Below are 53,832 nucleotides of genomic sequence, written 5' to 3'. Positions count from 1 at the left end.
TCATCGCAAACAACCATTGTTGTAAATTTAGCCCTTGGTGCTATTTGCATATCGATCATGATAGCTGTGAATATATTTGTAAATATTCGCCAAATGGATTATGGGTGATAACCCGCACCCGTCCCTAGATCCAGCACAAAGTCTGTGTAGCACTGAAGTCCTCAAAGTAGTGGTGCATTGACCTTGAATTGCACCCAATTTGAAAAAACCTTAGCGCATGGATTGGCAGGGAGCTGTTCACCGCGTCTTGTTGCTATCCATTAGTCATGGGCTGTGTTAACCCAGTCAAGTCACATTATATGGTTTCTGCCCCTTACTGGCGGACTGAAGCATGCTAAACAGAATAACAAATAGCAGCTAATGTCCAGCCGAATGGTATTGTCTGACATCCTGCTGGGGTGTTGATTGCTGATTCACACAGAGCAGCTCGCCCTGCAGAATTTCCAACACAACTTCCTAATGCCACCTGTGGAGGGCTCCCCGCAGCTGGCGAGGATCCTGGGGCAATGTTGTTTAGAAGGGAGTAACTTCCTGAAGTCCTTACTCAGGAAAAGCTCTCGTTGGCGTCAATGGGATTTGGCCTGTGGGGCTTGCTTGGTTTGCCTAATAATGCCAAGGTGAAACTGAGTCAGAGCCTCAAGTCACTCCATTGCAGGGTGGGGGCCGTATTGCAGCCTTACACTGTCCATCTTGGTAAAGTCGAGAGTATGTTTGTGATGGCACTGGGAGCGTCGCCCTGCATAAAGCCGTCCGGATAAGGCATGTGGAGGAGAAGCGCACGCTCGCATACTACCGCTGCCGTGTCAAGCCATTTCCCATATTTGCCACTGGCATCAGCTGCTGGGGTGGGGAGGGGAGAGAAGGCTGGATGAAGAATGATACCAGGCCGGTGCTGATGAAACACTGCCGGGAAGGCAATCATGCTGCACTTCACTGCGCGCTACGGCCTTGGGCACGCCAGTTGCAGCTAAAGAGAAGCAATGGGGAGGGAAATTCAAATGACACAGGGGACCCCGAGCCGAGTCAGTTCTCTTGCCCCTTCCACAATGGAGTCAGTCATACAGACGATGAATCCAAAGCCCTCGCTCCAGCAATAACCCCCTTCTCCTTCCTCCTGCTGTTGCAGGTAATTGGGCCTAGAGGATACACCCGGCTGGTCCAAAAAACCCCATCAGTGCTATCAAGGTAGGAAACTTCATGCCCAGGCGCAAGGCCATTGGAATCTTCTTAAGCACGGTGAGGGGTGAAGTGTCAGGACAAACTGACAAATTTTAGATGCCTCAACCTTTAGGTGGCCAACTTCAGACGCCCGCAGGGGCTGATTTCAGAAGTGCTGAGCGCCCAGAGCTCTCCCTGCAGTCACTGGAAGGTAGGCACTTAAGTAGCCCATGCTGTAGCCGTCAAAATTATTTCTCTCTCACTCCTGCCACACTCAGTACCTCTCTCATGCTCACCCCATAGATCCCTGGGCCCCCATTTGTCTTTTGTGCAGCTGCTGTGCTGCCCCCTTACCTACTGGAGGCCTGCAGCCAGCCCTCTGCCTTATTTTGAGGCAGTTCTCTGGCCTGAGTCATACAGGTGGTCAGACTAGATGATCACAATGATCCCTTCAGGCCTTGGAATCTGTGAAGCTATGCTGTGGGGGGTCCAGTAGCTGTTAGTTGTGCTCAGAGCATGCCTAAAGGATCAGACCCTGCTGGCAAGATAGATATTCCTCCGACTAATTTGAGAATTCTGTGGAGGGTCCTTGGCATATGCTAGGACGCTCAGTGGCTCGTTAGTTGTGGGATGGTGTCAGGATTTAGGCAGTTTTATGGATGCTGGCCAGCGGAAACTTAGACATCTATGGGACTAGAAGGCCGCTGAATGCCTAAATGGGGGACTTAGGTGCCTAAGGAGGTAACGAGACACCTCAATACCTTTGAAGATGCCTCAAGGTGGTCATCTAAAATCAGAGGCTGCTTTCTGTAAATGCCAAGAATAATTAGAATCCTGAACGTGATGCCCTTACTAATCCAGATGAGCGCTAGGTAAGCGTTTGTTGTTGTGTGAAGTACTATGTACAGTGACGATGCCCTGTTGCTAGATTTTTTTTTTACTTTTTCAAACTATTATAATAAATTATTATTATTCCTAAATACTTTTCTCTCAAACTAATCTTCAGCGAGAGAGAGAGAAAAAGTTCATAACTATTTGCACCAAGCCCACTAGTTAGGTCAATGTCACAGTCTATTCCAGTGATAGTAGAGTGGTTCCAGACAGCTGCTCACAATCTTCTAACGTTGCCAAACCATTACGTAAAAAGAAATTTAAAAAAAAATGGAATTTATATTGCTGAGTGCCTAATCGTTACATTTCAATTATTAACGTCCTAGTTTCCTCCCCCGGATTAAGTCCAGGGCATTAGGCAAATGGTTGCTCCTGGATTTTTCACCCTGTTGATGCTGAAGGAATTCAATCACTTGAGCAGGATAATGAAACGGAACCATGTTGCCTGGTATTGAGAAATGGTGATGTACATAATGTCCCTTAGGTGCACTGTGCTGTACAAATAAGGAAGACAAGGTCCCTGCTCCCTGGAGCTTGCAGGCTACATTAGCCAGAGGATGTGACAAGAAGACTGACATCAGGCCATAGTACATAGGGGAGAGGAAAGCTGCTGTTGGTTATCACTACTGGACATAGAAACCAGACTCAACAGTGGGGGACAAAAAGAGAATATTTCCACCGACTCAGGCTTCTGGCCTGTAGATCACTTTCTGACTTGCCTTGACCTGCCTAGCTGCTCTGTTAATGCCTCCACATATTGACCACTCACTTTCTCTCTGCCAACATCCCCAGCCGTCACTGTCCGTGGGTCACTTCTCTCTTCAACGGACTAGGGCTTTCTTGCATGAAAACCTCTCGCAAAAATCAGCCAAATTTCTACCTTCGCCTTCCAGTCCCACCGGAGGCCTCAGTCCTGCCACGTTACCTGCAATGCTTGTCATAGATAGGCAGGTGGGGCTGGATCCACTGAAATCAGTGGCAGTCTTTCCATTGACTCCACTGGGCTTTGGATCGGGCCCATGGTGAGCAGAGACCTTAGCGTACAGTGACTGACTTAGTTCACCTCAGTCTCTCCCCCTCATTCATTTGTTTCCGGCACCTGTTGTATATTGTCCTAACCTAGTCTGTGAGCTCACTGGGGCAGAGAGTAACTTTTTACCGCTGACTGTACAGCGCCCTGCACAATGGGGCTGAGGGGCTCTGTTCTTTGATTCTCCTAAGTGCTACTTTAATACAATTAAGGAGTAGCAATATATTGACCTGGTCTGTGGGGCTTACCCAGATAGTGAGGCTACTCTTCAGCATTTCAATATGTGACTCCTATAAACAAACCCTCCAAGCCAATTTCTGCTCTCAGTTACAGTGGAGAAGTCACAGGAGTTACTCTGGAATAACACAGTGTAAGTGAGAGCAGGATTTCACCCAATACTTTTTTAATCAGACGGTACTGTCTGACGTATTCTGATTGTGTTGGTAACAACTCTGTGGCTCAGGTCGCATTGAGATTTGCACTTAAATCAGCACTAAAAGCGCAGGGTTACACACCTTAATGGTTGAACTTCGTCTTCCAAACTCGGCATAATGACTCTTCGGAGGACAATTGCAACTGGCATTATTCCTTGCTGTGTATGGTTTGCATTGGAGCGATATGCAATGTAACAACCCTAATTCAAAGTTCACACAGGTGGGGTTTTTTTGTAGGAGCTGACTACAGACGGTCCCAATCCTGCCATTTTTGCTTAAGCAGACCTCCTATTAACTTCAGTGACTTTGCACCAGATTCTGTTCTCACTTACATGGGTGTAAATCAAGACTAACTCCATTTGTTTCAACAGCATTATTCCAGATTTGTGCTAGAGTTACTGAGATCAGAATCTGGCTTTCTGTGTGAGCAGGGACAGCATGATCAAGCCCAACATTTGCAAAGATCTTTCTCCCAGCTGTGGGGAAAGCGAAACTATGCCTGCTACTCAGTACCATTCTCCAAGTGACTGCCCAGATCTATTGGTTTCTCCTAGAGGAGGAATTCATCCTCAAGCCAAGCCTAATATATCCTTCAGAGAGAGAAAAATAAGCAATTAGCACACCATTAGAAAAATGTCATGTGTTAAGGATGGAAGCCTGCAAGCCAATCCCTCCAAGTCCGATAAAAGAAGTAAAACAATATTTCACCATATTTCCCCTGGGTGCATAAACAGGGGAGTCTTGAGTTGAAGCAGAGAAGTTATCTTACCTCTGTATCTTACCACTGGTGCTATTGCTGCCAGAATACTGTGTCCTGTTTTGGTGTCCACAATTCAAGAAGTATGTTGATAAACTGCAGAGTGTTCAGAGCAGAGCCGTGAGAATGGGTAACGGATTAGAACCCCTGCCTTATAGTGATAGATTCAAGGAGCAAAATCTATTCAGTTTAACAGAGAAGATTAAGGGGTGACTTGATCGCAGTCTATAAGTACCCACATGGGGCACAGATAGTTGCTAGTGGGCTCTTCAGTCTAGCAGACAAAGGTCTAACAAGCTCCAATGGCGGGAAGTAGAAGCTAGAAAGATTTCACAGTGAGGGTAATTAACCCTTGGAACAATTGACCAAGGGTTGTGGTGGAGTCTCCATCACTGGCAATTTTTAAATAAGACTGGGATGTTTTTCTTAAAGATCTGCTTTAATCCAAACAGGAATGAGTTCCTGAAAGTTCTCTGGCCTGTGTTATGCAGGAAGTCAGATTAGATGATCACAATGGTCCCTTCTGGCTTTACAACTGCCACTGGTTAAACACTTGGCAAACCACTCCAGGAGGTAAGTACAGTGCTAAACCAGGTTACAGGCCAACTGACAGAGAGGTTGCATGACTCACCCGAACCTGCACATCAAGTCAGTGGAAGAGCTGGGCTTGAACACCAGGATTTCCTGGCCCCAGTACATAGTACACAGTACATAGTTCACCATGCTCCCGCTCCAGCTAAACTTGACTGCACTTTCCTGTGATCTCAAACCAGTACCTGGCTCAGCAGGAACTTCCAAAGAACTCTCTCATTTGCCCTTCACGCACTTAAGGGGTTGACAAGGTATACAGCAGGTACGATGCTAACCGTCCCCTGAGTGTGTGTGAAAGAATCCACCATCTGGCTGTATTTATATGTTAAGCGGGCATGTCCCTCTGGAGCGCATTTGTAAGCGTATACACAGGTAGCTCCAGCGTTACTCACAGCTGACTTATCCTGTCCTTATCTCTCTGCGATCTCTTCTATACTAGTTCTTATGCCATCCACATCCCCATAGTATTTGAGCACCTGCAATGAGGGTCTTTCAGAAACACAGTCCGCTCACTTTGCTGCCACCCACATTTAGAGGAGTTATCAGAGCGAGGCGCTGTGGATTTGGCTATCCAGATGATTCAGTTTTGCAGGAGAGGGAAAACCTTCCTTTGCAGGGGAAAACCAGGGAGTATAAGAGCCCCAGTCGCCAGAGGGACCCACTCTGTCCCGGCTTCCCTGGGAAGCCCTAAGGAGATTTCCAGTGCTTAGTTTGTGCCAGGGCTTGCAAGGTCTGAGCCCTGGTACCTCTAGACTCGGCATTTCATAGCCCGGGCCCCTCTGGGCTTGCCACATCAGTTATGAAAGTAAAAAAATTGCGTGAGCCCCGGCACCTCTTTCATTACAAATGAAGCACTGGAGATTTCCCACTTGGTAGCTGGGCTGCCATCACCATTTGGCTCGGCGAAAGAAAGGAAATTAGCATTTCTGCCTTCGCTTGTTGAATTTGTTTGTTTAGCGGTTGGTCAACCTTCCAGCAGCCCGCTGGCTCAGCCCTCATTAATCAAGGTCTGAGCCGTTGCCCTCCTCCCAGACAGCCGCTGCTCTCAGCACCTTTGTGAGACTTCCAGGGCTTCTGGTGGGAAACGGTTTCAACTGTAATTGACCTTCACATCGGAGACGGCGTGACCCATTTTTTATTCCTTTTCCTCTGGCTGCTATTTGGCTGCTCAGAAAGCAGCTCAGGCTGTAACAAGCATAGGAAATAGAGCCGATAGCAAAAACCAAACAGCACCTGTGCCTCACCTACCCATCTGTTTGAGTGCACTCTTAGTCCAGTACACTCCAGAGGTTCGATGCAGAGGATATGAGTAAGGGGGTATAAATGGTTGTGAAGCTAAGACCCAAATTCTGTCCGTTGTTACACCCATGCATGCCCATGGACTTCAGTGGGTTACGTGGGTGTAACTGAGTGCAGAAGCCAGGCTGGAGTATATGAGTAAATCTAAGGGTGTCCATGTTCATGTAACCAACTTGTTAAGAGCTCCAGAAGATGTAAATTACTTCATCTTGGGGTTCCCCATGACAATTCTAGTCTATTCTGTTCAGGTCTATTCTATCTAGGTTCTGATACTGCGCCTATCAATGTAGTATCTGAGCCACTAAGTTACCCATTCCATCCAGATACATGGAGATCGATTGTTTTCCCAGAAGGGAGACAAACTTCTTTTGCTGGCATACTCCTTGTACCTGCCTAGACCCAAAGGTGTGGTAATACATGACTGGGAGCCAGGAGCTCCAATCCCATCTTTTGCACACATTCCCTCTGGGGCCTTGGGCAAGTCACTTTGCCGCTCTGTGCCTCAGTTTCCCCATGTGTATAATGAGGTTGATGAACCTTTTCTAGCTGATGTGAGGGCTAATGTTTATAAAGTGCTTTGCTAATTGTTACCTACGAAGTTTTCTGTAGCCTCAGGTTTAATGCTCCAGTGTATCTGCTATCAATAACGGAGGGAAAAAGTGAGATAACAGCAGGTCTTGTATGGAATGGAGGTACACCTAGTCCTAGAAAGGACAGGAGTGACAGCCTGGGTAATCAGGTACATTTGAGGGGTCTGGTTCCTGTCCAGGGCCTCACTCCAATACAGTGGGACACAAGCGAGACAGGGTGCAGGCAAAGCAGGGAAGGGGTAAGAGGTGCCACACTGTGTTAAATTGGTCACTTGAATTGATTTTACATTCACTGCAAAGGAATGTGCCTCCCATTCAGCAGAATGACACATGTGCTTTAATAAGATGTTTAATCACTTTTAATTTGAGAGGCTGCAGGCAGCTATTCCATTTAGCTGCTTGGTTAGTTGGCCAAGAGGGGAGACTGTCTTTTGTGACAGGGCGATGGTTGGCATAGGCGAGAGGGTATAAAAGAGAGGGAACTGGCATACAAACCAGGTCTGTCTTTCTCACTCTGTCTCTCTTTTCTGTCTTGGACACATGAGCGGATTAGCGCCATGAACCTCCAGACAAGGAGCCTTTCTTCTCTTTGACTAGCTCTGCTTGCTCAGAACAAGATAGCACTGAGTTCTGAGTGACCCACTAAAGTCCTGGAGCAAGGGACAGGGGGAAATAATAAAGGAGAGGAAAAGGGGTCAAGGGAGCAGCTTCTCTTCTCTCCATGGTGGGCACCGTTGGCATTTTGGTATCCCCCTGCCCTCATTAACAGTGCCCGCCCCCTCTATTGCAAGGGAGTGTTGCTCATTTCAGACCCAAATTTACCTAAGCGTGCCACAGGTTGCCTACCCCTGGTCTAGACACTCCCTTCCGTGACGGGAGGAGTTCTCCCATAGGCGCAGGTAATTCACCTCCCCAAGAGGCAGTAGCTAGGTTGACAGAAGAATTCTTCCATCAACCTAGTGCTGTCTAGGCGGGGGTTAGGTTGGCTTAATTACGTCGCTGACAAAACCCTGACCAACGTAGTTGGTTTGATCTAATTGTATAAAGTAGACCAGGTCTCGGTGTAATCTCTCCTCCCACATCAATCCCTGAGCCCTGATTGTTTGTCTTGCTCTCAGCTTCCTCCAGTTTGTCTTTCAGGTACCAAGATTCCTAGAAATAAACCCATTACTGCAGACACACCAGAGCTATTTAGAGAGAGACCGTTCCTGTCCAGACGTGGGGCACGGTGCCACACTATGTATGCAGCACCAAGCTGTCAGCCTTTTTCACTGCCACATTGCACCGAAAACTCATATCTAACCCTGCTGCCTTCAGGTTCCATGCTCAGCACCTCACAGAATCAGGCCTCGCTGTCCTCCGTTATCACCCCTCTCTCTCTTTCAGCATTACTACTTCCCAGGACCCAGGAAGGGTGAAGAAGGGTCGTCAGGGCTGTGGGACTAGTTCTGATTTCTTCTGATCTATTTGGGTCACCACTGGGTGCTGCTCTGTCTAGCACTACTGCAGGGCTGGCTGAGCGAGAGGAGAGTAGTGCATTTCACTGTACATCAGCGTTACTTTCCTGCCCCGGCATCATGTCTTAAAGGAGATATGCAGCATTGAAATATCAGTCTGGAGGAGTCCACTCCCTGTAGTGCAACGAGAGGGAACCGATGTGAGCATGACATTTTTCTGTCATTGCTGGGTTCCCTTTGGGCATGTATGACTCTAAGGGAAACATTTGCCTCTCATTAGCATAATGACCTTTGCCCTCTGGTGCACAAATAGTCAGACAGCGTGTTAGGATCATAGTAGTTAGAGATGGGAAATACCAGTTAGACCATGATGCTCCGTCCTCCCCCTGACAGGGGATGTCTCAGATATATTAAAGTGATACTCACCTGGATCTAAATATGGGCCTAGAGGGGGTCACTTAGGGATCTGGGGCAAAATCAGTACTTGGTTCTGCTAGTGAAGGCAGGGGGCTGGACTCGATGACCTTTCAAGGTCCCTTCCAGTTCTAGGAGATAGGATATCTCCATTTATTTATTTATCTATTTATTTATAGAGCCAATCCCTCATTCAAACCCTCCCAAATTGGAAAACGCTCCAGGTAGACAGGGCCAGCGGTGCTTGTTTAACACTGTGTTTGATGGTCGTGGTTAAGCCTCTGAACCAGCCAAGAGGATTTTAAGCATGACAGGTCTTGTCTACATTGTTTTACATCATTGTTAGTTAACACATATTCTAACATGACGCATCTTCCAAGTGTGGACAAGCCCTGACCGAAGTGAGGCTGTGGCTCTGGCCTGTCTGGATGATAAAGCGCTTTCCTTGACTTCTGCCTTTCCCCTGCAATGCCTGGACTCCGGCATATTGCTCAGATTTCGTTCTTTTTCTTAATGCATGAACCAGAGCCCCATTGTGCTAGGCACTGCACAAACACATAACAAAAAGGTGGTCCCTGCCCCCAAAGAGCTGACAATCTAAGCATGAGACAAGAGACAACAGATGGAGACAGGAGAATACAAGGAGACAATGAGACAATATTGGTCATTATGGTAGGGCAGTGTTTTTAGCACACCACAGTGGCCTAACCATTGTCAAGTTTTTTGTAGGCATCATGGCAAAGGAGAGTTTGAAGGCAGAATTTTCAGGAGGATAATGAGGTAGCTTTGTGGATATTTACAGGGGGGCCATCCCAAGTGTGAGGGGCAGCATGAGAGATATTTGAAAATTTGATGGAGGCTGACATGGCCGATCAGAAGTGGGAGTTGACCTTTGGTAGTGAATGCGAGATGGTAGATAGCATGTGGATAGGCGCTGAAGGGCCTTGAAAGTTAAGCTAAGTAGCTTATGTTTGATGCAATAAAGAAGGGGGAGCTAGTGGAGGGATGCAAAGAGAGGGGTGACATGGTCAAAGCAACAGGCTAGGAAAATGAGCTTTGTAGCAGCATTCTGAATAGATACAAGAAGGGAAATATTTTGCATTTGTCAAGGCCAGAGAAAAGGATGTTGCAGTAATCAGGATATGAGATGATGAGAACCTGGACGCGAGTTTTAGCTGTGTGGATGGATAAGGAAGGCTGTATTTTTTTAGAGATGTTATGCAGAAATAATCAGCAAGATTTGGACATAGCCTGGATGTAAGGACCTAGAGAGCTGTCCAAATTGAAGATGACAACCAGGTTATGGGCTTGAGTGGCAGGCAGGATGGTGGGTTTGTCCACAGTAATCAAGGAGGGAATGGGATTTTTCTTTGCGGAGGGGGGGAGGGGAGGAAGAAGATTAAGAGTTCTGTTTTAGTCCTGTTGTGCTCAAGCTGACACCAACTAGGCATCCACAAGGAGATGTCAGAGACAAGCCAAGATTTTAGTTTGGACAGAGAAGGAAACAGGTCTTCTGTAGAGCGGTAGATCTGTGAGTCCTCTGCATAGAGCTGGTAGTTGCATTTGTGTTTGCAGATGAGAGTATTAAAAGATAAGATGTAGAGGGAGAGGAGAGGGGGACCAAGAACAGAGCCCTGTAGAAGCTGCACAGAAAAGTTGGAGGGGGGTAAGGAGGACCATCCAAAGGACGTGCTGAAGGAATAATTAGAGAGGAGGAGAGCCAGGAGAGGACAGAGTCATGGAAATCAAGGGAGGACAACATTTCAAGAAGAGCATGGTCAATAGTATCTAGGAGTATGTCTATACAGCAAAAAAACAAGAACTGCAGCAGTGAGTTTTAGAGCGTGGATCAGCTGCTTTGGGCCCACAGGGCTCACACTATGGGACTAAAAAGCGCAGGGTAGACATTTGGGCTTGGGCTGGAACCTGGGCTCTGAAATCCGGAGAGGGGGAAGGGTCTTGGAGCCCAGGCTCCAGCCTGAGCCTGAATGTCTACATTGCTATTTTTAGCCCTGCAGCATGACCCTGCGTCAGTTAACCTGGGCTCTGAGACTTGCTGCTATGGTTTTGTTTGTTTGCTGTGTAGATGTACCCACAGGTGGCTGAAGGTCAAGCAGGATGAGGATGGGGTACATGTTCTGGTTTTTTTTGGCTCAGAAGAGGTCATTGGAGACTTTGGCAAGAGCACTTTTGGTGGCGTGCAAGGGGCAGAAGCTGGATTGGAGAGGGTCTAGGATTGAATGGCAGGAGAGGAACTCCAGACAGTCATTGTACACAGCACGTTCAAGGAGCTTAGAGCTGAAAGGCAGAAGGGAGATGGGGTGGTAGTTTGAGAGACAAGTGGAGTCAAAGGCTGGTTTAAGATGGGAGTATTAAAGTGGTGTTTGTATTGTGAGCAGAAAGCTCCACATGAGTGAGAGATTAAGGGGAGAATAAGGGAGGGGATGAGAGTGGGCACAAGGGAGACCAGGATATATGATGATGGGGTCATTCACTGGGGGAAGTGGACGTGTTAGAGGAGGAGAGCAGATGAGAAACTTCTGTGACAGGGAACAAGGAGGAGAGCGTTTCTTTCTGTGTACGTTGAGCCCCTTTTATCTACAATGGTCGTCTGAGTCTCCCATCCTCAGAAACCCCCACTCTGATGACTCTTCCTCTCTGACTCCTGCTCTTTTTAGCACACTTTCTCACTTCCACAGGAATTTTTCAATCTACCCTGGAAAATGGCATGGTGCCCCCTGGTGGAACATTGGCAGGCGTCTCAGCTTCCAAGCTTGAAAGCTAATTTTAAAGGTGACCTGAAGAAGGAGGCAGAAACATTGGATTTGTGGTATTTTTTTCTGCTTTATGATGAAAGTCCAAAAGGTTTTCTGCTTGTTTATCAGAAGTGCCAAGTTTTTGCCTTTCCTGATTTTGCTGGAGGATTTATTGGAAGTCTCGGAAATGAAGTTTATGAGCTTTCTCAGCCCTTCATTGGAGGCAGATGGGTTGCTGAATCATAAACACATAGGTAAAATATATCTTTGTTAATCTCATAATTGAGTTAAATAGGAGTTATACAAACAAAAAGCAAAGAGTTTGAAAATGACTGAATACAAATCAATGTTCTTCTCAGTTAATCAGCTTTATTTATGTTGTATCTCTGATGTCACAATCCTACTAGTTCTTCATAGAATCTTCCAGGAAAAACAGGGTAGACAGCACCAAAATTTCTAATGTAAAAAACCAGGAAGGAAAACCCCTTTAAAAACAGCTTCAGGCCTTCTTTAGCCATCATAAAGAAAGGGAAAAGGCTGCCCACTCTACTTTTTCCCCTTTGCATGTCACTTTTAAAGGACAACTCTTAGGCTAACATTAATAGCAGGATGTTAGATTACACAGACAATGCTCCATCAACAAAGGACTCTCCTGGCCTAGGAGTCCTGAAGTCCACTCAGCCTCCTGCTGGGTTCTAGGGCATTTTCATGTTTCTCCCAACCAATTCAGCAGGGGCTTTCCTTTTCTGTTCCCTGATGCAGCGAAATAGGTGGCCTCACAGTGAGCTATTGAGGAGAGAACTGGGAGTCGGCAGGTGCAGTTTCATCAGCCATGGTATCCCCAACTCTTGCCAAGACAGCAGTCAGGCTTGTAAGGGATGTTCCCAATCCTTCCTGAGCCTGCTGGGTGGCTGTTTGACATGTTACAATCTGAGCCTCCAATATGTTTCAAAAATGTGCCTGAGCAGGAGCGTCTGTGTTTAGGTGAGCATGGGGCTTGAGACCTCTGATGGAGAGTACGGTGCCATTAACCACAGGGGGTGGAAAGAAAGGGTGGTGACAGTGACTGTGAGGGTCCAAGTGGGTACTATCAAAAGGAGTAGCAGTGGGCCCAAGTGATATCTGTGGGAGTGGCACTCACTTATCAATAGCGGCACCATTGGTATCTGTAATGGGTTGTAGCCCACGAAAGCTTATGCTCTAATAAATTTGTTAGTCTCTAAGGTGCCACAAGTACTCCTGTTATTGTAACAAGCTCGGGTATTTTTGCTCATTTGCCTTAGGCAAATTACAGGCAAATAGGGCAATAGGACAAACGTCCACCCCACCCAGCTGACACTCAAACAACAAACAGAAACCAGCTACTCTACTTCCCTAGGAAATTGTTTGCTTCGCCTATAGAAAAGAGCTGGCTCTGTTGACACCAAAGGGACATTGCCATGGTCAGAGGAAAGAACAGTGAGTACTAGAGACCCTGGCAGAAGCAGGGTCACTGACAATGGCATTGCACTATTTTCTCTCTAAGTCCTGCAGCTTCCTCTTCACCACCTGCTGTCACACAGAGACCCACGTGGTTGGAAATTCTGAGTCTTGCTCCCACATTGCTTCAGTGAAACTCAGCACCTGGCAAGCAGGCGCCCTTCCATTATTCCTTCCAGCTGCTTCTTTGTCATGCCATAGTGCTGCTCAAATATTAAATTGACTGAATTTATCCCCACAACATGAGCTGAGTTAAAGTGTTAATTTGCCTGTTTCTTTTCTTATCCTCAGCACTTGCTATCCAACCTGCACCAAACTGCTACCTTGTTAACATTTCTTAGCCTCACAACACCCATAACCTCCTAGGGCTTTAATGTGGCTTTACATAGCAGCCTGGAGGACTGATCAGCAATGACTGAGTTATCTAGTATGAGAAAACCCCTGTATTTAGGATGTGAGGGGGTCTGCTCTGTTTGCAATGACATATTTTTGATGTGTTAATATCCTAGGAGATTGGAATATGTCAATCAGGCACCTCAATTCCCTGAGCTGGGAAATCCAGGGAGGTAATCTACATATGTCTGCTTAACCCTCCCACATATCCAAGACATGAAGGAAGAACCATGCTTTTAGTTCAGATTCCCTGCCACACTCTTGGGAATTATAATGAAAGCCATGAGATCAACCTGCTTAGTATTGTCATGCATTGCCTTTATTCATTGCTTTGCTTTCAAGGTAGCAACTTGATTCTATGCCGCATCGTGACCCTATGCATTCTGTATGCCTCCACTTTTGATATTTATAAGGTTTGATGGGTTGTCAGTATAACAAATAAGCTGGAAGTGGAAGGAGGGCTTGGGGCAACAGTTTTAACAGTTGTATTTTCACTGGTTTAGCACAGCAACAAACCCCAAAATGTGAGGAGGGAATCTATTAAGAAAGGCAATAGGTACGATAGTACTCTCCAGAGCGGGGTGGCACCTGGGACTCTGTAGGGACAAGGATGCCTCATGATAGCTGGGATTAGTCCTGAAGAAGGGTGCTGGCAGGAGGAAGAAGGGAGAGGAGATGGGAGGCAGAAATGGGAACATTTACTAGCACACCCTGACTTTCCAAAGCTCTATTTGGAGTGATCTGTGCTGGGCCCTCTTCAGCTCTGTCCTGAGTCATGAACCCCCCATGTTGTTATTCTTGTTGCTGTGAAGCTACAGGTCTCACCCAGTTATTGGGGACTGTGACAGGAATTGTTGCCCCACGCGGGGCGGTTGCAGTGGTCGTAAGGGGAATTATAAGAACATAACATAAGAACGGCCGTACTGGGTCAGACCAAAGGTCCATCTAGCCCAGTATCCTGTCTACTGACAGTGGCCAATGCCAGGTGCCCCAGAGGGAGTGAACCTAACAGGTAATGATCAAATGATTTCTCTCCTGCCATCCATCTCCATCCTCTGACTAACAGAGTCTAGGGACACCATTCCTTACCCATCCTGGCTAATAGCCATTAATGGACTTAACCTCCATGAATTTATCCAGTTCTCTTTTAAATGCTGTTATAGTCCTAGCCTTCACAACCTCCTCAGGTAAGGAGTTCCACAAGTTGACTGTGCGCTGCGTGAAGAAGAACTTCCTTTTATTTGTTTTAAACCTGCTGCCTATTAATTTCATTTGGTGACCTCTAGTGCTTGTATTATGGGAATAAGTAAATAACTTTTCCTTATCTACTTTCTCCACATCACTCATGATTTTATATACCTCTATCATATCCCCCCTTAGTCTCCTCTTTTCCAGGCTGAAAAGTCCTAGCCTCTTTGATCTCTCCTCATATGGGACCTGTTCCAAACCCCTAATCATTTTAGTTGCCCTTCGCTGAACCTTTTCTAATGCCAGTATATCTTTTTTGAGATGAGGAGACCACATCTGTATGCAGTATTCAAGATGTGGGCGTACCATCGATTTATATAAGGGCAATAATATATTCTCAGTCTTATTCTCTATCCCCTTTTTAATGATTCCTAACATCCTGTTTGCTTTTTTGACCGCCTCTGCACACTGTATGGACGTCTTCAGAGAACTATCCACGATGACGCCAAGATCTTTTTCCTGATTCGTTGTAGCTAAATTAGCCCCCATCATATTGTATGTATAGTTGGGGTTATTTTTTCCAATGTGCATTACTTTACATTTATCCACAATAAATTTCATTTGCCATTTTGTTGCCCAATCACTTAGTTTTGTGAGATTTTTTTGAAGTTCTTCACAGTCTACTTTGGTCTTAACTATCTTGAGCAGTTTAGTATCATCTGCAAACTTTGCCACCTCACTGTTTACCCCTTTCTCCAGATCATTTATGAATAAGTTGAATAGGATTGGTCCTAGGACTGACCTTTGGGGAACACCACTAGTTACCCCTCTCCATTCTGAGAATTTACCATTAATTCCTACCCTTTGTTCCCTGTCTTTTAACCAGTTCTCAATCCATGAAAGGACCTTCCCTTTTATCCCATGACAACTTAATTTACATAAGAGCCTTTGGTTAGGGACCTTGTCAAAGGCTTTCTGGAAATCTAAGTACACTATGCCCACTGGATCCCCCTTGTCCACATGTTTGTTGACCCCTTCAAAGAACTCTAATAGATTAGCCCCACGTGGGGCTGTCATGGGAGGCCATGAGGGGAATTGTCACCCCACGTGGGGCAGTTGCGGGGGTCGTGAGGGGAATTGTCACCACACGAGGGGCTGTTGTGGGGGGTCATGAGGGGAATTGTCGCCCCACACAGGGCGGTCATGGGGGGTCGAGGGGAATTGTCGCCCCACGCAGGGCGGTCGTGGGGGGTTGAGGGGAATTGTCACCCCATGCAGGGCAGTTGCCGGGGGTCATGAGGGGAATTAGTGATTAATTAAAAGCTTGAATAAACATATAACTTCTATGTATTGCTCTGAAAATCATCAGACTCTAGTGGACCGTAAAGAAGGATGTATTCCATTGGCAAAGCCCCTCAGAAGAATATATCTCACCCGGTGATCTTGAAAAGTTCATTTCAGAAATGTTAAGATGCCCAAGAGATATTTAACCACTATGACACTATGTAGGTACCAATGACATAGGGAAGGATAGGAGAGAGGACCTGGAGGCCAAATGTAGGCTGCTAGGTAAGAGATTGAAGTCCAAGACCTCCATGGTCGCATTCTCTGAAATGCTTCCAGTTCCACTCGCAGGTCCACTTAGAGAGGCAGAACTGCAGGGTCTCAATACATGGATGAGATGATGGTGTAGGGAGGAGGGGTTTAGATTTATTAGGAACTGGAGAAACTTTTGGGAAAGGGGGAGCCTATACAGGAAGGGTGGGCTCCACCTAAACCAAAATGGAACCACATTGCTGGCACTTAAAATTAAAAAGGTTGTAGAGCAGTTTTGAAACTAAGGGCTGGGGGAAAGCCAACAGGTGCAAAGGAGCACGTGGTTCAGACAGAGACATCCCTTAGGGGAGGATCTATTAATGGAGATTATCTATGTCCTAGTAAAGAGGAGAAGATGGAAGATGATAAAATACAGGTAGGATCTGATGAGAAACAGTTAAATGAAAAAAAGACCCATTCAATTACATCATGTAATGGCAGACAGCTAAAAAGTGACAAGTTTTTAAAGTGCTTACATACAAAAGCTAGAAGTCTAAATAATAAGATTGGTGAACTAGAGGGCCTAGTATTAAATGAGGATATGGTTTGAGCATTAGCCTGCTAAACTCAGGGTTGTGAGTTCAATCCTTGAAGAAGCCATTTGGGGAACTGGGGTAAAAAAAAAAAAAATCTGTCTGGGGATTGGTCCTGCTTTGAGCAGGGGGTTGGACTAGATGATCTCCTGAGGTCCCTTCCAACCCTGATCTTCTATTCTATATAATAGGCATCAGAGAAACTGTACCCTCTGGGGCACCTGACATTGGCCACTGTCAGCTGACAGGATACTGGGTTAGATGGCCCATTGGTGTGACCCAGTATGGCCGTTCTTATGACCACACGTGTGGTGGTCTGAGGGGAATTGTCACCCCACGCGGGGCTGTCATGGGGGGGTCGTGAGGGGAATTGTCACCCCACGCGGGGCTGTCACAGAGGCTACAGCAGCATAGCCCGGAGTTCGAGAGGGCGGGGCGCGAGAGAGGCGCATGCGTATTACATTCTGCAGGGTCAGCAGCACGAGCCGGCGCGCGGCTTCTGAACGGCCCTGCGCGTCCCTCGGCGGGCACCGTACGGGCTGTGGCGAAGGGAGAGGCGGAGCAGAAAGCCTGGAGCAGGATGTTCGTGGAGCTGAACGAGCTGCTGAACGCTTCCCCGGAGAGGCCCGAGCAGGTGAGGAGGGGCTCGGTCCTGGCTGCCGCCCGCCACTGTCCTGATGGGATGTGGGGGGCCCGATCGGGACTACGACTCCCAGAATGCACCGCTCGGTCACGGATGAGTAGCGCCTGCTGGGAGCTGTAGTCCCATCTCTGCCCCTCCGCTCAGGGAGGAGTGTTGCATGCCGGGAGCTGTAGTCTGCCTGGGCCGTGCCGCTCGGGTTCTTCGGTTATAGCGCGGCCGCCCCGCCCGCTCGGGGAGCGTTGGATGCTGGGAACTGTAGTCTCCGCCAGACCTGCTTTGCCCACTCGGGCCAAAGGGGGGCGTTGAGCCTGGGTGGCACTAGCTGCCTTGAGGGGTCCCTGCGCGGGCTTGGCGGTGGCTGTGCCTCCTCCCCAGGTCCTCTGGCCAGGCAGACGGACGATCCCCAGCTCCGCCTCCCCTCGGGGCTGCAGGTCCCAGGGGTTCCCAGACTTTTCCCCTGAGGCCCACCCGTACAGCTGCGCTCTGGGGCCCGCTGTGGTCCATCAGGGAGAGGGAGGGGCGCCGTGGGGCGAGCGTGGCCCTCGCCTCAGCTGGGACCGCGACCAGGGCCAGCCAGAGGCTGAAGGGGCCAGGCAGGTGCCACAGCCAGCCACCGCCGAGTGCCTTGAGCTGGTCACCTGGCAGCCCTGCCCCTGTCGCCCACCCAGCACCCTAGCACGTCTCACAGGCACCCCGTGCCCGGGAACGAGAGAAGGGGTCAGGGGCAGCCAGTGCCAGGCAGAGGCAGGCGCTCGGGCCAGACCTGACCGTTATCTTGACGGTCCGGATGATGGCGTTGTCCAGGCAGAAACAGAGCGGCACTGCCGAGCCCCGGTCCCTGGAGGGGCCACTGGACCAATACTACAAGGGGTCTGACAGCCATCGTTTGTGGGGAATGGCCACGAATCCTCCAGCTGCCCTGGGAGCTGCCACCTGTCAGGGTTGGCCCCTTTTCCTCACCCATCACTCGGCAGCTCCACTTTTCCCTCTGCCACCCACTGGGGGTGCTGGGCCCCTCCAGCTCTGGGTGGGGGCCATCACTGGCTGCCACTCTGCGAACGTATACAGTTGGGGTGAGGGTTGGAGGGACCCCATGCTCCTCCCAACTCCACCCATGGTGGACAACCTGGGACTGTGTTGTGGCCCACAGTTTGGGAACCCCTACCCCAGATGACTCTGACACCCCCTTGGTGCTGCTGGATGCCCCCTTATCCCTGGTCTGCCCCATCCCTGGGGCTGTGGGTCCCCTGGTTGGCTGGATGACCCCCCTGTTTTGCTTCCCCTGGAACGCATGTCCCCCGCATGCCCCTTTGCCACCCCATTCCCCTCTGCCTCCCCCATGTGTTTCCCTGTGACTGGAGGTCTGGTCTAAACATGCCCCTTGGAAAGGCAATAAGCGGGGCCCAGTGCCCTTTCCTGTTTCTCCAGAGCTCCCCCAGCCTGTGGCACAAGGTTCTCTGAGAGGGGCCGTGACCCATTTCCAAACCATGTTCTGAAGTGTCCCTAGCCTCTGTTTGCCAGAAGGCGGGAATGGGTGACAGGAGATGGATCACTTGACTATTACCTGGTCTGTTCATCCCCTCTGAAGGACCTGGCATTGGCCACTGTCAGAAGACAGGATACTGGGCTGGATGGACCATTGGTCTGACCCAGCATGGCCGTTCTTATGTTCAAATTGCAGCTTCATTCAGTAACTTACTATATTAATGTAATCATACTTGTGCACATTTGCTTACTATAGACAAGCCCTAAGTTTAATTTTTTTGTCTTCCCTTGCAAGGCCCTTCACAACTTGCCCCTCTCTTCTTGTGTCTCACCGTATCTCCATCTCAATTTCATTTGCTTATTTGTCAACTTCTTATGCAAACCTATCCATGCCTTCTGCCACTATTCTCTTCCTCCAAATCCCTCAGACCCACTTCTGCTGGGACCCTTCTAAAAAAACAACCAATTAATGATGGCCAGGTTGGGGTAGCAATATAGATAGCTGATTTCTGCTTTATTGAGTTATAATAATACTCACAAAAATGTGTATCTGTATAATGTCAGTTCCCCTTCCCCCAATGCTTTTCATGTCATTTGCCTTTGTATGTCTTGTCACTCCTGCAAAGACTTATGCATATGTGTATCTTTATTCAAGTGAGTAGTCCCATTATGTTACCCATATGTGTAAATCTTTAGGATTAGGCCCACACATTGTAAGCTCTTTGAGGCAGTGGGGGACTGTAGTATCTTCCCATGTGTTTGCACAGTGTCTTGATCTAGATTGGAACCTCCAGGTGCTCCTGTAACACACATAATTAAAGTTTAAAAAAAATAATACACCCTAATGAACCCTCTCCTCATCTTCATTCAGGTCATTTTAACTCCCCCCCCCCACCTTCTCCCCAGTGAGACTTTGGTTTGTCTTGATTTAGGCCCCCATCCTGCAATCAGATCCTTGTGGGCAAATCCTTGTGTACATGCAGACTCCTGTTGACTTCATTCTGTTCTACTATAGATAGAGCTGGTAGTGCTGCCTGTAGTTAAGGTTTCCCGACACTTGCCATTATAAGACTCTGTTTTCAGTTGTTTATAACTTTGCTAAACTTCTACCATTCAGGCTGAAATTGTCCATGCCAGGTGTCTGCCTGAGGCTGAATTGTTGTGGTTTATTTGGCAATAAAAGCAAAAAAATTTGAATTATAAGCACTCTTTATTTGTTTCCACACAAGGTATGATACCATGGCACCTGCAAATCAACAGGCACTTTTATTAGTTCCTTACATTGAATCCTAGGCCTTAACAATCACAACTGCTTCCTAGCATACCAAGTGTAATTAACTGTTGCAGTACCCAAACATAGCAACAAACAATACTGGTTTTCATCTTCAAAGAGTTGCCTCAAGGCATCCCTGATTCTTATTGCTCCACATTGCGCCCCTCTAATAGCCCTGGTATCTGGCTGCTCAAAATCAGCAGCCAGATGTTCTGCCTTGGCAGTCCACCCGAGTACACAATTTCCTTCACAAATATTATGCAGTGTACAACACTTGGCTATAACCATGGGAATATTTTCCTCATTCAGGTCTAACCTGCCATATAGGCATTGCCAGTGCACCTTTAGTCGGCCAAATGCACATTCAAGGGTCATTCTGCACCTACTCAGCCTGTTGTTGAACTGCTCCTTACTGCTGTCTAGATTTCCCGTGTACGGCTTCATGAGCCATGGCATTAAGGGGTACGCTGGGTCTCTCAGGATCACTATGGGCATTTCAACTTCCCCTACGGTGATCTTCTGGTCTGGAAAGAAAGTCCCTGCTTGCATCTTTCTATACAGGCCAGTGTTCCTAAAGATACGTGCGTCATGCACCTTTCCGGACCACCCCGCATTAATGTCAGTGAAATGCTCACGGGGATCCACAAGCGCTTGCAGAACCATGGAGAAGTACCCCTTCTGATTGATGTACTTGGTTGCAAGATGGTCCGGTGCCAGAATTGGAATATGCATGCCATCTATCGCCTCTCTGCAGTTAGGGAAACCCATTTCTGCAAAGCCATCCACAATTTCACACACATTGCCAAGAGTCATGGTCTTTCGCAGCAAGATGCGATTAATGACCTTGCACATGTGCGTTAACACAGCCCCAATGGTCGACTTCCCCGCTCCCAACTGGTTCGCAACCGACCAGTAGCAGTCTGGAGTCACCAGCTTCCACACTGCGATCGCCATGCGCTTCTCCACCGAGAGGGCAGCTCTCATTCTGGTGTCCTTGCGCCGCAGGGCTGGGGCAAGCTCAGCACACAGTTCCAGGAAGGTGGCTTTCCACATCCAACTGTTCTGCAGCCCCTGTTTGTCCTCCCAGACTTGCATAATGATGTGATCCCACCACTCTGTGCTAGCTTCCCGAGCCCAAGAGCGACATTCCACTGTGTTCAGCTCCTCCATGAATGCCAAAAGCAATCTAATGTTGCTGCTTTCCATGTCGGGACACTGCGTCAAGCAACTGTGACTGCTGTTGCCTTTGTAGCTTCAAGATTAACTCCACTGCCGCTCATGATGTGCTAGTGAGAGTTATCAGAGCAGTGGAGAGCAGTGCGGGATACATTCCTGCAGATAGATGCGGCAGGGAAAGCAGAAAACAAGGGACATTGAAAAATGCTGCAAACTGAAGACGGAAGCTCATGGAATGCTGGGACAGAAACCAGTGCATCACGGGGCATTAAGCCTGGACCCATGATGCGCCGCGATCCCTTCCGCCTTCCCACAAGACCTAGCGGCAGAAGGGGGAGAGCTGCACTGTGGGATAGTTACCCGCAGTGCACTGCTCTCATTGGTGATGCAAGTGCTGCACGTGTGAACACGCTATGCCTCCAGTGGAAGACAATGTGAAACACAACAGTGGTTTTCTTTAAGCACTTTTTTTATCAGCGATTAAGCTCTTGGCAAAAAAACTCTGCCAATGTAGACATAGCCTAAGTGTTTGTTATTCGTGGGAAAAGACCTGTGGCATATTGCACAGCGTGCTGAAAGACAGGCTACAAAACCAGTTGTTTAATCTGAATTCTAATCCTGTTTCCTTCATCATTGTAGTCGGAGGATTTATCTGGAACTGTTCTAGCCAAACTGTGGTGCATGTTGCTCCGTGTCTTCCCCCTGGTTAGCTCATTTCTACAGTTATATTACTAGGGCATCATATTATAACATGGAAATGCTTATGCCATGTTAAAAGAGGATTTGATTTTGCCTCAAAAATAACAGGAGTACTTGTGGCACCTTAGAGACTAACAAATTTATTAGAGCATAAGCTTTCGTGGGCTACAACCCACTTCTTCGGATGCATATAGAGTGAAACATATATTGAGGAGATATATATACACACATACAGAGAGCATGAACAGGTGGGAGTTGTCTTACCAAGTCTGAGAGGCCAATTAAGTAAGAGAGGAGAAAAAAAAACAAAACAAAACAAAACAAAAAAACTTTTGAAGTGATAATCAAGATAGCCCAGTACAGACAGTTTGATAAGAAGCAAGTGTGAGAATACTTACAAGGGGAGATAGATTCAATGTTTGTAATGGCTCAGCCATTCCCAATCCCTATTTAGCCCTGAGTTGATTGTGTCTAGTTTGCATATCAATTCCAGCTCAGCAGTCTCTCGTTGGAGTCTGTTTTTGAAGTTTTTCTGTTTTAAGATAGCCACCCGCAGGTCTGTCAAAGAATGGCCAGACAGGTTAAAGTGTTCTCCCACTGGTTTTTGAGTATTATGGTTCCTGATGTCAGATTTGTGTCCATTAATTCTTTTGCGTAGAGACTGTCCGGTTTGGCCAATGTACATGGCAGAGGGGCATTGCTGGCACATGATGGCATATATCACATTGGTAGATGTGCAGGTGAACGAGCCCCTGATGGTATAGCTGATGTGATTAGGCCCTATGATGGTGTCACTTGAATAGATATGTGGACAGAGTTGGCATCGGGCTTTGTTACAAGGATAGGTTCCTGGGTCAGTGTTTTTGTTCAGTGATGTGTGGTTGCTGGTGAGTATTTGCTTTAGGTTGGGGGGTTGTCTGTAAGCGAGGACAGGTCTGTCTCCCAAGATCTGTGAGAGTAAAGGATCATCTTTCAGGATAGGTTGTAGATCTCTGATGATGCGCTGGAGAGGTTTTAGTTGGGGGCTGAAGGTGACAGCTAGTGGTGTTCTGTTATTTTCTTTGTTGGCCCTGTCTTGTAGGAGGTGACTTCTGGGTACTCGTCTGGCTCTGTCAATCTGTTTTTTCACTTCAGCAGGTGGGTATTGTAGTTTTAAGAATGCTTGATAGAGATCTTGTAGGTGCTTGTCTCTATCTGAGGGATTGGAGCAAATGCGGTTATATCTTAGAGCTTGGCTGTAGACAATGGATTGTGTGGTGTGTCCTGGATGGAAGCTGGAGGCATGTAGGTAAGTGTAGCGGTCAGTAGGTTTCCGGTACAGGGTGGTATTTATGTGACCATCGCTTATTAGCACAGTAGTGTCCAGGAAATGGACCGCTTGTGTGGATTGATCTAGGCTGAGGTTGATGGTGGGATGGAAATTATTGAAATCATGGTGGAATTCCTCAAGGGCTTCTTTTCCATGGGTCCAGATGATGAAGATGTCATCAATGTAGCGCAAGTAGAGTAGGGGCGTTAGGGGACGAGAGCTAAGGAAGCGTTGTTCTAAGTCAGCCATAAAAATGTTGGCATACTGTGGGGCCATGCGGGTACCCATAGCAGTGCCGCTGACTTGAAGGTATATATTGTCCCCAAATGTGAAATAGTTGTGGGTGAGGACAAAGTCACAGAGTTCAGCCACCAGGTTAGCTGTGACATTATCGGGGATACTGTTCCTGATAGCTTGTAGTCCATCTGTGTGTGGAATATTGGTATAGAGGGCTTCTACGTCCATAGTGGCCAGGATGGTGTTTTCTGGGAGATCACCGATGGATTCTAGTTTCCTCAGGAAGTCAGTAGTATCTCGAAGATAGCTAGGAGTGCTGGTAGCGTAGGGTCTGAGGAGAGAGTCCACATAACCAGACAAGCCTGATGTTAAGCTTATGCTCTAATAAATTTGTTAGTCTCTAAGGTGCCACAAGTACTCCTGTTATTTTTGAGGATACAGACTAACACGGCTGCTACTCTGAAACCTTGATTTTGCCTGTGTAAATGGGACCATGCTATAGCCCTGTAACAGAACAGGGTTATTACATGATCATAAGATGGCTTGATTGCAACCACCTAGGCAAGACTGAACCAGGTAATAATAGTCAGGGTACTGCCCTGCTCTAACACAAGTCTTGTCCACGCTGCACTTTCCCCCCTTGCTCCCTGTTCTCTCGCTTTCCTTGAGTGGGTCCTGTGGGAGGGTGATCCCTGCTCACCACTACCCTCCAGAGCTTGTAATTGGGCCCTGGCTGCCCCAACGCTTCACCTGTGTCATCTGAGTGACATCCAGCTGGTCCGCCTCCGAACTGCACCTGGAGAACATCTGTACAAGTTCATGCTTCATACCTCCACTGCCTCGCCCTCGTGTCCTGCCCTGACACCAGGTAACAGGACCTGCTGCCACCTGAGGAGGGCAAGGAACCCCAGTGAGTCAGTCTGTTCTCACTCTGGTTCCACACACCGCTGGGGGTATTAGTTGGCTGCTCTTACGTGGAGCCGTAAGCACGGGTGTGTAGCTGGCATGGTTCATAAACTCCCCTGACACCTGTCCCTTTTGCGGCAAGAGGGAGACCCTGGCAGCCATCTATATAGAGCTTGTCACGCTGCAGCCCTCTTCCAGCTTCTCCAAAGCCTTTTAATGAAGTTCTGTTTGCACCTCCCCATTTATGCACACCCCATCCAGAGCCCCACAAAATTGCAAGTCCTCTTTGTCAACCTCCTCCTGGTGCTGGCCAAAATGGGCATCCATTGTACCAGGAGGAGGAAGCTGGACTGGGGTGTTGCTCTGCAACTGTGGGGTCTATTTTCGGTCCCTTATCTGTAGGGCCCTACCAAATTCATGGTCCATTATGGTCAATTTCACGGCCAGAGGATTTGAAAATTGGTAAATTTCATGTTTTCAGTTGTTTAAATCTGAAATTTCACAGTGTTGTAAGCATGGGGGGGTCCCGACCCAAAAGGGGATTGTGTATGTGTGTGGGGGGGTGTTGCAAACCTGTTGTAGGGTGATCATGGGATTTCCACCCTCACTTCTGTGCTGCCTTCAGAGCTGGACTTTGAAGGCAGCAACTGCAGAGCTTCCTGCAGCCGCAGGAGGTTCCTGGAGGTGGAGGTGGGTCTGATCTCCCTCGTGCTGCTGGGAGTGTCCCAGCCAGGGGCTCCTAGCTGCTAGTTCTGGCCAGCTTGGGGGGACAAGTCTTGCTCTTCCTCTGCACGGCTGCTCTTGGGAACCTCTCCCGGCTGCAGAAAGCTCCACACCCTCTGCCCCACACTCGCTTCTTGCCCCCATCGCTCTGCAGCTGTAGCGGGAGTGGTCACTGTACAGGGTGTGCCCCCCCCCCCCCCCCTTCAAGATGCAATTATTAGCTTGTTTCAATAAGATAAAAGTCATGTGAACCTGACAGGATTTATCGATGGACACTTCACAGCAGCAAATAACACTCAGGGCTCAGCTCCCTGATTGGTAGATACGGGCATCTGAGACTGTTTTGTAGGGTAGTGATCTCAAACTTGTGAACCACAGCTTTAAGTTAACAAAAACAAGGGGGGGAAAAAGTTCTGGTTTAAAATGTCATTAGTTGAATGTCAGCATGGAGCATCCAGCGACCATGTCTTTCTTCATTCCCTGTCTCTGTGCTGTGTTTAGACACGGCTCTCTCTGCATCCACAGAGTTCGTTGGCAATGTCAGACAGCGCCGAGCTAGCCTTGCAAGATGGGGGATTCTGCCTTCCACTGGGTTCCAAAACTGTAGCACAGGCAGACTACAGTTCGCATCTTTCGCAATATTTTTGTGAGCAGGCATCTCCAGCCTACAATTCTTATCAAAGCCAGGAATTGCATTAAGTGAGGTTAAATCCACCATCAACAGGTGCATTTGTGCAGGGTCAAAAATACGCACCGCTTTTAGGAACACTGCTGCAGGTTGTTGAAATTTTTGAGACATTTTTGCTACGTCGCTTGCCTCTTCCCCATAGCAGTAGTATTGTCTGAGTTTCTTTGCCATGCAAGAAAACACCTGCTGAGCACTGGCATTGAACTCAGCATTGTCAGAGTGATTTTTCGTTTGACTGTGGTTCAGCCCAAAACCATACATCCATTTCTTTGTTGTACGCTTGGTGGGTTGTGACATGTCGAGATTCAAACCAAGTGATTAAGTCCATGAGTCCTGTGGCATTTTTGGCAACAAACTGAACTTCCTCATTCAGCTGAGCATCATTTAGAAGGGTTGAGAGTTCTGTTAAAACTTGCGTTTTCGGGGTCAGCTCTTCTGAGACAAACTCTGAGCAGTACTTCAGGTGAGCTAGATGGTATTGTACAGCCCAAAACCAGGAATTCCAACAAGCCATTACTGGCTCTGGGGGAACTGCAGTTTTTTGTTCCCCCATTTCAGTCATTTCAGTCGTGTTTGCAATGTGCTGCCTGTATCGAAGTTTGCAGCTAGGGCAGTGTTTGAAGATCTTTTTAACGTAGCTGACCAGTTTATCAGCTTTACCAAACTCACATCTCCACAGCTCATTGACAAGAGAAATTATATATGCCCATTTGGCCTTAGACCTTGGAGAACCGATTTGAAAGATTTCGTCATGTAAGTTGCATTGTCACTTATGAAAGCAGATACTTTGTCAAAGTTTGCACTGTACTTTGAAATGGTTTTAATTATCACTTGAGAAACTGTCGTGTAGTTTCAGAGTAGCAGCCGTGTTAGTCTGTATCCGCAAAAAGATAGAGGGTCTCCCCCCACCCCCAGAGCAGTGTGCAGGGGAGGGACAAGTCCTGTCCCTCCCCTGCCCAGTTGGAGCTAGGAGCCTTTGCTGGGGTTCTCCTAGGAACAAGGGGACATGGGATTTCACGGGGAAGGGCTTATTTCACGGTCCCTGAACACATTTTTTATGCCATGAAATTGGAAGGCCCTACTTGCCTGATCACGCCTCTAGGCAGAATACCTCTGGGCAGTGTCCACTATCTGGGGTTCTCTGCTCGGTGTCCTCCTCTGGATCCCTAATTTTCAACCTTTGACCTTATTCCTGTTCCTGTATTTATTTGTTGTCCCCTGTATTGAGTTGTGGCCTGGGTCCAATGGCTCCTCCCACTCAGTTAAGGGGAAGGGCCTAGATCCGCTTGTCCCAGTAATGGCAATTTGTGGTACAGTTCCCCTCTTTCCCCAAAAATTTTTTTTCACTACTGCTACCACCAGTGGTAGACTGGTATCTAGTGTTTCACCATCATGTTGTCTAGACCTGCTCTGAGCATAGTTAGACTACACACAGTGGTCAAAACTTCCGCAGCCACCTGCATCTTGCCTACGCTAATGTTCCTGCTCTTGCTACTAACAGTGGAGTTGCACCAGCCGTAACAACAGCAGGAAATTCTGGAGGGCAGGAGTCTAGGGTAGACTTAGCCACAGCGTCCAGACACTATACTTTTGTAGTGTAGATTGGGCCTACACTGATGAGGGTAACTGACTAGAACTCTGCTAGTGACAAACATGTTTATCCTGGGCCTGATGCCAGCATGAACAAGGTGTTAGTGTTCCAACTGAAATCAGCCTGCTACATCCGTCCTGGGCCAGAAGAAAACCTTAAAATAAATCGTAGACAGAGCTGCAGTGTGTTTGAACCATATTTCTGTACCCTGCTACAGCCTTGGACTCGGCAGGGCTGTAGCACAATCTGGGAACGCTTTCCACCATTTGGTCCTGTTCATATTTCAAGACCAATCCATGCTGGGAGCCAATCATAGCTCTCCTAACATGAGAATTTATAGAGGTAGCTGGGACCCGAGTCTCTTCCCTGAATCTAAGGGTTTGGTGCTAGTTGTAAGGGACAAATCTACCGAGGCAGCTTGAGGACCAGTCTGTGACTCTTCCCTGTAACCAGTCACAAATAGCAGTGGAGACCCCCTCATAGCTGTGTGCCTCGAGCAACGTCGATTCTGCCGCCTTCGTAGCTGTGATGCGGGGAGGGGGATCAGCATTTTAATTTTGCCACCTAGAATCATAGAAGATATGGGTTGGAAGGGACCTCAGGAGGTCATCTAGTCCAACCCCCTGCTCAAAGCAGGACCAATCCCCAACTAAATCATCCCAGCCAGGGCTTTGTCAAGCCGGGCCTTAAGAACCTCTAAGGATGGAGATTCCACCACCTCTCTAGGGAACCCATTCCAGTGCTTCACCACCCTCCTAGTGAAATAGTGTTTCCTGATATCCAACCTAGACCTCCCCCACTGCATCTTGAGACCATTGCTCCTTGTTCTATCATCTGCTCCCACTGAGAACAGCCGAGCTCCATCCTCTTTGGACCCCCCTTTCAGGTAGTTGAAGGCTGCTTTCAAATCCCCCCTCATCTCTCTCCTTTCTTGAAGGCTCTCTGCTCATTGTTTTCCAGGGGAAGCTCACATTGCTGCGCGACACCAAGACAGATGGCAGCTTCCTGGTGCACCACTTCCTTTCCTTTTATCTCAAAGGTATGTGAGAACGTGGAGCTCTGCAGAGAAGATGTGACTTGCGTCGCCCTGGTAGAATCATCCAGCCGACACATGAACTATAGCCGATGGGATAGAGCTTGGTTTTAGGGAGACTGTGTCCTCTTATCATTTGAGCAGGACACTGGGAGTTGGACCTCTGCCTTTGGGCTTTCTCTGTGATCTTGGGCAAGTCACTTCATCTCTCTGTGGCTCAGCTTCACCATCTGCAAAATGCACAGCATACTTAGAGGTAGGGATGTTGTGAAATTAAATAGCAACAGAGAGTCCTGTGGCACCTTTAAGACTAACAGATGTATTGGAGCATAAGCTTTCATGGGTGAATACCCACCTCGTCAGACATGCATCTGACGAAGTGGGTATTCGAAAACTTATGCTCCAATACATCTGTTAGTCTTAAAGGTGCCACAGGACTCTCTGTTGCTTTTTACAGATCCAGACTAACACGGTTACCCTCTGATACGTGAAATTAAATGAATGTTGTAAAATGCTCTGGTTTGTTAGGTCTGGAAGTTGCTATATAACATAAGCTCAATCACTACCCACACGTTTTGAAATGTAAAAGGAATATTATGTTACAAATATCAGCAAACTTTCTGGTACCCATGACTGCATTTAAAAAAGAACAAACAAAAACCCAGCCCAAATGGCAAGTTGAGTAATAGTGTCTCTCCTGCTAATATAACCGGAGTACTTGTGTCTCCTGCTAATGACTCATCTGCTACAGCGGAGCAGGCCTGTCTAGTTGGATTGTTTTAAATACTATTGTGAGGAGCCCTGAACTTTTCCAAACCTCTCATGGAAAGCTGCAGTCCTGGATAAATCGGTTTGGATTGTGACATAATGTGACTCTCAGGAACCAGCCTTCCGAACCTGCATTGATGTTTAGCACATAGGTGCTGGTGCATCAAATTCTGTCCTCCGTTATGCCTGTGTATCCCTGTTGCACTCAGTGCGGTTGCAGGGGTGTCCCTGAGGGAAGAATTTTGCCAAACTTTCCCTTCATTTGTTTGAACTGAATGTAAAATATTGAGTGCTTTTGAAAGTGAAGGATGTATACAGCTGCATATTGACCTGTGCACCGTGCAGGCTTTCCATCCTGGGTTTCTAATGGACTTCAGTTCTGATCCTCAGCACTCCCTTATAATGTAGTTCTGTGCCCCAGCCCGGCTCTGCCAGTGCACTACATTCCTGAGCAGCAAACACCGTTTGCTGTCCTGGAATCCCTCACAGTATTCCATCCATGCGCCAGAATCCTGTCCTCCCGTGAGTCCTGAGACCCACCCCAGAGCTACTGTGCTTGGTCAGCTACTTTGGCAATGGGTACTATCGGAATAGCCAGATAGAGAAACTCTGCCAATGAACCTCAGTCCAGCCTTGCAACACCCCCTGTTTCAGTGCTGAGTCCCTCCGCAACTCTGCCAGGGATCCTCAGTCCTGATTGGTAGCACATCCGTATGGTTTGAGTAGAATGTCACTGGCTAGCAGAAACTGCCAGACTGCTTGGTGGCTTTCTGACATCATTGAACATTCACTGTAGGCTAACCTGACCCAACTGAACTCATTTTACTAAGCCACAGTCTCCAATGGGGAGAAGCAATCGCATCGAATTAATTCCATGGGCCCCAAATCTCAAAGACTATGTTTCTGATGGATACTGTGTTTTATGTTCCTCAAATAGCCAGGGCCTTTATTTTCCAAAACCTGTATGTAACTTTCTTAAAAGAGACTTCTTTGTTGAAACTTCTCATTTATCATTATGTCCAAACTTGTGAATCTGTCAAGACAAGGACTAAACCATGTGCGTGCCCCATGATAGCCAAATGAAAGGGTCTTTTGATACTCCAAGAGATATTAATTCATCAGACAAGACCATGTCTTGGTGTGGCCCATAGTCCTTATTTTAAAGACTCTCCAGCGGTAGAGAATGCTTGGGGCTCCCATGGCAGCAGGGAGGGGAGACATAAGTGGCTTTCTAATTTATGGGCTTTTTTAAAGCAATATTTTAATTTTTTTTTTAACTGAACAAAGTTTTCTTTAAATGGGGGAGAGATCATCTATTTAAAGGTTTAAAATAAACGTACATTAAATCTGAGCCAGTGACTCCATCGGGTGGCGAGAGTCTTCTCCCCTTGGGCTCTTTTTGATAGGTTTTTGGTTGTCTGACTCTTCTTCATTGCAAATGCCTTGATAGTGGGGAGCTTACAACATTGAAGGGATAACATGTCTTGTCTTATTTCCCAGCTGGCTGTAAAGTCTGTTTTGTAGCCCTGCTCCAGTCCTTCAGTCACTATAACATCATAGCACAGAAGCTGGTAAGTCTCTTGGAATATGATCATAACTATCATTCATGCTTGAGTAGTGGGGTTAGGGCTTGTAGCCTTTGGAAGCTACTGCCACTTGAGAGCAATGCCATTTCTGTTCCATGAAGGTCTGATTCTGGTCAGTAATGTAACTCCATTTTTGTCCGGTAGAAAGCAGTGGTAGACACAAACAGGATTTTCTATACGTAACTTGCATGTTCATCCCCCAGAATCCGAGTCTTTTACAATGCATGGGCCTGATCCCATGAAGCACCCAGCATCCTCAACTCATTTTGAAATCGATGGAAGTTGTGGATGTTCAGGATTGAGCCTGAGCTCAGGGCTTGCTTCTCCCTCCATTGAAAGTAGATCGTTAGCATGTGGCTCCTGTTCCAGGGTTAACTCTTTGATGGACATTGTTATCTTTTCTAAGCACCGTCATTTTGGGGAGAAGGATGATTTAAATGTGCAGGGAGCTAGCAGACAAAAAAGCAGCGGAAAGCTTTTGATTCAACTGGGGCAGATTTAAAACATTGATTAATTCTGTTAAAAGTTTAGTAAGAGACTGTATCTAAGAACCAAAGTAAGCTTAGGTGTAAGTGGGTGCAGTTCCACCGACCTCAATGGGCATTTAATACACTTACTTCCAGGTTCATTTTGGCCCTAAATACTGGAATCTAAAGCATTTTTCAGGTCTGGCAGATTGTTACCAGCTGTCCAAGGTTAGGAATCCTTGAGAACTTTGATATTGGGTTCAGTGGTCCCCATATTTGTTATATGGAGAGGGGCACAGGTAACCAAATCCACATGTGGCCAATCTCCGCTTATGTATATCCCTGCAATGTGCTGCAGCTGGGTTAGACCTAAGCTTAGGGCTGTGCTGAGTGAATATGGCAGTGGAACAGAATGGACAACATAGTATTTTACCTACTCAGTGGTTTGTGCGTTAGGCCCAAATAAGGCAGAGCAGTGGCTGTGTATATGAGGTCTGTGGAGCATCTCCTTGTGGCCTTGGGAGAGCTGGCTGGTTACGTGGTGCTAACTCTCCTCCTTGTTTCTGTCTGCTACATAATATTAAAAGAAGCTAAAAATACATTAAATGCGGTTTAGGCAAGCAATGGGTGTAGTTGCCGCAGTGATGTTATGCAATTGCAAATGGGTGGGGAGATGGGACCATGAAACAATCTCTTTATTCAGGTGTAGTCCGTGCTATGAAAAAGGTTCAGAGTCCCTGAGGTGGAGCAATCAAAGTCACTGACATGCTCCTGCAAAATGGGCTGGAAAGCCATTGTTATCGTAGAAAGATCAGTTCAACCATCATGTCCATCCCTGAGCAGCCAGTGCAGGGTTGCTCTCTGCAGTGTGTGCTTCAGGCCTAGGTAACTCTAGTATGGGGTTTCTTCTTGGGGAAGCTTGGTTACACAGGTGATTGGGAGTGTGGGGGAGGAGCTCTAGAAATATCTGGAGAAACTGAACAATCTCAGAGAGATTCCAATTAAGAAATCCTTAACATTCATTCTAAACATCATCCTTTGCTGAACTTCATCCAGTTACTTGTACGTAAACCTTGTACCACCTAAAGACATTCCTCTGACTCTCTGGTGTTTACCCCCTGCCCATACTTGTGTGCAGTTACCCTGTTTCCCCCTTAGTCAATGCTTAGCCAAACTACATATATTTAGCTCTCTGAGTCTTCCTTCATAAATCTGAGTCCCTCCATCAACTTAATCATTTTTGTTACTCTTCTCTGAATTCCTTCCCTCGCCTCTGGCAGCATTAAACTAAACTAAATCTAGCCTGGTAGGTGCAGTTTCATTAGTGCTATAGCAAGGAACACTTTGCTGCCTCACTGTGTAACATGATGCCTTTGTATGCAATTCAAGATTTCATGGGCTTATTTGATTGCATTCTTCTTAGCATATGCGCAACATGCTTCAGGTGACCAGGATTCAACACCGAATTTAGTCCGCTGGTTGGCTCATTAGCTTCCCTGGCTTGGGCGGGGTACTGACTGGGAGTCCGAAATGAACGCTGATCCATGCCCCCTTTGATTGCGTTGAAAGTCCATATTTAGTTTTCTGTCTGCTGTCCCAAGACTATGGATCTGTGTCTACACTGCTGTCAGCGGCATGAGTGCAGCATGTGTAGACATACCTGAGCTAGCTTTCAGCTAGCCTGCTTGAATAACAACAGCAATAAAGCTGCGGCAGCAGGGAATGTACAAGCCCACTGTAGATGAGCGGACTCACCCCTGCAGCGCCTCCTGCTGGTGACTTCCGGGAATTAGCTCTTCCAGCATCCTGGAGCACCCTCTGCAGGCCGGTGGTCTGCCTGTCCTCTGGCCCCCGTGTCCCGCGCTGGACCCCGATGCCCTTTTACCTGGGGGTGCTGCCCCCTGGCAGTACCCCCATAGTTCTGGGTCTCCCCCTCCCAGGGGAACCCCCACCCACTGTCCCCACTTTGCCTCAGTTTTGGCTACTGCCCAGTCGCCATCTAGCCTCCATTCACTGGGGCAGACTACAGTGTATCAGCCACTCGTTACAGGCAAAGGGGTTCGGACCTGCTGCCTCTGGGCTGCCCCCTGCAACCCACTACCTAATAGGCCTTACCAGGCCTGCAGCCTGGGGCTTTCCTAGGCCGGAGCTCCCCAGCTCCCTTGGCCTTTCCCCAGCCCTGCTCCACTCTAGGCACTTAGTTAAGCTCTCTGCAGCCAGGCCCTTCTCTCTCTGAACGCAGAGAGAGAGACTGTTCTGGGCCTCTGGCTCACAGCCTTTTTATACAGGACAGCTGGGGCCTGATTGGGGCATGGCCCAGCTGCAGCTGCTTCCCAATCAGCCCAGCTTAGCAGCTCCCAGCCATAACCTTCCCCCAGGGCTGTTTTAAGCCCTTCAGGGCAGGAGCGGGGTAACCACCCCGCTACACCACCCAGAATCCTGGGTATGAACTCAAGAGGCTAGCCTATGCTGACATGGTTTCACTGCTAGCTAGCGAGCTCAAAGCTAGCTCTGGTATGTCTACATGTGCTGCACTCACACGTCTGACTGCAGTGTAGACAGGCCTTACGTTGTGATGTACCACATTGGTTCTAGGTGATTCTTGGTTTCTAACAATGAGTTAGAACACCTTACAATTTCAGAATAACATAATGGGATGGAGTGGCAATATTTTGTAATATTTTTATGAGGTTGTGTCTCTGTTTCTCCAATATGCTGAATTATTACGTAGTGGGAGTGGAAAACATCTGTTTGCTCTCAGGGCAGGCTAAGAGATATAGGTGTGATTGTTGTCTAGCTATCTGGGCCTTGGCCCCCTATCAGAGGAACATTTGAAAAGACAGTGGCAAATCCAATTGCCCAGCCATTGACATCAACCAACCAAGGGCCCAGAGGGATTTGGATTTCCCCACCTCTCTGCAGGGAGGCTGAGCAACATTCTCCACCTGGAGAACAAAGGACTGGGAAGGTGTGATGGGGGGGGGGGGGGGCGGGGAATAAGAGCTGGCTGCTAGCAGGAGTCAGGGCTTTCACCTGGAGTATGACCAAGGAGATCAGAGGGAGAGACAGTGCTGGAACAAAGGGTTCACTACAGCTTGGCTGGGCTCTGGGCAGAGACCTCCCTTTGGCCCCGCCTGGCCCCCACACTTCCTTCCTCTGCTCCTTTTCTACTCTTGCAGTTAACTGGATACATAGCTCCTCAGATCTCCCCAGCCCAGGCTGCTCTAGTAATTAGTCACTCCTTCCCTCAGTCAGGCCCTCTCCAGGGGAACTAATTGGATTTCCCGTGACCAGAGCGCTGGTTCAGCTGCTGGCTCTCTGCACTCTGTCACAAGGGGGGAAAAGATGCTTGTAAAGCTGAGGTGTTCTGTGCTGTGGCCAGTGGGTCGGGTTTGGTGCTTTATAAAGCAATTGCATTTTGCTTATTTCATTTATTTATTTATTTTGTATTCCCAGTGCACACAGGGGCCTTAGTCACAGACCAGGACCCATAGTGCTGGGCACTATACAAACAGAACAAAAAGAGGGTCCCTGTCCCAAGAGGCCTACAATCTAAGTATAAGGCAAGAGACAAAAGTGAGTGCCCAATTATTCCCTTGTAATAGGAGATAAACAGGCGGAGAGCTCAGACCTAACATGAGTGGAATGAGTTTTCCTTGGTAAGATGATGAGGTTTTATTTTCTCCTCCCATTCACACATTCTTCGGAGGATTGTAGTAAGTAAATAGCACCTACAAACTAGATCTCCACACTTCAGCCCAAATCAGCTTCTGGTGGACTCTGCTGGTTCTGTGGCTGCTGTGACAGGGAGCAGTTCTCACCGCTGCCGAGGCAGCTGGAGCGGGGAGATTTGCAGCCAAGCTGGCAACTCTGTTTACCTTGGGGAAAATGCATCATGTTAGAAACTGTGTTAATTAACATGATGTTAAATAGCCCTTAGCAGCTATGGTAGACAGAGACAGTGCCCTAGGGATAACCATGTCCAGCCGTGAGCATCCTTGTTTACATTAAGGGGAATATCATGTTGGTTAATATGATTTCTGACCTGATGCAATTTCCTGGTGCAGACAAGGACTGTGTGTTTGTTATTAATAGGTGTTGCTGTCATCTCTCTCTCTCCTGGGAGACTCTGAAAAAGTGAGAGAACAATGAGGAGTAGTTGGAGCATGTGTGTGATGCAGATTGAAATGTTTTGTTCCTCACTGCTCTGAACAATGTGATTGTCCATAAAGGGATGGGCTGAAAGGAGCAATCCAGTTCTTCCCTGGGGAATTCCAAGAGACTGTTAAATCTATTGATCTGTCAGCTGACCTCCTGACTTTGGGCTCAGTGCTCTGAGTTAATCTTATATTATAACTTCAGGATTCTCTGTGTGGATGGTAGTCCTTGAATTCCTCGGAGTCTCTTTGACATTGAAGGTTGTGCCATAGGTTATTTAAACCCCACTAGATTTGCAATGAGATCTTGGATCTGATGCAGAGGTTACATCAACTTCTGTCTAAATTAATACAGTGTCCGTCTTAATACAGGTGTTTCTTGGATGGATAGTTTCACTATTAGACTTGGGCCTTGTTTACAGTGGGGATTTTCCCCAATTACACTAGCGCAGACCCCTACTGGAGGCAGGCTAAGCTGCAAACTGCATGGATGCAGCTTTACTCTGATTTCACTCACCAGTACAAATCATAGCATGTACAGTGTGGGTTTTTTTTGCCTGTCTCTATTAGGGTTTTGCACCTCTGGCTGAAATCCCCTGTGTAGGCAAGGCCCTTTTGTTGGGGAGGAGCTATTATAAAAAGCAGTACCCTGTAATTCAGCACGGGATTATTAATTGTACTTAAGAATCAGGCCCTTCCTTAGCTCCTATAGCCTGTATGTGAGTAGAGTCCCATTTAAGCCCAGATGAGTAAGGGCTGCAAATTGGACTCTAACGCTATCTATTAACATTTGATGATCTCAGTGTGATTTTTATATGTATAAATTATGTTAATTTTAACAAAAAGTGGAGCCTTTGGCCCACTGACACTAATATCTCCTAGCTAAAATGTTCCAGGCACAGAGGAGCTGCTTACTAAAATGATAATCCTATTCTATTGAGCAGGATTTGGAAGTCCAAGGCATAATAATATAATTGCATTGTATACTTATGAGGCTTCATTCCAAAGGATCTCAAAACACTTTAGAAAAGTAGTGATTGTTATTCATTTCTGTTTCTGCTGGAGGCTGCATTGTGCTAGGTTCTGGACCAAAGAAAAAAAGGCCCAGAAGAACTTAAAATCTAAAGGGATGGCTTTACTCGCTACGGAAATCACAGCTTTAGTACAGAGCAAGAAATTCTCTGCTGGTGTAAAGTTGGCACAGTGGCAAGTTACACCAGTGGAAAACTTGGCCCACAATCTCTTTTATTACAGCCTTAGTGCAGTGATACTGTACTCTGAAGGGACTCTCCAAAGAGAGCCTGGCGTGGTTCCCTGTTTCTTGTCTCATTGACTCCAGAACAAAGTTTGCTCAATTTACAAGATAAAAGATGATTAGTTTTCTTTTTTCTGAGTACCAGCACTGCCAAGCCAAAGCTGGGTTCCTAGCGCCTGCTCTGCTGGTGATGACCTTCCATCAGAACGCTTAACATTCCACTGCCATTGCACAAGTAACAGTAGAGACCTGCTCCCTCTCCTTGACTGGTATCAGCTTTTTACCAGAGAAAAAAGGCGTGGAAACTTGTTCTGGTCATTTAAAGTCTGCAGACGAGATTCTGAATACATCCAGGGGAGCAGCGTCATTGAAATCAGTGTGGTTTTGTAAGCTCATTAGGGACAGGGATTGCGGTTTTGTATATGACGTAGTACCTCACACAATGAGACCATGGAGGGCCATTAAATATCACATGCCATTCAATTTTACCCAGATACCTCTATGTTGAGCCCAAAGATTTTAATTCTACTGAAGCGTTTCAGACCTCAGGAGACAGGCAGAGAACAGGAGAGATCAAGGTGCCACCAAGTGCCTGAGGTCCCTGCAATGGGAGGGAATTGATTAGGTGTGATCTGCCCGGTTATCCCAGCTGGCAATCCTTGGCCCATGATGCAGAGGAAGGTGAAACCCCCCCAAGGTCTCTGCGAATCTGACCTGGGGGTAAATAGACAGATTTGGATTTGGGAAGGCATTGGTTTGACCCTGAACATGTGAGAATGACATGCCAGCCAGGCATCTAGACAGGATTCTCTGTACCTAATCAGAGCACTGGTCCACCCTGTCCAGTCTCCCATCTCCAGCTGTGGCCAATCTCTCATGCTTCTGAGGAAGGTGAAGAGAAACAACCTAGAATACATCTGGCTAATTGTGCTTCAGGGAAAAAACGTCTTTCCTCATCCTCGCAGGATGAAGCCATGGTCTTTAAGCAGAGCTGCAAACATTATGAGCTTGTTAAGGGCAATGAAGGCAATTCTATTCTCCCCTGGCCCATGAAGGAAGGCAGTGAACAGGAGGGTTCGTAGATTCCAAGGCCAGAAGGAATTCTCATGACCATCCAGCTTGAGCCCCCACCCCACCCCGAATTTCTCCAAGAAGCTGGATTAAAGCATATCTTTTAGAAAGATTTCTAATCTTGCCTTAAAGGCTCCAAGTGATGGGGACTCCACCACCTCCCCTGGTAAGCTGTTCCAGTGTCTAATCACCCTCCCTGCTGGGAAACTGCATCTTATTTCAAGGTTGAATTTGTCCAACTTCAAGGTTCAGACATTGGACCTTGCTATGCCTTCTTTAGCAAGGTTGGAAAGCCCCCCACCATCAGCTCTCTCGTCCATGTGTTAGTACCTGTACGCAGTGATCATGTCACCTCTCAGCCTTCTCTTCAGTAAGCTGAATAAGTTGGACTCCTTAAGCCTCACACTGTAGGGCTTGTTTTTCAGTCCCTGGAAAATGTTTGTGGCCCTCCTTGAAGTGTGGACACCAGAACTGGACACGGTATCCTAGTAGTAGTCTTACTAATGCAGTGTACAGAGGCAAGATCACTTTTCTTCCTCTACTTGATATTTCCCTTCTTACACATCCAGGGATTGCATTAGCCCCTTTTGCCACAGCCTTGTACTGAGAGCTCATGTTGAGGTGATTATCTAAGATAATCCCTAAATCCTTCTCGGAGTCACTGCTTCCCAAGAGAGAGGCCTGGTCTACACTACAAAGTTAGGTCGACATGTCGCCTTGCATCGACTCAAATTTGTCTCCCGTCAATGTAAGTGCCCTGTGACAGTGACACAGTAAAACCACCTCCCTGAATGACATAGAGCCATGGTCGATGCAGTGGGAGTGCAGACACTTTGTGACCTATGTCGACCCTAACGGTCCTCTCACAGCTGTTCCACGTCAGACAGTGACTGCTCTGGTCACAATTGTGAACTCCACGGCCCAGAGGTCACAGACACCAAGAGCCCTCTCTCCCCCCCATTTAAAAACTCTGTGAATTTTTCTGATTGCCCAACTTGGGGAGCACAGCTAGCAGCTCCTTCTTTGTGTGCAACTGCCCAGCCAACACTGCTGGTTACATGCTGTAGACGTGCTCCTGTCTGGGGAAGACAGGAGGTATGGGATCTCTTAGGCATGTGGGGAAAAGAGGCTGTGCAGGTGCGAGTATGGAGCAGTTGTAGAAACATGGACATCTATGAGCAGATTGCAGGGGGAAGGCAGGCAAAGGGGTATGACAGGGATCAGCAGCAGTGCCATGTGAAAGCAAAGGAACTGCAGCAGGCGTACCAAGAGGTCAGGGAAGCCAACAGTCGATCTGGTGCTGAGCCACAGACCTCCTGGTTTTATGACGAGTTGCATACCATACTTGGTGCAGACCCCACCAACACCCCACAGAGCGCCATGGATTCCTCTGAGGAGCCCTGCTGTGAACAGCGAGGAGGAGAAAGAGGATGGGGGACAGGTGACCAGGAGATCCAGGGATGGGGGACAAGTGACCAAGAGATCCAGCTATGCTGTGAGCCAGGATCTGTTTGAGACTCCACCACAGTCTAGCTAGTCCCAGCGGGCGCGCCTGATGCAAGGGGAGGAACCTTGGGTAAGTGTGTGAATGCATTGTCCATTACCGTGTTTAAATGTACAGTTGGCTCCTGACCCCAACTTACAGAACACAGGGTTCAACTTTTCTTTTATTTGTTCCTAGTTAAAGAAGTAGCAATACAACAAATAGCAGAAGAATTTTCTGCTTTTCGTTCCCTTGCGGTGTTAGGCGGAGGGAAGGACATGCGGAACAGTTTGTTTATGTGCACAGGGATGTCCCCTGAATCCTCCTGAGAGATCGCAATGAAACTTTTATGGAGGTACACTGCTCCTCTCCTGAAGGTTTCTACAGATGGCAGCCTTGTTTCTTCCTCTGTGGTAGGACATTTTCCCATGCCACTCCATGATGACTTCAGCAAGCACCGTTGCAGTAAACAGGCTAGCGGCCTATGGGCCTGGGGGGCTTTGGGACACCACCACAGCTGTATTCTCTGTGCCTTTGTTACCCTCAGGAAGGAAAAATTGACTAAGATCACCACCGCAGTGCTGTTCTGAGGTGCTCCAAAACTGTAATGTCAATAAGCATGTCTCATTTAAAACTTTCGGGGAACAAGGCAAGGGAGTTCAAAAACTTCACTTTCGCTTTCTGCTGTGACTATAAATATGATTCTTCTGCCTGCTTTATCTATAGCTGCTGCCATTGTGGCCTTAAAGGGGGTGCCACCTCCAAACCCATGGAACACCTGACCATGACAAGGAGGAGAAAGAAGAGGACTTGGGAGGAGATGTTCAGAAAGATCCTGCAAGCCAGTGCTGCATCAGACCGTGAGCACATGGCATGGAGGATGAATGTTGTAGACACTATGGAGAAAGAAAGAAAGAAAGTAGACTGGAGAAAGTCCCAGCAGGAAAAGGAGAAGGAGATGCACCTGGATATGATAGGGCTTCTTCAGCAGCAAACACAGATGCTGCAGACTCTTGTTGTCCAGCAGGTGGTTCAGAAAGCAGGGGCTCACTTCTCTTTGCAGTCAATGGAGAACACCACTGTAGCATTTCCTTACCACCCCAAATTTCTTCATGACGTCAGGAGATGCATCCCTTCCACACCACACCTGGGGACCATAAGGACAGCTTCACAAACACTGACCTGTGAGAGCCATGGGTGCTATATGTGTCACCAGAATGGTCTGAAATGGACATCAATATTCTTTCCTCTTGTTAAATTCTGTCCTGTTAATTTGTTTCAAAAGTTTTTAATGTATTTGTTTTTAATTACACAGATGTTTTTTTGCACTGGTTTTGTTATTCAATAAAATTCTATTTTTGGAAAAATAACTCATCTTTATGACTTCACAACATAAACTGTAGGATGCCTAGTGGAAGTGAAAGCACACATTGGTTGTTGTGCGGTGCGATAGAACTCATAGGATCAGTGACAAACCCAGTGTATAATAATAAATGTACAGCAAGCAGTGCACAATGAATAGGTCCAGTGCCAGTGTTGTATAGATGGGGTGCTTAGTGCACACAGTCCCTAACAGGCCCCAAAATGTCAGGGCCAGGTTGAGCATTGTCTAGCACACCACATTACTGTGGCTGACTGTTAAAGTGGTTTTTCAAGGCTTCCCTCAGCTGCATAGCTCCACCTTGGCACAACCTTCTAATAGTCCTTGTGTCTGGCTGTTCAAACTCAGCAGACAGCCGCTCCATGTCCACGCTGGAGGCAGCTTTTCCCTCTTTGCCTCACAGATATTATGCAGGACACAGCAGACAGCTGTAAACAATGGGATGTTTTTTTTCACTGAGATCCAATCTTGTGAGTAAACAACACCAGCATCCCTTCTATCTACGAAAAACACATTCACCCATCATTCTGCACCTGCTGAGCTAGTAGCTGAATCTTTCCTTGGTGCTGTCGAGGTGGCCGGTGTATGGCTTCATGAGCCAGAGGAGCAAGGGGTCGGCTGAGTCCCCCAGGATCATTATTGGCATTTCAACGTCGCCAACGGAAATCTGCCACTTGGGAATTAATGTCCTTGTTTGCATCTTTCTGAGCGGTCCTATGTTCTTAAAAATGAGAGCATCATGCACCTCACCTGATCAGCCAGCTTTGATGTCAGTGAAGCTTCCTGGTGATCCACCAGCACTTGCATAACCAGAGAAAAGCAGGCTTTTCTGTTGGTGTACGCTGTGGGCAAGATGTGCTGGTGCCAAAATAGGCATATGCATATCACCTATTCCCCACTGCAGTTCGGAAATGCCATTGCTGCAGATCCATCCGCTATGTCCTGCACGTTGCCAGGAGTCTCAGTCCTGCATAGCAGGAGACGATTAATGGACTACACACTTCCATGACAGTGGCCCCCATGGTGGATTTTCCAACTCCCAAATGATTTCCCACTGACTGGTAGCAATCTGGCTTTGCTACCTTCCACAGTGTGATTGCCGCTTGCTTCTCCACTGTCAGCGCAGTTCTCATTCTGGTCTCCCTCCACTGGAGAGCTGGGGCAAGCTTGGCACGCAGGTCCAGAAATGTGGCCTTGTGCACCTGAAAGTTCTGCAGCAACTGCTTGTCATCCCAAGCCTGCATTACGATGCAATCCCACCAGTCAGTGCTCGTTTCTCCGGCCCAAAAGTGGCACTCCACTGTCTGCAGCTGCTCCGTGAACACCTCCAGCAATCTTTGAACTGGTTTTCGCTATGTCCTACGGCAGTCTGTCCTCCACAAAAATTGTCAGAGCGAAAACCAGTTCAAAGATTGCTGGAGGGGTTCACGGAGCAGCTGCAGTTCTTCTTGCAGCTCTGAATACCGGAAGATCATTCAACTGTGTTTGCAATGCTCGTGACAACAGCATAGAGCTGTGTAGGCGCCGTGCTTCTGTCCGAGATGACAGACAGCAAGAGGTTCCGCGTGGGTCTGTGGGACTTGAAAAAAAGGCACCAAAGTTATGGGCTATGAATAGTAATATGGGATGGAGAAAGTTGCATGGTGAGAGCTTGACCCCTAGCTCCCAGTCGTCCCTGTGCAACTCGTTTCTTCCGCATCATGCAGTGCAAAAATATCCCAAAAGACAGTGCGCCACATGATAACAAATTGCACATGGGACACCAGAGTGTACATCGCCACAGGCACTCCTGGTGAGTACGTGCTGCGCCGATGCAAGGAGCCAAGTATGCACGTGTTTGAGCAATAGACTAACTGTGGCGGCTGTATGCCGACAATACTTGCATTGACCACAATTGGTAGGGTAGACTTGGGCCGAGTCTGCCTTCCTGTAGATAGAACCTGCAGGTATACTACCTTGTATTTGGCTGTATTAAAATGCATTTTGTTGGATTGTGACTGCTTAACTAGGCAATTCAGATCACTCTGTAACAGTAACCTGTTCTCCTCGTTATACGCTACCTCATCAATCTGTGTCATCTGCAAACTTTACCGGTAAAGATTTGATAACATTGTCTAATCGTTGGTAAAAATATTAAATAGCATTGGACCACGAACCGATCCCTGGATCCCCTGCTAAAAACAGCTTCGTTCATTGAGATCTCCAGATAGCAACTACATTTTGAGATCTATCAGTGACCCAGTTTTTAATCATCTGATATGTAATATGTGCCCTATTTTTTTTTTAATCAAAATGTGTCATGTGGTGGCAAAATCCAAGTATACTATATCCACACAGTTGTTTTTATCATCTAGACCTGTAATCCTGTCACCTCCCCCCCAACATGTTTGTTTGATAAGACCTACCTTCCATGAAACCAAGTTGAGTGGCATTAATTGTATTTTTAGGTTCTGCCCTCCAATTCTTTGTTGATAGCATCCCAAATTAACCATTCCATTATTTTACCCAGGATTGACATTGGACTAACCAGCATATGATCACTCAGGGTTTTTTAATGCAGCTCAGCAGTTTATCAAGTGGGTGGCAACTAACTATGTTTCACATAGGTTTTTTGGTTGTTTCCATCTGTCATGTAATAGAATGTTTGTTTGGGGTTTTTTTTGGCCTGGAAATTGGTTTTTCCTTGATGTGACTTCGTAGTTGCATAATAGGCTTCAGTAAGATTTCCATTCCCACCCTGTTTTCTTGGCAGGATTCTAGTGGGTAAATATCACCTGCAAGCTGGATTTCCACACTTTTTGAGTCCAAATCAGCCTCTGGTGGAATCTGCCGGCCCTGTGGTGGGTGTGACAAGGAGTGATTCCCAGCCAAAGGGAGGAAATCTGCAGCTGTGTGCCAGTGAGAGAGAGAGAGAGAGTGTGTGTGTGTGTGTGTGTGCGCGCTACTAATGAGAGTTGCTGTGATCTGTCTCTCCTGGGAGAATGTGAAAAGTGAGAGGACAGTGAGGATTAGATGAAGCATGTGTGAGATGGCCGCTATCGGAAAACAGTATACTGGTCTAGATGGAACATTGGCCTGACCCAGTAAGGCCGTTCTTATGATACAAACTGAAACATTTTGTTGGTCAACCCTGCACAGTGTGCCTGTGCTGAAAACGAAAGGGCCACGTTGAAAAGAACAATCCTGTTCTTTAAACAAAGAGCCCCTTCCCTTCGACTGATTGCAAAATCACAGCCAAGATTCTAGCCATGGGTTTGAATGATTTCTTTCCAGAAATTTGTCCACGAAGATTAGCTTGTCTCAATGAAGGGCAGAGTCAGGGCTGATTTAATGCAAGGAAAAAGATTAATCTGAATCTGCTACTTATCGGACACCCCCAGTAGCCTTCACTAGATTAAGGTATTTGTCAAAATTTCCAACCCTGTCAACTGGCAGTGATGGAAAATGTTGCACCAAAGCCACATTTTCTATACTCCCTTGTACAGTCCTTGTCTGGCATCTGCATTGATGAATGACATTCTCTCCCCAGCTGGGAAAGGAAGCTGTGCAGACCTGTCTCTCATATCACTAACAGTGCACGTGTGGCAGCCGATAAGCTCTGAAGGAGTGCATCCACAAAGAAGAGAATGCGAGGTTAGCCTTCCTGGAAATGACCTCCTCCTTATCTGGTGAAACCTTGTCCCTTCTCTCCCACTGCTGCCCTCTGTGATAGGCTCTTTTGGGAAAATGCCAAGCTTCCAAAACAGCGGGAACTAGTCACTTGTAGTGAACATCTCTTACAGACCAGACACTCACACTAGCTTTTCCAAATAAGAAAGCGAAAAAAGCTGAAATCTACTGTTGCAGCCTAAATTTTGATTACCTAGTAAGGGAGGGGTTAGATGTAGCATGGTGCTAGAAATCAGGAGACACGGGTCTATCCCTGCCTCGGCCACTGACCTTGCTGCGTAACCTTGAGCAAATCACTGCATCTCTCTGTTTGTTTCCCCGTCTGTTAAATGAGGATAGCTTCCTAGGAGCGTTGTGAGGTTCAGATGATGTACAGTGCTTATTAAGCAGTTAACTAAGGATGTAGGAACATAGCTATTTTTACCCTTCTCCCTACTGTGCACACTAGAAACTTCACAAATTGAATGTCTGCCTCTGGATCCCATCTCTCCTGGGACTCCTGCCTCAGAGGATTTCAGCAATTCTCTCAGGTAGATATACAGACACACTCATCTAAGAAAAGAAGCAATCTTCCTCACTACATTACAGCTACCATTGTTCTTGTCAGCATATGCCAGGCCTACTCGTGTATCTCTCTCCTAGCATTCAAGAATGAACCAATCCTAGCCTGGCTTGCCAGTTGTGAGTATTGAGCAATGCCATATTGAAACAAGGCTTGCTGCACCCTTTGGTAAACTTTCTATCTTAGCTTCTCTCCTCTAGCTGCCTATTGTACAGATTAGCAACCCAATTTCTAGTGAGCCAAAACACTGAAAAACTTCTGCACTAATTTTCCTCTCTCCCCCTCGTGGAGCAACCTTTATTTAAAAAGTATAGTCGGATCAGTGCCTAAAAATCTTATGGCTAGAAAAGGTGCTCCTGAAACGAGATGATAGAAGAACACGTATTACTGAAATAGCTTTGGTTGATTATGGCTGTAACAAGTGCTGGATTTCCCCCCAGAACAGAGCGAACCAGAGATGAATACGCCAGGCAGCTACAATGTACTCAACAAAAGAGAGCCAAATTGATAAAGGGAAGGGGGATGTTCTAGTAGTTAAACAATGGACTGGGACTCAGGAAACTGGGACCTTTTGTCCTGGCTCTGGTGTTGACTTTGACTTCATGGGCAAGTCACCTGAGGCCTGACTTTGAAAAGTGCGGGGCTTTTTGTAACACCAGTTGATGTCCGTGGGAGCTGCAGGTGCTCTGGACACCTGAAAATCAGAGTCTGGACCAAATTTACTTCTGATTATAGAAGTCCCGTGAAACCAATAGAGTTACACCTGTGATCAGTTTGGTCTCTGCTGCCTCAGTTTCCTCATGGTAAAACAGAGATAATGGTTGTTGTGATGCCAGATAATCAGTGTTTGTCAAGCACTTTGAGATTCTTGGAAGGTGCTATAGAAGAAATATTACAGTTGAAGTAACATAAAGTGTTGTGTCTGGGAACCCACGTAAATGGAGACTTAATTGTAATAATAATTCCTCTCCAGCAGCTGCCAAGAATCCCAAAGCATTTGAGGCAGGGCTTGGGTGGTAAAGCACAGGACTGGATAGGAACCCTGCCAGGGCAGGGAACAGCAGAGTAATCTCGGATGTATTTTTACTTTCTATAAACCGCCCAGCTACTGGGTTGGCCTGTTTACCGTGCTCTCCGTAACTGCAGGCACACCTGGCTTGTGGGTGGTAGCTACGTTGGACGAATTAATGTTGCCAAGTGACTGTTGTTGCCACAGTGATGGCTAAAAAATGTTGCAAGAAGGTGGCAATTGTAAGTCCTCCACCGTCCTTGAAGGCCAGATGAGTGAACTGTTCACAGCAGAGCACTTGGGGGAAATGATGAGCTCAGACGTGGGAAAGTACAATATCAGCTCTTGGATACCATGCTGCTGGGTGCTGTAGGAAGCCCTGAGATAGCCAAAAGATCTACATTCCATAACCTTGTTACTGCATACAATGGCTGCCTCTGAGTGCAGGGTTTGCGTGGTGCACATCTGGCTGGGGGGGGGGGGGAGGGCAGTTACAGAGCGCTGGGTGTAGAGGAGAGTTTTGTGACCTTCTCAGTCATTCCTCCTTTCTCCCCATCCCAGACCCTGTCTTGGGAAGTTTAGAGACTGCTTGACGCAAGATCTAGTCAGGCTGGATTCACAGAGAGCTAGTGCTAAAATGCCCTGATCCTCCTGCTGCCAAAAGGAGAGGTACAAAGAGCAAGTGTTCTTGCATGTGAAGCAGTAGAGAGTGCGGAAGGAGAGCCTGTCTCAGCACAGAATGGGGAGCCAGGCATGCCTAGATTCTAATCTGGGCTTTTACACACACACTCTGGCTTTGGGCAAGTCTCTGGCTTCCCCAGCTGTAAGATAACAATGATGCCACCTACTTCCCTGGGGTGATGTGAGGACCCATTTAATTAGTGTGTTTTTAAGGTTCTGTGAACTTGAAAAGCCACCGAAGGGTTCAGTGTCTGGGTGTTGCTATTCCTGACTGTTCTTTGGGACCATCTGCTGAAAACACGGGAAGGCAAATGTGTCCAGCAATGTGTGAAACAGAACTGTCAGACTGAGTGTCTGTGCAAGTTCCAGCTGGGTATTGGCTTTATTAGCATGTTTAGATGAGACTTTATCAAAATAGGCCACAAATCCACTTGGGACACCACTGGCATCATTCTTCTGCAGCTGTTTGCTTGTGTAAGACAATATTTCCCCCTCCTCCAGGGAGTCAGTCTGACCGCAGCAAAAGAGCGGGGACAGCTTGTGTTCTTGGAAGGCCTGAAATCCTGCTTTGACGTCTTTTTTGGTGAGGAGCAGCATGTGGGGCAGACCAATCCCCTTCAGTTTGTAAGGTAAAGCTCTGGGGCTTTGGAAGAGGTACAGCCAGTAACTCTTGGGATTAGAAATGTTGCCGCCTGTTGTGATGCTGAGCTGTCAGTTTAGTTCCTGGTATACTGGTGTCTGCATCACAGACAACAGCATGACACCTACCACTAACTGGCCTCACATTACAGCAGTGAGGCGAAGGAGTGGGACTGAACTTCCTCCCGAACCCTCCTGAGCCGGGCAGGGCTGAGGCAACAGGAGCTGGGCAGTGCATGTGTTGTTTGCACTGCAGCTGTCCAGGCCGTACCAGTTGTGTGGCTAAATAGAATGAGTTGGTCTCATGGGCTGTCAGTCCAGCAATTCTCACCGGCATTAAATTCACACTCGCAAATGGAAATGAATCCAAACCCTGAAATACCCACACTGCTAAGATTATCCCTTTCCCCCCTCTCTTCTGGCTGCTGAGAGAGGGACTGTGCTCCATCCCTCCCTCCATTGAGGACTAAGGGAGGTCACCCTCTCCTCTGTTCCTGCCTTCCTTGCACACTCTACTCTGCCAGTAAGCTGTAAAGTGCTGAGGGAATTACTGAAACTAAGGAGCTAATTAGAGGGGAATCTTTCTCCGATCTGAAGCTCAGCTGTATAAGCCACCAGGGCAGTTAAGGACAGAGCCTTGCAGTAGGGATCTGCTATTACTGCTTTCTGATGTATAACTCCAAAGGCTGGTTTCTGTAGACACTTGACTACACACTGCATTTGTCCCATTGTATTAGTTTAGAAGTAGACTAAATTAAGGCAGTGGGACCCCCGACTAGTGTGGGTACAATTATAGCTAGGGCCCTACCAAATTCACGGTCCATTTTGGCCAATTTCAGGGTCAGAGGATTTAAAAAATCATAAATTTCATGATTTCAGATATTTAAATCTGAAATTTCACGGTGTTGTAACTGCAGGGGTCCTGACCCAACTCTGAAGGCAGCAGCGCAGAAGTAAGGGTGGCATGGTAGGGTATTGCTGCGCTGCTACTGGTGGGGCGCCGCCTTCAGAGCTGGGCGCCTGGCCAGCAGCTGCTGCACTCCACGCCAGCCACCCAGCTCTGAAGGCAGCGCCGAGGTAAGGGTGGCAATACTGCAACCCCCTACAATAACCATGTGAAACCCCCCAAGCCTTTTTTGGGTCAGGACCTCCAGTTTGAGAAATGCTGGTCTCCCCTGTGAAATCTGTATAGTATACGGTAAAAGTACAAAAGACCAGATTTCACGGTCCATGACGCATTTTTCACGGCCTTGAATTTGGTAGGGCCCTAGTTATAGCTGTATAAAGGTGCATGTATCAGTGCAAAGCACATTTATGCTGGTATAACTGCATCCGCATTAGATAGGCTGTACTGCTCTAACTATGGGCATGTCTACAGAAGAGCTGGAGGTATAACTTCCAGCTGAGGTAGACAGACCCACACTAGTTTCCAGCCCTACACTGCTGCGATTCTGTGCTATAGCTAATGCAGTACAAAAACCATGCTGAGACCAGGCCAAGTGAGAATCTCCTGTTCCTCTTTCCAGCGAAGATGGCTCCAACCTGAAAACCATGTATGAGTTTGTCCGGACATCCCTGATGGCTTCTGGTAGCGATTCCTGGAAATGCCCCGTGTTGCTGGTGGATGATCTCAGCGTCCTGCTCAGCCTGGGTGTGAGGCCGGTTGATGTTTTGGATTTCATCCATTACTGCAGAGTTGCAGTGTGCTCCCAGTTAAAGGTACTGTCGTGTAGTGTTCCCAAAGTTCAGTAACTTTACGGCCTGGGTCGCTAGGTGGTGCTCTTCCCTCTGAGTCAGTGCTGCCGAGCAGGCACCGTGCTCTATAGGGATGGGCAGAGTTCCTGACTGCTTGTGGCCATTACAGATCCTGTGGTGCTCCCTGTATGGGTGGGGCTTTCCCCTTTAGGATCCTGACCAGATTCTAACTCAGGTAGTTACATGTTATCTACCCAAATTCCCTCTGCTGTTTCAATTCAGTCGAGACAAAAATATTTCAGAGTGCCCATCTCCATAGTATTTAAGTGCCAGGATGCAGCTATGTGATACAGTGTTCATATCCTGTCCTAAAGTGCTGTGTAGTGTTGCGGTGTGCTGTTAAACATTTGCCATGTCCCACCCCAGAGGTGTTTGCATTTCAGTAGTCAGTAAAGTGATGAGTAACCCTTCTTCCTCCTAGGGATACTGAGGCATAACAAGTTAACAGTTGTAAAGTGCTTTTTGTTACTTGGATGGAAGGAGGAGAAGTTTCTATTCTCTTTATTTGGTAATGTGTCTCTTATTACAGGAGTGAGGTGCCCTGTGCTGAAGTTCCTTGGTGTTTTTTGACACAGCAGGACCCTAAAGTAAATGAAGTCCTGCTTTGTCACTGACCAGAGTGGAAAGTAGTGGGAGGAGGGGAAAAGCTCCTACACATATGATTTTTAAAGGGATAGTAGTCTTCTGATGGAAAAAATGGATTCACTAGGCGAAAGGGCCAGTTGAGAGCAGAATGTGAAAGAGGACAACTTGAGGATGGAGGTTGGAGGAAAGAAAAACCCACACCCACTGCTTTTTAAACAAGTCAACTTTGTAATCACCGAACGGCACCGTTGCACCCTGTGCCCACTAAGGAGAAGGGCTGGTTCTGTTACAGCTGGCTCAGCTTCCCTGGATTAAACTGTTTCACTTTAATTGGGGAAAAAATATATACAGCTTGCAATCAGGAATTTCATAGTATAAGCATGAAGTTATAAAACCAAAGGCAGTTGGAGCATAGTCCAAATTTCTCTCCTTTTATATACACACCCAATGTGTCATCAAAGGAAAATGCAGAGTTTTAACAGTGTGTTTCCAGGGACCAGAACATTCAGGATCTTTGATCACTGCTCCAGAGCCATTCTTTTGCTAGTCCTGAAAGCATCTGTGCTGATCCCTTCAGATATCATTTCAACAACTGGTCTCTCACATGCTGTTAGCCAGAGAGGAATTCTCTGTGTGACGGGTTGAATCACAGAAACCCCCTTGGGAGCTGCCACCCGATGTGCCAAGACTACCTCTGCTCCTGCTTTTCCTGCCAGCTCAGGACTCCAGCACCCTGTCTTGCTGAGCCAGACACTCCCGTCTACTCCAACAAAGACCCAGGGTCTGAATTACTTGCCCCAAAGCTGCAGGTTTACCTGAAAGCAGCTAACAGAAGTGTTCCTGTCTTTAACTCTCAGATGCCAAACTCCCAATGGGGTCTAAACCCAAATAAATCCGTTTTACCCTGTATAAAGCTTATGCAGGGTAAACTCAAATTGTTCACCCTCTATAACACTGATAGAGAGATATGCACAGTTGTTTGCTCCCCCAGGTATTAACACATACTCTGAGTTAATTAATAAGTAAAAAGTGATTTTATTAAATACAGAAAATAGGATTTAAGTGGTTCCAAGTAGTAACAGACAGAACAAAGTAAGTCACCAAGCAAAATAAAATAAAATGCGCAAATCTATGTCTAATCAAACTGAATACAGATAATCTCACCCTTAGAGATGCTTCAGTAAGTTTTTTCCTCAGACTGGACCCCTTCCAGGCCTGGGCACAATTCTTTCCCCTGGTACAGCTCTTGTTCCAGCTCAGGTGGTAGCTAGGGAATTCTTCATGATGGCTCCTCTCCCCCCTTTGTTCTGTTCCACCCCTTTATATATCTTTTGCATAAGGCGGAAATCCTTTGTCCCTCTCTGGGTTCCCACCCCCTCCTTCTCAATGAAAAGACACCAGGTTAAAGATGGATTCCAGTTCAGGTGACATGATCACATGTCACAGCAAGACTTCATTACCCACTTGCCAGCACACAGGTATACAGGAAGACTTGCAGGTAAAACAGCCATCTGCAGTCAATTGTTCTGGTTAATGGGAGTCATCAAGATTCCAAACCACCATTAATGGCCCACACTTTGCATAATTAGAATAGGCCCTCAGAGTTATATTTCATATTTCTAGTTTCAGATACAAGAGTGGTACATTTATACAAATAGGATGATCACACTCAGTAGATTATAAGCTTTGTAATAATACCTTACAAAAGACCTTTTGCATAAAGCATATTCCAGTTACATTATATTCCCTCGTTAGCATATTTTTATAAAATTATATAGACTGCAACGTCACACTCTGTATCTGCACTACTTTTAAACTGGGTATCAAAGGCATAAAAGATTGATTCCCAGAGCTAGTGTTTCTTGAGAAAATCGCTCCTCAGTTGTCAATGTCAATTCCAGGATAACTCCCATTGATTGGGATGGGAATGGACCAATCACTTGCACAGTTCTGAAGTTGATTATATTCACACACACTCAAAAAACAGTATGCATGACTTGAGGTAACATTTTAGAAGTTCTCCTTATCTGTATACAAGTAACTCCTGACAGTATTACTGCTGAAAGAATCTTAAAATACCAAATTCACCGTTTACTGTTTATGCAGTGTTTTCCCCTTCTCCCCCAATTGCCTATAGTTTGGATCACAAAAATAGACGAGTCAATATCACCTTTTTATTCTCTTGCTGGCTGCTAATGCTGCAATGTTTGGGATGAAAATGGTGCCGGTGAATGTCTGCTTGTTTGGAATATTGTTTCCAAAGTAATTTAAAAATAAATAAATAATGGAAGTATTTTTATTTCTGTACAAGGTAGTTTTTTTCTTTTTCTTTTGGAAAACTTTAAATTTGGGCTGGAATTTGACTTGACTTTAAATATTCAGTGGGCTGAGGCAAAGACTCTCATGATATATTTTTAATGGAACTAGTTTTGGATTTTATAAAACTTTTCTTTCACAAAATGCAAACATTGGACATAATCCCCCAGGCAATGCCCCTTCAGCTAGTTCTCTATTAGATGGTTCTTTAAGGTATAGCTCACAGATTAGATGTCTGCTTGGCCAGACAGATCAGTTTAACTAGTGTTGGCTGTTTTTGTAACAAAGGTTTGATGTATTTTTAGGCTGGAGAGTTATATATACGTTTGGTTATTCTCCCACTCGGCTCTGATTCAGAACCCAGCTTGACGCAGATACCATGAAGCTAAGTGGCTAAGTAGCTTAGTTAGCAATGTGTTTGTGTGAGCCCACGTCTCTGATCTCCTCTCAGAATCCAAAATTGATTGTCAATGAGTCATTAATTCCTGTGTGACACTTTCTGTTCCAGGGGAACATAGTGGTGCTAGTGCACAGCAATGATGATTCAGAAGATGAGGAGAATGAACTGATCGTGAATTCCCTCTGTCACCAGAGCAACCTAATCCTTTGGGCAGAGGGGCTGACTACCGGCTTCTGTAAAGATGTTCACGGACAGGTAAAGCTTGCAAAAGCATTTTCCCTGCTCCCGATGCTGTCATGAGACATGGTAACTTATTACATTCACCAATAATGCATGGCTAGAGCCTCAGGTGCAGCCAGGCTGTATTACGTGCAGTTCAGGGGGTGGGGTGCAAATGGGATTTTAAGCCCCCTGTGTAGCTCCTGATGCAGGCACCAATCTGGCCCCAGCATAATTCAGAGCAGTCTTAGGGCTAATTTATATCCTGCTGCCCCCAGCAGCCAAGGATGCTAGAGCACTGTGGCACTGTAATTACATTCCCTTTCCTCAGCCGCACCTCCTGGGGGCTTCCAGTGAGGATGACCGAGACACTGCACCAGTTCTCTGCCACACGGGGATTCTCCCTATGTTGGGGGAATCAGTGTAGTGGTACAAAGCACTACAGAGTGGTGTGAAGCAGCCAGAGCAGGGTTAGGATCTGGCCTGTGGACTTTGCAAGTGGCAGAAGTATGAAGTGAAGTCCATGTTTTTGTGAATCTAGTGCTGATGAAAGGGGCTGGACAGACAGCCCTGGAGACTGAAGTTCTTTACATAGAACATCTGCAGCACAGGCTGTGCTAGTGCAAGCTTGTGCCCTGACACGAAGGTGATGGGTGTGCTATAAATACGGAGAAGCTTCTCCAAACTCCCATTCAGTCGGTCTCACCCATGACCTGGCTGGATCCCCTCTAGGGGGGAGAGAGCACTTCAGTCTTGAGGGCCCATTTGCTGCCTGGCCTCTCTGCCAAGGCTGCCCCGAGAAAGAGGTTTAGTGCTTGTTAAGATGGCTGCACAGGGCTTTCCAAAATGGCAGTGTCGAATCCTCCAGCCAGGTCAGTTGCGGATGTTAAAGGTATTTTAACACAAACACCACATCACCTGCTCAGGCCTTTCCCTTGGAGGGAGGATGCTGTGATTGCAGCCACAAGGAAGCAGCTTCTCACTCTTTCCCTTTCCTTTGCAGTTAAAGATCATTCAGAAGGGGTCATCCGAGCTGAAAGCAGAGAAGAATCTCCTCCGAATCTACCAGTATAAAATTCAGGACAAGAATGTCACATTTTTTGCCAGAGGGATGTCAGCAGCTGTGTTGTGAATTCCAAGGCCCAATTCAGCACAGGACCTGAGGCCAAGGGGAGAGTGGTGCTGGATACCTGGGGAAAAACAGGAGATGCCAGCAATACAGCCTGGGTATTTTTTTAGCACTTTCCACGACCAATCCAGTAAATGTGGTGTGAGCAGAATTGGCATTGGCACTAAGTGGCATTTACAATCCAGTCCTGCAGTGAACTCTGTGCAGGTGGAGGGATCTGCGTGAGCTGAGCTTATTGCAGGTTCGGGGCTTAAATCAGTTCCCCTCCCTTTACTGTCCAGCAGCATTCCACTGTCATATGCAAAGGGTTCGAATGGCAAAGAAGAGCAAAATGTAATGAATTTTAAATACAATTAACAAACAGGCAGCTG

At 47.1% G+C, this 53,832-nt stretch overlaps 1 protein-coding gene across 1 annotated transcript; it reads left to right on the top strand.

The window, feature by feature from the left end:
• The first annotated feature begins 17,097 nt into the window (after nt 1-17,097).
• On the top strand, nt 17,098-53,538 carry ELP6 (elongator acetyltransferase complex subunit 6). Its single transcript, XM_065399322.1, has 7 exons — nt 17,098-17,200; nt 28,257-28,335; nt 30,598-30,668; nt 46,920-47,047; nt 48,584-48,776; nt 52,222-52,368; nt 53,336-53,538. The coding sequence occupies exons 1-7, from the start codon at nt 17,147-17,149 to the stop codon at nt 53,462-53,464; spliced, it is 801 nt and encodes a 266-aa protein (XP_065255394.1). The 5' UTR covers nt 17,098-17,146; the 3' UTR covers nt 53,465-53,538.
• The last annotated feature ends 294 nt before the right edge of the window (nt 53,539-53,832 follow it).

This window comes from Emys orbicularis, chromosome 2, assembly GCF_028017835.1.
Source record: "Emys orbicularis isolate rEmyOrb1 chromosome 2, rEmyOrb1.hap1, whole genome shotgun sequence".
Classification (NCBI taxonomy): domain Eukaryota; kingdom Metazoa; phylum Chordata; order Testudines; family Emydidae; genus Emys; species Emys orbicularis.
The sequence above is the reverse complement of the archived record's forward strand: the minus strand, read 5'-3'. Positions and strand labels throughout refer to the sequence as shown.

Bases quoted from the DNA above. Each gene is read 5' to 3' on its own strand.
- ELP6 (XM_065399322.1), top strand. From the start codon at position 17,147: ATGTTCGTGGAGCTGAACGAGCTGCTGAACGCTTCCCCGGAGAGGCCC. The intron at 47,048-48,583 runs GTAAAGCTCTGG...TCCTCTTTCCAG, and splicing joins AATCCCCTTCAGTTTGTAAG to CGAAGATGGCTCCAACCTGA. The intron at 48,777-52,221 runs GTACTGTCGTGT...TTTCTGTTCCAG, and splicing joins CAGTGTGCTCCCAGTTAAAG to GGGAACATAGTGGTGCTAGT.